This window comes from Lampetra fluviatilis, chromosome 5 (genome assembly GCF_964198595.1).
Source record: "Lampetra fluviatilis chromosome 5, kcLamFluv1.1, whole genome shotgun sequence".
Taxonomy (NCBI): Eukaryota; Metazoa; Chordata; class Hyperoartia; order Petromyzontiformes; family Petromyzontidae; genus Lampetra; species Lampetra fluviatilis.
In genome coordinates this window covers 641,315-694,100 of record NC_136279.1, presented here as the reverse complement: position 1 = coordinate 694,100, position 52,786 = coordinate 641,315, and the positions used below count along the sequence as shown (strand labels likewise).

General features: G+C 53.7%; 2 protein-coding genes across 4 annotated transcripts in view; both read left to right on the top strand.

The window, feature by feature from the left end:
* The window catches only part of LOC144932306 (myomesin-1-like), a 46,527-nt gene extending 29,646 nt beyond the window's left edge, over positions 1 to 16,881 (top strand). The window contains exons 28-38 of the mRNA XM_078856246.1: positions 2 to 81; positions 1,369 to 1,456; positions 1,789 to 1,827; positions 2,590 to 2,695; positions 4,037 to 4,200; positions 4,437 to 4,473; positions 5,417 to 5,439; positions 5,571 to 5,626; positions 6,057 to 6,272; positions 15,149 to 15,263; positions 16,650 to 16,881. Of these exons, the coding sequence (XP_078712372.1) occupies positions 2 to 81; positions 1,369 to 1,456; positions 1,789 to 1,827; positions 2,590 to 2,695; positions 4,037 to 4,200; positions 4,437 to 4,473; positions 5,417 to 5,439; positions 5,571 to 5,626; positions 6,057 to 6,272; positions 15,149 to 15,263; positions 16,650 to 16,825 (1,100 nt within the window). The 3' untranslated portion in view covers positions 16,826 to 16,881. The remainder of the gene's footprint in view (position 1; positions 82 to 1,368; positions 1,457 to 1,788; positions 1,828 to 2,589; positions 2,696 to 4,036; positions 4,201 to 4,436; positions 4,474 to 5,416; positions 5,440 to 5,570; positions 5,627 to 6,056; positions 6,273 to 15,148; positions 15,264 to 16,649) is intronic.
* Positions 16,882 to 42,937: 26,056 nt separating this feature from the next.
* On the top strand, positions 42,938 to 51,947 carry LOC144932360 (serine/threonine-protein kinase Sgk1-like). 3 transcript variants are annotated; one of them, XM_078856320.1, is made up of 14 exons: positions 42,938 to 43,282; positions 43,423 to 43,507; positions 44,465 to 44,546; positions 45,276 to 45,331; positions 45,450 to 45,507; positions 45,653 to 45,736; positions 46,160 to 46,291; positions 46,720 to 46,832; positions 47,133 to 47,169; positions 47,288 to 47,374; positions 47,903 to 47,998; positions 48,627 to 48,782; positions 49,624 to 49,713; positions 50,404 to 51,947. In XM_078856320.1, exons 1-14 carry the CDS (start codon positions 43,210 to 43,212, stop codon positions 50,569 to 50,571), a joined length of 1,317 nt encoding a protein of 438 aa, XP_078712446.1. In that variant the 5' UTR covers positions 42,938 to 43,209; the 3' UTR covers positions 50,572 to 51,947. The 3 variants fall into 3 exon arrangements, with proteins under 3 accessions (XP_078712446.1, XP_078712445.1, XP_078712444.1); XM_078856319.1 differs by having other exon boundaries at positions 45,273 to 45,331; XM_078856318.1 differs by having other exon boundaries at positions 45,270 to 45,331.
* Positions 51,948 to 52,786: the final 839 nt, after the last annotated feature.

Sequence of the window (52,786 nt, the reverse complement as noted above, 5' to 3'; positions counted from 1 at the left end):
TGGTACAAGGACGCGCATGAGATCATGGTGGACGAGGACCATGACTTTGACCATGGGATCTGCACGCTGCTCATCACGCAGGTGAACCGCAGGGCAGCACGAAGACAAAGATCCCCCGCGCAGCCTTATAGACTTTAGGCGCAGGTGTTATTAGCGAGCACCTGCTAAGGCCGACACGACACTAGTAGCGCGCAGTGTCGCCAGCATCGCACGTGGCCGCCTTTGTCTCACCAGTGCCGATGTTCAGACATCACGAAATCATCACAGGTTGTCAGCTGATCTTGCCAGACACCCACTAATTGTCCTTCTCCCTCTGCACCCTCCTCCCCAATCCCTTGCCCAGATCTCTCTCTATTCTCTATTCCTCCGTCATGCCCGGGCAGTACAGCGGGTCATGTTTTACTTGTGGGCTAACCCTCATTATTTCTGCACGTGTTGTGGGTTCAGTGCTGTTACTCAAGAGCACCAGTGTAGCATTAACTCAAAAGGTTGTCACTTGATTGAGGGCAGCTCGGTGGTAAATCCTGATGGCCCTTGCCACTGAGGCACGGCCGCGAATCAAACCCATTTGTCAGGGATCGTGGTGCAGTACGCACGGCATGGCAGACGAGGGGGAGGCCAACACCACAAAAGGCCGCCTTTGTATCCCCCTCATTTGAGGCTGAGTCGACCTAGGAGAAACCCAGGACCGATTGAAATAAGTCACTGGTGTTGGCCGTGAGCTGGAGTCAAACTCGAGTCGCTGGGTTGGTAGCGCAGCGTAGCGCTAGCCGCTACACCACCACACACAGACACACACAAGCCTTCGTGTTAAATTGACTTGCTTGGTCAGTCAGTCCCTTGTGATTGTACAGAGCCAAGGTAGGGAAGTCACATCCTGTGGTTGTGTTAGCTACAAGCTCACGGCCACGGGAGGGCAACATACACGGCCTGCAAACGACAGTCATCCTTCACTCGAGCACCTCAGCTGGAGGGGGATAGTTTTGACTTTGGGAATAGTGTTTTTTATCATCTTAAGTTATATATATATTTAAAAAAAATACACATCCCATCAGCAGCACGACCTTCTGTGAGTGTTTTTTTTCAGCACCATTGTTTTATTAGAAGCAAACTCTGGAGCGGTTCCGAAATTCGGTGGCTCATCAACAGAGTCAGACTTTGTTAAATCAACGCTGGTGATCTACCGCATGTTTCGGCGGGGACTTTTGCGGTGCGCAAAGTGCCGAGGCTCTCGACAAGGAGCGGGGGGGGGGTTCCCGCCCCTGGTGCGGAGACTCCGTGACGGCACAGAGAGGCGGCCGGCCGGCTCCTCTGCCGGGCACGAGACGGATGTGACTCGGCATTGGCCGTGACGTGTCGCCCGTGCAGGTGACCAAGAGGGATGCAGGGGTCTACGAAGTGCGCCTGAAGGATGACCGAGGGAAGGACATCAGCATTCTGAGACTCATAGACGATGGTTTGTTTTCTCTCTCACTCACTCACTCCCCTCATCCGACCCTATTTGGAAAGCAAGCTGACCTGCCATGCGCTGCGCACCGCGCGCTATAAATAGAAGACGCTGGGTCGCGGCTGTGTTGTTTGAGCAAATCCCGTTTTTAAATCAGGTGCTCCCACAATGTACGTGTTGTATGTTGAACGTCTTTCGCACCGTACGTGCTCATCGGAGGTGCGGGGGAAGGACATCGCACACGTGCTGGTGAAACGCGGCGCGTTGAGAGGAACGCGGAGAGAGTGACGATCGGGATTCGTGTCCTCTTCCCCTCCTTCTGTCTCTCTGTGCGTGGACAGCGTACGATGCCATGATGCAAGAGCTGTGCAGGATTAGTGGTGAGTAATACGCTGCCGGCCTGAACACAATTCCGACTTGAAAACTGTTTTATGAACGCATGATATGGCAAACAGAGAACCGGTATCAACCATCATCCTCTATGCACAGCCCATGATGCCGGTGATAATGATTGAATGAGATCTGCATATTTGTATTGGCAATAACGAAGTATTTCATCTTTTGCCGATGAGTCGACCTAACCCACTTGGATTCAAAAGCCTCAGTGATTGTCTGTTCAAACCAGCACTGAGGCTGTGCTCATCTTCCATTTACTGCCCTGAGCCAGTGGTGGAAATTCCACATTCCTATGGTGGGGGCGAGTCTATCCATAGGACAACCATTGTTGACTTCCCCAGAAGTAACCCCGGAGGGACGACGGGCCGAGTCAGCCCCTGAGCAGGGTTTGACCTCGCGACCTTCCGATTGCGAGCCGCTCACGCTTCCTGGCCCTATTACAAGTGGCCCAAACATTCCCCTGATGTCGTGAAACTTCGTTGCTGTGACCTTTTTTGAAAAAGCCACAAACCAGGCCGTGTTTTTGTGTTCGTGATGGGTCATTCGTCGCTGGCCAGACAGCCGTCGATTCCTTGTATATATGAGCAGTAACCGATTACCCTAGCTGGTGACCCTAGCTGGTGACCCTTACTGATGACCCTTGCCGATGACCCTTACCGATGACCCATGACGCTAGCCGATGACCCTAGCCGACGATGTCCAGTGGCGGTGGTCGCCCTGAGCGTGTCGTGTCGTGGTGCCCCCAGCTGAGTCGGCGTCCGAGCTGAAGCTGCAGGCCACGGCCGAGGGCATCAAACTCTACTCGGTGCTCAAGTACTGTCCCGAGGAGCTCAAGTTCTGCTGGTACCAGAGGTGAGCGTGCCCCCACGTGCGGCCACCCCCAGCTACAGCGCTGACTCCGGGGGGAGCGCGAATCCACAACACTTTTACACGCAACCGGTTTCGCCGTCCCGCGTGGTATCTCCGCTGCGTTCTCGGGTTGCGCCTCCGCGCGTCATCCGGCGCGATGTCAGACGTTTCGCTCCACGTGCCTGGAGCCTTGTTTGGGGACTGAATTCCGTGCGCGTGGAGGCGACGCGGCAGCTCGGGGCAGGGGGCGCGGGGTGGCCGCACTGCCCAGCGGCGCCCCCTGCTGGGCCACCGCCACTCGAACGCGACCCCCCCCTCCCCCCTTGCAGCCCCCCCCCTCACCGCACTATAAACGAAACTATTTTTGTTTGGCCAGGCAAGGACCCAGTGAGCTCAGTAGCTCGTTTTTAGAAGCGACTCGCCATCGCAAGTGACGTCTCAACGAAGCGGCTTGTCACAGCTTGCTGCCCTCCCCCCGTACCACCGATTAGCACGGTTGGCTACGTAAGTTGCACAATAAGTTCAACATACATTGATAGCATCACGTGGGAAGTTATCGCAGCCAAATACTCTCAACGCATGTTTTCTAAATGTCGACCCGAAGCAACCGTCCAGCGCTGTCGCCACCGCTAAAGCACCCAGAACGGCGGCGTGTAACGTTAGTTGCTGTTCCAAAACCCAACAACACGCCAATGCTCACTGAGAGGTGACGTCATCCTTTAGCGCTGCTCCACGACACAGAGTGGTACACCGCTTTCTGCAAGAGGCCCGGGGGGACGCTTTAGGGGCCGTCCATAAATGACGTCACGCACCTAGGGGGGGGGGGGTGAGAAATGTGACGTCACATCAAAATGCGCAACTTTAAATAAATATAGACAACACGTTCTACTGAATTAAATAGACTTTTTAATAAATGTTTTCTCCTACAACATCAGACAGAGTGCAGCGCCACATTAAATACGCACTACAATGACAATAGTTTAAAGCGATTTGAAGCATGTTTTATTTTTTTGGGGTGGGGGCAGAGCTTTGTGACATATTTGAGTGGGGGGGGGGGGTCTGACTTTTTGTGACGCCGTGTGACGATGGGGGGGGGGGGGGTCAAAAATCGTCCAAAATCGCGTGACGTCATTTATGGACGGCCCCTTAGCCTCGCGACGACGCGATTGCGACGGAACGGGTTGGATGAGTGGAGAGGGAGCAATTAACAAATATCCCTCGTGAAGAAGCTCCCGGCACGTGGTCTTAAACGTTGGGCATCGTCCCGAGCGACACGCGGCACGACCCGAGAACGCTTCCTCGAGCCGCGCGCCGACCGCCGCGGGACGGCTGTGCCGCACGCAGAGACACGAAGCTGGCGTCGACGGACAAGACGCGCAGCGGCGTGGTGAGCGACCAGCTCTACGTGCAGATCTACGAGCCGACCGACAAGGACAAGGGCAAGTACACGATGGAGCTGTTCGACGGCAAGGGCACGCACAAGCGCACCGTGGACGTGGCCGGCCAAGGTGAGTCGCCTCGTGTCCCACCGACACCTCGTGGCTCGTCGCTCCACAGCCCCAGTGAGAAGAGCCTCTCTCGGCTTCGCGCCTCTCACTACGAACCCCGCGCTTGCCCTCGGCAACTGTTTTGCACTGCGACCCGCGCCGTGGTGACCCCCACGACTTCTGTGGCCACCTGCACGGTGACCCTCGCCGCGTATCCCGCACGGTGTATGTAACGCGTGCCTCGTGTCTGTCCGCAGCGTTCGACGACGCCTACGCCGAGTTCCTGCGGCTGAAGTAAGTCGCGGCGCTACGGCTCGCGACGGGCTGCGCGCGATACCCCCCCCCCCCGTGGTGGCCACGCGGGGCCACCGTCGCCTGTTCCCCAGCCCTCCGTAGAGCACCGGTGCTGTGCACTGCACGCACGCGGCCTGCCCCGTAGCAGCAAAGCGGAGCGTGTTTGCTCTCGATTTGGTCGACGTGGTCGACGTTCGTCTACGCGGACAGCGCGTTTGACGAGTCACTGCTGGGTGACGGCCTCCCCATGGCGTCCAGGTAGTGGGGGTGATTTGACCATACTTCACCAGCCCTGGCCAGTGCGCTGGGAGGGTGCAGAACAACAGTAGCATGTCGCTGCGCTGTCGTGCCCACACCGCCTACCGCACCGGTCCCAGGCGACACGCGGCTCAAGCCACAGCGAAATCGAACAGCGACACGGAGGTGGGCGGCATTGCATGTACAGGAGCTCTCGGCCTTATCCAGACCACCCGCTCGACAAGAACTGAACGCGTGGCCATTTCGCCATCTCGGCCACCAACTCCGCGGGTTGAGAGCAGCAGCAGGAAGCAGCAGGAAGCAGCAGCAGCAGTGAGGCGAAGTCGGGGACCCCCGCGTGCGCCGAGGGCTCGCAGCGTCATCCTGTGGGGGGGGGGGGGGGGGGCCCACGGGACAACGCGGAGGGAGCAACAATAATTATTACAATGTTCATTACAATAATACAATAATACAATAATAATTACAATAATAGAATAATAATAATACAATAATAATTACAATCTGTTGTTGGAGAGAAATCCACTCACAATAGAAACCAACACCGGCTGATGCAATTACACAACTAGGATGCAATGTGTGTGTGTGTCGTGTGGGTGTGTCGTGTGTGTGTCGTGTGTGTGTGTGCAATGCATTTGTCAACATTTCGGTTGTGTGACATTATTCTCTCTCTCGCTGTTTCTCACAGAGCGGCTGCTATCGCAGAGAAGAGTACGTATCCAACAGAAGCCGCTCACACACCAAAACAACACTTTGCCTTCTCTTACCATCGCAGCGCCAAGCGCTTTCATTCGCTGAGAGTCGCGCGGCTTAAACATTCACGGCGCGTTCCGTCCATACAGACCGCGCCAGGGTGGTTGGTGGGCTGCCAGACGTGGTGACGATCCAGGAGGGAAAGGTGGGACCTCTACTTTCTCCTACACATCACGAGCTTGCTCATTCATCTTGATGTGAAGCTTTCGTGACTGCAGGAATCCATACTCTTTGGTTCTTTCGGTAAAGTCACGTGGTAGGTAGAGAATCAGACTGTTGTGTCTGCCTCAGCAGCAGACCACGCTTTCCCACCTGATGACGGACGCTTGTGTTGCGCCCGAAACGTCGTGATTTATTTTATTTTATACCTACGTGACTTTACCGAAAGAACCAAAGAGTATATAGCTGCTCATTCATTCATTCCCAGCGTTGCCTCCGCGTCGCGCTGTGAGTCTCGCACATGGAGGCGTCGCCGTGCGCACGCCGCGCACTTCGGACCGGTGAGGCTGGGCCTCCTCTAGGTCGACTCGGCCTTTAAACGCGCACCCGTCGCGTGTGCTCTCCCGCCCCCGCAGACCCTCAACCTGACGTGCGACCTGTGGGGCGAGCCCACGCCCGAGGTCGCGTGGCTGCGCAACGACCGCGAGCTGCACAGCGACGAGCACTTCGTCACCAAGTTCGAGTCGGGCCGCTACGCCAGCTTCACCATCAACGGCGTGAGCACGGCCGACTCGGGCAAGTACAGCGTCTACGTGAAGAACAAGTACGGCGCCGAGAACGGCGACTTCACCGTGAGTGTCTACCGGCCCGAGGACGCCGAGGACGACGAGGGCGGCCCCGCCGCGCTGGCCGCCGCCGCCACCAAGGAGGCCAAGAAGGCCGCCAGGAAGCAGTGACGGCGGCCGAACGCGCGCGGCCGTCACGGGCGGCAGCCCCCCCCCCCCACGGCCCCCACCCCCCCCCACGGCCCCCACCCCCCCACGGCCCCCACCCCCCCACGCCCCCCACCGTGTGCCACCCTTCACTCGCTCGCTGGCAGTGCACTTGTGCGGTACGCACGCTTCACCTCGGTCTGGGACGCCGCTCCAGTCGTGATGTTGGTCGACCTGTCGCTCGGGTTAGAGGGCTGCAGGGTACAACAACGCGGGGTCATTGCTGGTGAGGCCTCGTGCTGTGGCGGGGCGCAACCCGCGACGGTGCTGCCAGTGAGCGAGTTCACTGGCAGCACCGTCGCCCCACCACGGGGCCAGCCACACCCATAGCATGCACCACACTCATAGCGTGCACCACACTCATAGCATGCACCACGCCCACAGCGTGCACCACACTCATAGCGTGCACCACACTCACAGCGTGCACCACGCCCACAGCATGCACCACACTCATAGCATGCACCACACTCATAGCATGCACCACGCCCACAGCGTGCACCACACTCATAGCATGCACCACACTCATAGCATGCACCACGCCCACAGCGTGCACCACACTCATAGCATGCACCACGCCCACAGCGTGCACCACACTCATAGCGTGCACCACACTCATAGCATGCACCACGCCCACAGCGTGCACACACACTCATAGCATGCACCACACTCATAGCATGCACCACACTCATAGCATGCACCACACTCATAGCGTGCACCACACTCATAGCATGCACCACGCCCACAGCGTGCACCACACTCATAGCATGCACCACACTCATAGTGTGCACCACACTCATAGCATGCACCACACTCACAGCGTGCACCACGCCCACAGCGTGCACCACACTCATAGCATGCACCACACTCATAGCATGCACCACGCCCACAGCGTGCACCACACTCATAGCATGCACCACACTCATAGCATGCACCACACTCACAGCGTGCACCACACTCACAGCGTGCACCACGCCCACAGCGTGCACCACACTCACAGCGTGCACCACACTCATAGCATGCACCACACTCACAGCGTGCACCACACTCACAGCGTGCACCACACTCATAGCGTGCACCACACTCATAGCATGCACCACACTCATAGCATGCACCACGCCCACAGCGTGCACCACGCCCACAGCGTGCACCACACTCACAGCGTGCACCACACTCATAGCGTGCACCACACTCATAGCATGCACCACACTCATAGCGTGCACCACACTCATAGCATGCACCACACTCACAGCGTGCACCACACTCATAGCGTGCACCACACTCATAGCATGCACCACGCCCACAGCGTGCACCACACTCATAGCATGCACCACACTCATAGCATGCACCACGCCCACAGCGTGCACCACACTCATAGCGTGCACACACACTCATAGCATGCACCACACTCATAGCGTGCACCACACTCATAGCGTGCACACACACTCATAGCATGCACCACACTCATAGCGTGCACCACACTCATAGCATGCACCACACTCACAGCGTGCACCACACTCATAGCATGCACCACGCCCACAGCGTGCACCACACTCATAGCGTGCACACACACTCATAGCATGCACCACACTCATAGCATGCACCACGCCCACAGCGTGCACCACACTCATAGCGTGCACCACACTCATAGCGTGCACCACACTCATAGCGTGCACCACACTCATAGCGTGCACCACTCCCACAGCGTGCACCACACTCATAGCGTGCACCACACTCATAGCATGCACCACGCCCACAGCGTGCACCACACTCATAGCGTGCACCACACTCATAGCATGCACCACGCCCACAGCGTGCACCACACTCATAGCATGCACCACGCCCACAGCGTGCACCACACTCATAGCGTGCACCACACTCATAGCGTGCACCACACTCATAGCATGCACCACACTCATAGCGTGCACCACACTCATAGCATGCACCACACTCATAGCGTGCACCACTCCCACAGCGTGCACCACACTCATAGCATGCACCACACTCATAGCGTGCACCACACTCACAGCATGCACCACACTCATAGCGTGCACCACACTCACAGCGTGCACCACACTCATAGCGTGCACCACACTCATAGCATGCACCACTCCCACAGCGTGCACCACACTCATAGCATGCACCACACTCATAGCGTGCACCACTCCCACAGCGTGCACCACACTCATAGCATGCACCACTCCCACAGCGTGCACCACACTCATAGCATGCACCACTCCCACAGCGTGCACCACACTCATAGCATGCACCACACTCATAGCGTGCACCACACTCATAGCATGCACCACACTCATAGCATGCACCACTCCCACAGCGTGCACCACACTCATAGCGTGCACCACACTCATAGCATGCACCACACTCATAGCGTGCACCACTCCCACAGCGTGCACCACACTCATAGCATGCACCACTCCCACAGCGTGCACCACACTCATAGCATGCACCACTCCCACAGCGTGCACCACACTCATAGCATGCACCACTCCCACAGCGTGCACCACACTCATAGCATGCACCACTCCCACAGCGTGCACCACACTCATAGCATGCACCACTCCCACAGCGTGCACCACACTCATAGCGTGCACCACACTCATAGCATGCACCACACTCATAGCGTGCACCACTCCCACAGCGTGCACCACACTCATAGCATGCACCACTCCCACAGCGTGCACCACACTCATAGCATGCACCACTCCCACAGCGTGCACCACACTCATAGCATGCACCACTCCCACAGCGTGCACCACACTCATAGCATGCACCACTCCCACAGCGTGCACCACACTCATAGCGTGCACCACTCCCACAGCGTGCACCACACTCATAGCATGCACCACTCCCACAGCGTGCACCACACTCATAGCGTGCACCACACTCATAGCGTGCACCACACTCATAGCGTGCACCACTCCCACAGCGTGCACCACACTCATAGCATGCACCACTCCCACAGCGTGCACCACACTCATAGCATGCACCACTCCCACAGCGTGCACCACACTCATAGCGTGCACCACACTCATAGCATGCACCACACTCATAGCGTGCACCACTCCCACAGCGTGCACCACACTCATAGCATGCACCACTCCCACAGCGTGCACCACACTCATAGCATGCACCACTCCCACAGCGTGCACCACACTCATAGCATGCACCACTCCCACAGCGTGCACCACACTCATAGCATGCACCACTCCCACAGCGTGCACCACACTCATAGCGTGCACCACTCCCACAGCGTGCACCACACTCATAGCATGCACCACTCCCACAGCGTGCACCACACTCATAGCGTGCACCACACTCATAGCGTGCACCACACTCATAGCGTGCACCACTCCCACAGCGTGCACCACACTCATAGCATGCACCACTCCCACAGCGTGCACCACACTCATAGCGTGCACCACACTCATAGCGTGCACCACACTCATAGCGTGCACCACTCCCACAGCGTGCACCACACTCATAGCGTGCACCACACTCATAGCATGCACCACACTCATAGCATGCACCACACTCATAGCGTGCACCACACTCATAGCGTGCACCACACTCACAGCGTGCACCACTCCCACCCCCAGACACAATTCTGGCCCTTTCACTGTCTGCACCGTTGGCAGTTTTCACCTTTGGAGTGTTTCGTATTGCTGAAGACTGAAAAGTGGACGGCACGATTAGTAGAGGTGTTGACGTTGAGAATGTGTCCGGGAAGGGAAGAGGGATGAGGGAGGGATGAGGAAGGGAAGAGGAAGGGATGAGGGAGGGGTGAGGGTCACGGAGAGAGAAGGCCTGAGAGGAGGCCCCGTGTGAGGCGGGGCGCGAGTTTTGTGACGGCCCCTGCAAGTGACATTGTGATGGGAGTGATTCTTATAAATTTTAAAAGATGGGAGTTTCCTTTTGTGATGAAATGGTTGGGTACATTTTAGTGGAGATCCACGACTACCCGCCGGATATTTTAAAGCCAAGCAAATGCGTACACACGCGCTGTGAGCATTGCAATGAGCGCATGTGAGACCGGAGCACATGCAGGGTAACAGTCAAACGGCAAGTCTGCGCATTGGACAACATTCACCTTTAACAGTGGGCGACAGTCATCGGTCGATATTCAACATGCAAATCCATAGGATAATCACTGCCCACTTCCCGCGAAGTAGTACCCATTGTATCGACCCTGGAGAGATGATGGTTGGCCTAAGGAAGCTAAGGCTGCGGTAACAATCTGGCCTTTTCCCATGGGTAGTGCTGCATGCAATGTCACGATGAGAACTGTCCGTGCCATTCGATAACTAGCGTGATCTTGCCCAAAACACGATTCTGGAGACTACAGATCCACACAAAGAGCACCGTGTGTTGAAATTCGGGGTTTTGAGCTATCACATTTTTCAGAAAAGTGCACGCAACCCGTGCATCTAATCACGACAGAACTCGACATTGAGGTCCCACAGACCCAGTACGATCGACCGGAGTGTGTTTGTCAATTCCTCAGTCTCGACGAGCCGTGTATGAAAAAAGTCTACAGTGTTCCGATAACCCTTGCCACCGATGTAGCGTGTGCCCTCTGCCCTGACGCCGGTAATAAACACATCACAAACTAACCCCCACGCTATCCTCACTCGCGCCTCGTCTGTGCACGCCACTCCCCGCGGCCCCCACAGCTCACAGCGCCGTCTGCAAGCTCCAAACGTCGGGAGGGCTCGACGCGCTCAGCTGCCAGCGGCTCCCTGGCTCCATCAGCGCCGCCCAGTTGTGCATGGCCACTCCCACTCGACCACTAGCCTGCACACACACACTCAGTGAGTGGCCTCCGTGAGTGGCCACACAGTGAGTGGCCTCCGTGAGTTGCCACACACTCAGTGAGTGGCCTCCGTGAGTGGCCACACACTCAGTGAGTGGCCTCCGTGAGTTGACACACACTTAGTGAGTGGCCTCCGTGAGTTGCCACACACTCAGTGAGTGGCCTCCGTGAGTTGACGCACACTCAGTGAGTGGCCTCCGTGAGTTGATGCACACTCAGTGAGTGGCCTCCGTGAGTGGCCACACACTCAGTGAGTGGCCTCCGTGAGTGGCCACACACTCAGTGAGTGGCCTCCGTGAGTGGCCACACACTCAGTGAGTGGCCTCCGTGAGTTGACACACACTAAGTGAGTGGCCTCCGTGAGTGGCCACACACTCCGTGAGTGGCCACACACTCAGTGAGTGGCCACACACTCAGTGAGTGGCCTCCGTGAGTTGACACACACTCAGTGAGTGGCCTCCGTGAGTGGCCACACACTCAGTGAGTGGCCTCCGTGAGTGGCCACACACTCAGTGAGTGGCCACACAGTGAGTTTCCGCACACTCAGTGAGTGGCCTCCGTGAGTGGCCACACACTCAGTGAGTGGCCTCCGTGAGTGGCCACACACTCAGTGAGTGTCCTCCGTGAGTGGCCACACACTCAGTGAGTGGCCTCCGTGAGTTGCCACACACTCAGTGAGTGGCCACACAGTGAGTTTCCGCACACTCAGTGAGTGGCCTCCGTGAGTGGCCACACACTCAGTGAGTGGCCTCCGTGAGTGGCCACACACTCAGTGAGTGGCCTCCGTGAGTTTCCGCACACTCAGTGAGTGGCCTCCGTGAGTGGCCACACACTCAGTGAGTGGCCTCCGTGAGTGGCCACACACTCAGTGAGTGTCCTCAGTGAGTGGCCACACTCAGTGAGTGGCCTCCGTGAGTTGCCACACACTCAGTGAGTGGCCACACAGTGAGTTTCCGCACACTCAGTGAGTGGCCTCCGTGAGTGGCCACACACTCAGTGAGTGGCCTCCGTGAGTGGCCACACACTCAGTGAGTGGCCTCCGTGAGTGGCCACACACTCAGTGAGTGGCCTCCGCGAGTGGCCACACACTCAGTGAGTGGCCACACAGTGAGTTTCCGCACACTCAGTGAGTGGCCTCCGTGAGTGGCCACACACTCAGTGAGTGGCCTCCGTGAGTGGCCACACACTCAGTGAGTGGCCACACAGTGAGTTTCCGCACACTCAGTGAGTGGCCTCCGTGAGTGGCCATACACTCAGTGAGTGGCCTCCGTGAGTGGCCACACACTCAATGAGTGGCCTCCGTGAGTGGCCACACACTCAGTGAGTGGCCTCCGTGAGTTTCCGCACACACAGTGAGTGGCCTCCGTGATTGGCCACACTCAGTGAGTGGCCTCCGTGAGTGGCCACACACTCAGTGAGTGGCCTCCGTGAGTGGCCACACACACAGTGAGTGGCCTTCGTGAGTGGCCACACAGTGAGTGGCCTCCGTGAGTTGTCACACACTCAGTGAGTGGCCTCCGTGAGTTGCCACACACTCAGTGAGTGGCCTCCGTGAGTGGCCACACACTCAGTGAGTGGCCTCCGTGAGTGGCCACACACTCAGTGAGTGGCCTCCGTGAGTGCCCACACACTCAGTGAGTGGCCTCCGTGAGTGGCCACACACTCAGTGAGTGTCCCCCGTGAGTGGCCACACACTCAGTGAGTGTCCCCCGTGAGTGGCCACACACTCAGTGAGTGGCCTCCGTGAGTGGCCACACACTCAGTGAGTGGCCTCCGTGAGTGGTCACTCACTCAGTGAGTGGCCTCCGTGAGTGGTCACACACTTAGTGAGTGTCCCCCGTGAGTGGCCACACACTCAGTGAGTGGCCTCCGTGAGTGGCCATACACTCAGTGAGTGGCCTCCGTGAGTGGCCACACACTCAGTGAGTGTCCCCCGTGAGTGGCCACACACTCAGTGAGTGTCCCCCGTGAGTGGCCACACACTCAGTGAGTGGCCTCCGGCTCTTCATCACGTTGGCCCCACCACCTACTCAGACGGCCCCACCTTTTGTGGACAGTTTCGCGGGTCGAGAATGAGGCCAGAAAGTTTCTCTAACCGCAACAGAATGCTGAATGTGGCGAATGCTTTACAGGGACACAGCCTCAATGCCCCCACTGCGACTTTCCCAGCCACGGCCAGGCGTGTGGTAGATGGACAACTCCCGCGTCCCACCTCCTTGAAACCGGTGGCGACCCAAGGGTCACTGCTGCATTCACAGACGGGCGAACGTTCGAGGGGTCTCAGATTCGTTCAGACACACGCGCGCGCACTCTCTACGGCGGGCTACCACGGTGTGTGTGTGTGTGGGTGTGCGAGACTCGAACGATCGGCACGCGTCTTGATTTCACCCCCGCACCTCGAAGCGCGCGTGCCACCCACAAAGCGCGCGCACCGCTGCTAACAGCACCGCCTCGCCGAGCCGCGAGGCGTCCCCGCCTGCACGGAGCACTGCGGGCGCGGGGGAGGAGAGGGAGGAAGATGTCTCTAGGCACCTAAGCGTCACTGTCAGCAGGCTCGCGTGAGTGGTCCTTCACACACCCCACGAGGTTGATCACCGTCACTCCGAGATGCGTCGCGTATTCCACAGCTACTAATTGTACGCACCCTGCACGCAGCACGATTTGCATCAGCAATGTAACAATTGTATGTTGAGACTTGAACATCATTCCATTGTGCTACCTGCAAGAAAAACCGCCGAGTGCATAGGAGAGTGAAATTATCTCTGATGGCAGCCCTGATGCCCTGAGCCAGTGGTGGAAATTCTACGTTCCTTCGATGCCACGCAAACTCCTGCATTGTTGTGGAGCATTGCGCGTAAAATCAAATATAAGCATAACTCTGGCCTGCGTGTCCACGTTTACATGAAACGTATTTATAATCAATCAGCCCATTGGCTTTGTTGGCCAATACTATGAAGCAGCATTTGTTATGAAGCGAGACCACGTGTTTGCAAAGTTATGTGGTCTCATCAGCAGCCCGATTTGTTATACACATCCTGCTGGGTTTCCAGCTGTTATTTGCGTGGGTACTCTATCTAAACTATTGGGCCCTATTGAACGAACAATCAGTATTATATTTACTAAAGTAGACACCTTTGAACCCCGGTAATCCGTGGCCCATAGCGCGGTTGTCGACGCAACTGCAGTGGCTTGCAGTGCTCAATCTGTACGACGGGGGGCAGCACCACACCACGGCTCGTTCAGGGCCATCATCTCTGCAGCCAACGCAGCTGCCGGCGATTTCCACCGGAGTGTTTGAATGGTTATGTGATTGGTTTGATAGGCTATGATGCCAATGATGTTCAAGTATACGAGAATCATTTCAAATCACAGCGGGCTGCTATTACTCAATTTGCCGTGTGTGAGCAGCCCTCCGTTACCGAGCCACGTATCGGCTGATTACGTGTTATGATCACTTTCATTCAAAATAATGTAAACCTTCCCAAATAGTAAAACAACAGGTGCTCGACTTGCTCAGGCAAGATATTTCTGTGGCAATTGACACGGAGAACCTGGGTTCGAATGCGGGTATCAAATGCCTGTGATTATGTCAGGTTTTCAGGTGCAGCGAGCTGATTTGTTCAGCGCGGTCACCAATGATTGCACACACAATACGGAGAGACAAGGTTCATCATGAATGGTCTATTCAATTGTGAGGGGGAAGGGGGTGATGGTGGCGTAGTCGTTAGAGGACTGCGCCATGAACCTGGGCCACCCGAGGTCGATTGCCAGCCACGGCTAAAACATTAGCTTTCTGAGCATTACGTTAACTCTGACACCTCGACTAATCAGCTAATCTGAGACCGGATCCCGCGTATCAAAGTAATCCGACCCTGTCGCCTGCCGTGTGGTGTCCCGCGTGCTCGAGGTGGTGGTGGCTCGGGCCGTGGGTGAGATCCGCATGGCCATGTGCGTCTCCGAGGTGTCGCATCCGGCCCCGGAGCCACAGCCGGAGGAGCCGGAGACTCGACCCAAGTACCAAGGTGACGACGACACTCACGGAGGCCCCTTGCTGCTCTGCTGCATTGCGATGGACATCTGCCTTTGCAGTGCAATCAGACCACGGTCATGCACACGGTCGTGCGAGCGTGCACAGGCGCCGTATGCGGGATGCGGGCGGCCTTGCGATGTTTCCACAAACTTGCAGTCTTGCAAGCAACCAATCAGAGGAGAACGGTGGCGCAGGCGTTGATGCGCTGCGCTGCGAACCCGGTGACCTGAGTTCGATTCCACGACCACGGCTATCATCAGTGGAGATTGATGTGGGAACTGGCCCCTGCATTTGCCCCACCCCCTGACCCCTTCACCATCCTGCACGAACCAGCATGGTGAAGTATGGTTGAACACCCCCATGATTGACCCCTCATGGGGAGGCCATCCAGAATGAATTGACAAAACGGCCGTCACAATGGACCCTTTAAGGCCGTCCCATACAGCATGATACTGCAGTTATTGAAGTCAAAGCGGCTCGCTGAATACAAATGCCTTGGGTGGGTATGCATGGAAGCCCTTGAACAACAATTGTGACGACTTTACATCGCTATGGCAGGGATCAGTCTGTCCATCGATTTTGTATCCCCACGAAATGGGTATGTATTTTAGCGACCTGAAAAATGATGGGTTCGATCCAAGGCCACAGTCAATCGGCAGGCAGGTTATGTGTGGTGGGGTAAAGTGTGGGTACTGCCTGAATATCTGGCCAGCGTTGAGGAGTTGGCAAATGCCCTCCAGAGTGCCTCTGCAAAGCGCTCTCTCTCTCTTTCGTAGAAGCCCTTTTTCCAGCAGTCGCGTGAGCAAGCAATTGCAGCGCTGCGCCGCTACCCTTTTCCTCGAGTGAAGGAGACGCATTCGTGGGCTGATGCGCCCTCATCAAAGACGAGCTGCTGCTGAGTCACACGTGCCACGTGGGGCCGTGCCCAAAGCACCGGGGCGTGGGGAAACCCTGCCACCTCTTGCGCATTGTGAAGTGTCCTTCGTTCTCTGTATGAGCCAGGTTATGACTCGGCGTGGCAACCTTGCCACGAGGTGGCTAAGAGATGGCAGTAACGCAATCGATTCTTAAATCTATCTGTGCGTGGCTTTATTTGCATGATGGGTTTTCTCCGGTACCTTTGCTTTCCTCCCCACATCAAGCCAAACATTCGTGACCAAAAATTGTCAAACATCACAATGCAGAACCGTCCTGAAATAAGTCTTGCGCATCGGTGAGGTGTTCTTGATTAAATAAAGGGCACTCGTTATTTACATTCGCATTCCACCTTCGGTGCACGGATTGAGCAAACGTTGCTCAGTCCGCGCTGGCAGCGAGGCCCTGTCCGTGCCTGTGGGATGGCTCCACATTCCTCCGCGTTATTTTCATGCTCCCACAGCCACGAAGCCAAAGAGCGAAAAGGGGCCAAAAAAAACAACCGACGAGAAGAAGAAGAAGAAGAAGCCGCCCATCGATGTCAATAACGGCGATGACGGCGGCGACGGCGGCGACGGCGGCACGGAGAGGCGCACGGCTGAGGAATCTGACGTGGAGGGCGCTCAGCCGAGCGCCTGAACGCTGCCGGGTGAACGCACTCACTCAGCAGCGCGTGAGTGGGCAACCTGGATCGCCCCACACCTGTGTGGGAACACACGCCTCTCCCTTACTACCTGCGGCCGCGGCTTGTTCTGTTTTATGTAGTGGCTTTACAAATGATGGAAACGCTCGATATCTTTGCAACAGATCAGGCGGCACTGTGTTCAGAGTGTTTGACCCACAATTGGAAGGTCATATGTTCAAGGCCATTTTGGGGGTTGGGCTTAGCCCGTTATTCTTCTGGGATTGGTAAGTTGAGTACCACTTTGTGGGATCTTAAGAATATGTTTGCTATGAATGGATTGGCCACAATAATCGGAATGTGGAATTCCCACCACGGTGCTGCCAATGGAGATGGGTGCCGTTCCATTGCTCAGTTGCACAAAGGAACTGCGATGAGTATTTTGGTTAATTTGCTCGACCAACATTTGCATTCATGGAGCCATTGGTGTTCCAAACTAAATTGTCTCAAAGCCAGTGGTGTTCACTAATTTCCAGAGGGGGGGCACTTTCGCTGGTAAGACATCATCAGTTTTAGGGCCGCCATACATTTGAAACTACTGGGGTTGACAGCACGACGGGGCGATGTTTTCACAGCTGTTGCGTATTGTCGAGGGTCACACGTCAGGGGCCGCCACTAGCGACCACTGCTCTGAGCTGCAGATTGTGGGAATGCATAACCACTGACAAAGTGTCAAACATCCGTCGCGCAGTGAGATGTTGCAAGTTTGGCCGATGAGCACCCTGGCAAATGATGCCCTCCACTCCCACACTGCAATTCCGCTCATTACCGACCGCACCTTTTGGTGACTGCTGATGGAAATAACGTTGGGGAAATCAAGGCTCTGTAATTCGTCAATGTGTTCCACTTTTTACAAAATCTATTTGATCTTTATTGCTGTGATAAATATTAGCGCGTGTGTAAAACCACGTCTCCGTGGAGACACCGGCCCTGAGACCTCGTCACAACATGCTTTGACAAACCACAAAAACGCTGCTGAAGTAACACAACTTTGTCACAAAGCTACCCACGACAGACAGCAGCCCGTCACTACCTTCACCAAAACATTGCACGCCGAATATCTACCACAAGTTTATTCCAAATTATCCATACGGGCGCTGATAACATCTATTTTGAAACGGGTGCTTGCCCTTAATACTTGGGGCCACGCTAGAAGTCGCTGCGGGGTCCTGGCACCCGCTGAGCGGAGCAGAGCGCGCGGGTTCAGCCTCTGCATCCACGCAGCGAACCGGCGGCTCGCGACTTCTCAGCGATAGCCACGGCCGGTTCAGACCGGCGGGAACCAGCAGCACGTTTGAAGGGGGCCCGATAGCATCTCTGCAGACTTTGTGTGTGTGTATCAGTCGTGGGGCTACTTCCATCTCACGGAAACACCACGGCTTACAGTCAAAACAGTGTCCATTGCTGGCCAATGGCTCTGCAGCAGTCGGCAGGCTCTGTCGTGCACGAGGCTGTTTGATGAGAACAGGGGTGGGTCACCAAAATAACACGAAGCACTATTTTTTCAAATTCGGTAAAACAAATATTTGAAGAGCCGCAATGCGGATACGAGACGGACCCGAACGAAATAAGAACGTTCGGCAGCAGCCCGTGACGAGCCGCGTGCGGCTCCCGAGACGCAGATCGCCGACCCCCGGCTGGCTGAGAGCACGGGCATCGGCCAAGTCGCACGGCGCTGCGGTTAGAGCCGTCCCCGGAGCGGTGACCTTGTCCCAGGCGCACTCAGGGGAGCACGGCACAGCAGGCAGCGTCACGCAAGCGTGAGACAAATGTTTGGCGCTGAGCAGAATGAGCAACGATACGATCCGCGTTAGTCTCCGGTGGAGTCGCGAGTGTCGTGCTCACTCCCTGTGGACTCGAGGAACGGCCCCCGCGATGCACTGCCACCACCACCGCTCGGAGACGACGTGAACAGAGGACGCGAACACACGAATGTAGCCAATGTGCACGGGCGTCTGAACATGCATTGGGGGAGTGGGGATGAGAGGCGCCCCGATGCCGCTCGTGCTCCCCACTCTCCGCTGGGTGCGTTTGTTGGGGGTCAGCGCCGATCTCATCTCCCCGCAGCGGGCACCGCGAACACCGCATCGCGGAAGTAGACAGCGCGGGTTCCGCGGAGAGCCCTGGCCCCGCTATGGGACTGTGGAATTCCCAGGGCTCGCTCAGAGCTACCAGCAGAGATGAGAGCGCTGCCACGTTGCCCCTGTGAGCTGGGAGAGAACCCGAGCGAGCGCAGAGAGGCAGAGACGGCACGACAGGTCCAGCAACTCAACCACAGACTCCGTATTGGGAGGAGTCATGGCCGAATAGACAACATAACGAGTTGGCGACTATAATTACACATTTTCACGGGCATAAGCGTTCTGCACTGGAATTTACACCGTTCTTAAATGATGAATCACTTCTGATTGTCATCTCTACACTCGAACAACCAAAGTCATGCTTGAGTGTGCCTTGTATTAGCACTGCACTGAGATTGACGTTCCACGGGGATTTATAATAAAGGCTGTCACGAGTTCTACCTGCCTCGTATGATTTACAATTGCATTTACGTACGAATAAGGTGCGCAGAGGTTGATCAAATACAACTGTGAAAGTGATGTATTGCTGTGTAAGCTGCGCGGGGTTAACCGCGCATTGTGTGACTTGGGGTCAAGAGGTTGAACATTCCAAAAGTCGAAGGTCGACTTTTGGTCATAATCCGTCAGAGGTGATAGAAAATTAGTACCACAAAGGCCCTTTTCTCTTAAAAAAACATATATCCAGAGTAGGTGTGTGTATTGATACAATGCGAGACACGGTCACGCACACATCACACTCTTCTGTGCCGCATCCTGAGCTTGCAACTGCGTTCAGTCGCTATCCACATCTTCAGTTGCGTTGTCGTTGTAGGACGTGATTTGTAATCGTAGTTGTCTTGTCCAGAGGCCGGTTCCCGTCATAGTAATGAGGAATCTTCACGACGAGCTCACAGTTGCCGATTGAGAAGAGTGGCGGCAATGCTTGGGTGAGCAGAAGAGACGCTTTTGAAATGGGCTTCATTGCAAACAAATCAGCAGCTCTCGTCCGGTACAGCCACCCAGGAGGAAGCGGGGGGGGACCCCCAAGTTCGGGTTGCTCCGACAAGCCCACAGCTGCACAACAGCTCCACCCACAGCTGCACCCACAGCTGCACAACAGCTCCACCCACAGCTGCACCCACAGCTGCACAACAGCTCCACCCACAGCTGCACCCACAGCTGCACAACAGCTCCACCCACAGCTGCACCCACAGCTGCACAACAGCTCCACCCACAGCTGTACCACAGCTGCACAACAGCTGCAAACACAACTGCACCCACAGCTGCACCCACAGCTGCACACACAGCTGCACCACAGCTGCACACACAACTGCACGCACAGCTGCACCCACAGCTGCACACACAGCTGCACCACAGCTGCAAACACAACTGCACCCACAGCTGCACCCACAGCTGCACACACAGCTGCACCACAGCTGCACAACAGCTGCACGCACAATTGCACCCACAGCTGCACACACAGCTGCACCACAGCTGCACCACAGCTGCACAACAGCTGCACACACAACTGCACCCACAGCTGCACCCACAGCTGCACACACAGCTGCACCACAGCTGCACAACAGCTGCACGCACAATTGCACCCACAGCTGCACACACAGCTGCACCACAGCTGCACCACAGCTGCACAACAGCTCCACCCACAGCTGCACCCACAGCTACACAACAGCTCCACCCACAGCTGCACCCACAGCTGCACAACAGCTCCACCCACAGCTGCACCACAGCTGCACAACAGCTCCACCCACAGCTGCACCCACAGCTGCACAACAGCTCCACCCACAGCTGCACCCACAGCTGCACAACAGCTCCACCCACAGCTGCACCCACAGCTGCACAACAGCTCCACCCACAGCTGTACCACAGCTGCACTACAGCTGCAAACACAACTGCACCCACAGCTGCACCCACAGCTGCACACACAGCTGCACCACAGCTGCACAACAGCTGCACACAAAACTGCACCCACAGCTGCACACACAGCTGCACTACAGCTGCACACACAGCTGCACCTACAGCTGCACTACAGCTGCACTACAGCTGCACCACAGCTGCACCCACAGCTGCACCACAGCTGCATTACAGCTGCACCCACAGCTGCACCCACAGCTGCACCACAGCTGCACTACAGCTGCACCCACAGCTGCACCCACAGCTGCACCACAGCTGCACCACAGCTGCACCCACAGCTGCACATACAGCTGCACCCACAGCTGCACCCACAGCTGCACCCACAGCTGCACCCACAGCTGCACCCACAGCTGCACATACAGCTGCACCCACAGCTGCACCCACAGCTGCACCACAGCTGCACCACAGCTGCACCCACAGCTGCACCCACAGCTGCACATACAGCTGCACCCACAGCTGCACACACAGCGATCTCCACCGCGAGCAGAAAACTCTGTCTGAACCAATGACGTTCCACACAACACAACTTCCTACGCGGTGCCACTACTAGTACATCAAGCGAACATCCACTGTTTACCTATTGTGCATCACGTGTTGTGTTTTATCTCGACGTCAAGTCGTGTTATTTGGTTGCTTTCAATAACGCGTGGGGTGGACCGGTGGCGCTGTGGTGAGCACAGTGCGCTATGGACCCGACCACCTGAGTGTGACTCCCCGTCACGGCTACCGTCAGTGGCGAGTGACATCTGAGCCAGACCTAGACACCCCTCATCCCATCAACCCGCACTCCCGACCAGAGTGGGGAAGTATGCTCGAACCACCCCCACGACTGTTATGGTGTGGAGGCTTTCATCCAGCAGTGGATTGGCAACACGATATGTAAGACATTTTAATATTGAGGAACCACTGATTAAAAAAAAAAACATGCTGGTGATACCCCAAGCGAGTGAGTTTTACTTGCCAGAACTGCATTTTGTTTGGGCAATTCTCGCCGAGCAGAGACAACATTGCTTCCACCGATGATGACGTCCAGGGAAATGTAATCGCTGGCGTGTGAGCAAACACAACACAAGAGAGAGCCCGCACGAGTGGACCGCACGCAGGCTGCACTTTACATGGGATTGCTTTGTTCAGTGGAAGTTATTCAGCGACACTTTTACAGCGTTGGTACTTAAGCAAAAACGTAATTTTAACCATTGAACATTCCATACATCCCATGAGCGGCTTTGCGATCTTTTGTATAATTTTTGTTCTCTCACGATTCTGTTTGGCCAGAATGATCTCCCTGCTCAACAAGAAAGCGAACGACGCCCCAAACCAAACCACGTGACCCACGCGGCGACCCAAATCACCAGCACGACATTCTCACGGGCACGACCTCCCCCCGCCCCATCACCTCTGCGCCACGACATTTTCTCAAAACACGGACAGAACTGCCTTGGCTGCCTGACAAGTGTTTGTATACAGAGTGCCCCCTTTGCCCTGCCATCTCACACCAACGTCACGCGCATGCCATCTCTGAAACTCTTTCCAGCCATAGAAGTCCCGTCGGTCGCTCAGCTGTCAAAAAAAACAACCCACTGAATTTTCGCGACCCGGTGGCGAAAGAGGGCATCGACAATGTCGCCGCGAAGCCGCGGTGACACCTCGGCCGCAGACACTCTCACCACGTAGACGCCACGTGACGATCGCTCGTGAAAAAACACAACGGAGGGGAGTCGCTCTAAGTGTCCAGAGCAGACCCGGGCTGTTTGGGTTTCTTGCCCCAGTTTACTCGGCGGCGGCGGCGGGGTGGTTACTCGGAACTGGTTTTACTGAGAATCCGCGGCGCCAGCTGCCGTGGCCCACGAACGCGATCGATCGATCACGCATCTCGAAAGGCGGAGTCATTACAGGCGGAGTCATTACGAGCGCAGCGTTCGCAGCTCGAGTGCAATTTGTCATTCAAACATGATCAAATAGCAACACCTCTTTGATTAATACTTCCCCGGCTATGCCCAAACCCCCCGCTTGTTTTGTCAGCTCTGTGTGCTGTTTTGTCAGCTGTGTGAGTTATTCGTTCAATGGCACAGAGCAGCAGACACAGCAAAGCCTCACATCGCCGCGCTCTGCTGAGTTGTTACTCCTCAAATCACTCTTGCTCTCTGCTGCTTGAATCATCCCGAATATTGGCATTTTAATTCAACATCAGTTTACATTGTTTTATTATTATTGTATTTCCTTTCTACGTGACTTTACCGAAAGAACCAAGAAGATCAGTAAGCATGTACCAGGCTTGCATTACATGAACCATTAATATAACTATTTGACATCAGTAAACATTTACCAGCTTCGCGGAGGTTCAAAGGAATGGCTGCGTGACAAGTCAGCATTAGCCACGCAATCGTGTTCTGGTTAAAGAGGGTGACGGATTAAACCCCGGCTCAACAGACCCCACTTAAAATCTCGCTCCATAAAAAATATCATCACTCGGACTGTGAGTACAAATCAGGGACACGTAGGGTGGGCTCTTGAATTTAAACACAAGCGCCAAACTCACTGAGCTTCTCTTGTAGAGGCAGTGGTGAGGGCAGGGGTAATGATGAGTGTAGGCCTTGTATTTTCAGTGTGTTTCTGCTTCGAGAATTCTCACTGCGAGGCATCTGAGGGGACGAGGACTTTGCTAGGAACACAACAGAGTAGGGAGCAGCTGGTGCTATTATCTCAGCAGATCCAGCCGAGATGCAACATTCATAGTATTATGAGAAGAGATTTTCTCCTTTTTCCTGGCAACAAAACAGGTGTTGAGATGTTAAAACACCAAACTGAAATCTTTTACAAGGAATCATGTCTGCATGAACCACAATACTTGTGGTCAGAATACAAACAAAAAACATACTCTGATAATATATGCATTGTCTTTGAAACTGATTGGTCCAAACCAGAGACAGCTTTCTTTTGAGCCTCGTCTCAAATGGCCAAAAGGCGTCCTCTGGTCTAACACCGTTTTGAGACGAAGCTCAAAAGAAAGCTGTCTCTGGTGTAGACCAATCAGTTTCAAAGACAATGCATCTATTATCAGAGCATGTTTTTTGTTTGTATTCTGACCACAAGCATTGTGGTTCATGCAGACATGATTCCTTGTAAAAGGTTTCAGTTTGGTGTTTTAACATCTCAACACCTGTTTTGTTGCCAGAAAAAAAGGGGAAAAACTATTCTCATATTTTGGTACTGGCAAAGGAGGTCCCATGATGTAGCCATTCATAGTATTTATGGTTGTTGTTGTTAAAGTATATTACCTGGATAATCCCCTGAGTTGGAATATCTCGTTTGCAAGGGTGTCCATGCTGTCACGTGACGCACAGATGGCAAACCCATAACGACGCGTACCCAACCACTTGGGGTATCCGCGGATTTCCCAGCGTGCGCGTGTGTACGATGTGCTCCGCTGTCAAGGGCAGGGACGAGAAGGCCGGGGCAGCGCACAGCAATGAGCATCACGGCGCGATCGCGCAAACTCGCGCGTGTTCCACGCCGCCGTCTCCTCCTCCTCCTCCTCCACACAAGGCGCTCCGGCTGTGCAAGCGCAGCGAATGTTGCGCGACTCTGTTTTGGTTCAAGAGTTTACGAAGAAATAGACACGTGGCACACCTTGATGTGACTGTGTGAGATTAAATGTTTCTATGATCCCAATGACTGGGCAGGCCTTCATCCAGCGGTGGATCGATCGTGGCTGACGATGATGAATGACTGAGCAAACTTCGTTTGTCCAATCAACCCGTGACACGCCCTCGAGAGCGAGATGCGATGTCCTTAAGTAACCCGACATTGATTTTTCCCGGTGCCTGAAACGTTTTTTTGCAGGATGAGCGTGACTTGAAGAGTTACTCGGGTAGCTTCTGTAAGCCCTCCAAGGCGGCATCTATGCCTCACGATGAGCCAGCGCACGCAAGAACCAGTTTGTGAAAAGGCGAATGCAGTGCAATCACAACGCGACGCATTCCCACCAAAAACACCGCTCTCCTATCGCTCCTGCCACCGTGACTCTTCCCGTGAACTTCACTCACGGATTCCTCCTCCACCCTTGTCGAGGACTCGGTCTACCCGACACTCGCCGCCTCATCTCATCCACACTCACGCGGTGTTCAACCACCACAACCACCACCACAACCACCACCACTACCACCACCACTACCACCACTACCACCACCACCACTACCACCACCACCACTACCACCACCACCACTACCACCACCACTACCACCACCAACACCACCACCACAACCACCACCACTACCACTACCACCACCACAACCACCACCACTACCACCACCACTACCACCACCACTACCACCACTACCACCACCACCACTACCACCACCACCACTACCACCACCACCACTACCACCACCACTACCACCACCAACACCACCACCACAACCACCACTACCACCACCACAACCACCACCACAACCACCACCACTACCACCACCACTACCACAAGCACCACCACTACCACCACCACTACCACCACTACCACCACCACCACTACCACCACAACCACCACCACTACCACCACCACCACCACTACCACCACAACCACCACCACTACCACCACCACCACCACCACTACCACCACTACCACCACCACTACCACCACCACTACCACTACCACCACCACCATCACCACCATCACCACCATCACCACCACCACTACCACCACAAACACCACCACTACCACCACCACCACTACCACCACTACCACCACCACTACCACTACTACCACCACTACCACCACCACTACCACTACCACCACTACCACTACCACCACCATCACCACCATCACCACCACTACCACCACAAACACCACCACTACCACCACCACTACCACCACCACTACCACCACCACTACCACCACCATCACCACCATCACCACCACTACCACCACAACCACCACCACTACCACCACCACCACCATCCCCACCATCACCACCACTACCACCACCACTACCACCACCACTACCACTACCACCACCACCATCACCACCACCACTACCACTACCACCACCATCACCACCATCACCACCATCACCACCACAACCACCACCACTACCACCACCACCACCACCACACCGCAGGTTTCATCGCTCCTCTCGCTGCTTCTCCCCTCCTACTGCTCCACTCTGTCATTCCCTCGCCTCGTCCCTCTGACAAGAACCCGGCCCATTAACCCGCCACGTGTCGCACTCTCATCTCTCGCTGAACACGTTCGATCGCGCTGCTTGTTGCTTGCCCGCTCGGCGTCTGAGGCCTTTGGGGGTCTGTGCACAGCAACTGCGTCTCAGCGGCTGCTAAAAAAAGCGTCGTGAAGAATGCAGCTGCGAAGCTCGCACCGCGGGAATGCCCTTGCTCAGACTTGGAGCGCCGCTGAGACGCCAGGTGCTCAAAATACGCACACGAGGTGACCTCCTCGTTCGAGGCGCGTAAAGTCAGACTGCCACTTGGGGGAAAAGTCTTAAAGTGGAACATAAAAACAACAACAACAACAACATCCCCGTCATGTGCCCTGGCGTGCAGGTGAACATCTCAACGTCTTTCTGCAATTACCATCACCCCTTCGTTCGTGCTCGAGTCATTGGTATGATTAGCACGCCATTGCTGCCTCCCGTGCATTCCTATTCTATTGTTACCTAGTCCGGCTCTCTTAACTTTTCAAAAATTAAGTTTCAACAATTGTATTATTTAAAAAGGAAACAGGCAATAGAGTTTGCTGGCACTTTGGTTGGCATTCTACAGGACTGCGGCTTGTCGTTTAGTGTATAGTTTGAACAGGCATTTCTTAGTTGTCAAAACCAAATGAATATATCATCTGCCGTGGTCAATCCACTGTCGGATGAAGGCCTCCCCAAGCCGCCGCCACCTCCGACGATCCTTCTTTGTAGCAATCCACCGGGTACCTGCACCGGGACTGATGTGATCACTCCATCTCCTCGGTAGACGTCTTCTCGGACACAGCAGCCATGAAATAGGAGGTTGCCGATGTTCGCCTCTGACCCACAAGACTCTCTCTCGGCGCGGGTGCAGGGCGAGCGGTGCCACGCGGGGCCTGCTCAGCACAAACACCGCAACGCTCTCACGAGAAGAGGACTCCAGACACGAGGCCGACGGCTCTCCCCGTGGGCGCGTGGATTTTTTTTCTCTCCCGGTCCTCCAGGTTTTCCCCATTCACATTTATAAACACGCGTTTAGATGACTTAGATAATTATTTGGCTGATAGAAATTTCCACGTGATAAGCCACTTCGTTGAGCTATCAGTTGTGGCCAGGTGGCTTCTGACAAACAAGTTAATTCTGTAGCTGAGTGGGCTTTACCTGGTACAATTGACAATAGTGTATTTTTATTTGCTTACATTTTCTATACACTCCTATCGTGTTTTTCTATTGTTCATTACTGTTTTGAGTTTTTAACCCGCCCCTACTGGACATTTGTGAAAAAGATCGTTATAGCTAATCAGATTCCTCCTGCAGTATAAACAAATATTCTGACTGCCTATGCCCGGCGACTGTCAGCATGACTGCGCTACGCAGCGCGAGCTGTCACGCATGCGTGGCGTTCAATCGCACATTCATCGTGATGCGACAGGCACCACGGGGGCACAGACGACAACCGTGACACGCGTTTGAACCCGGGCGAACTGCCCCCCTCTCTCTCTCGCGCTGATGGGAACTCGGATGAGACGCTTCCTGCAGTCGGAATGGGCACAGCGTGTACAGCGGCTCCTCTTGTAATCGTCACTCAACAGAAGCCCCCGGAGAATCCCCGGACACTGCCTTCTCGTGCCGCGCCGTCTCACGAAGCACTCGCTTGTCGCGGCTATGATTCCAAGGCGTCAACGTACCGTGACTCAAGAATGGACGATGCTCGTCTCCGCCTTTGCCACTGGCGAACATTCCACGTTCTCTTGGTGGTGACTGGTCTCTCTATCGGAGAACAAATTCATGCTCATGGGCAAAAGTGATACTCACGACGACGATGATGATGGAAGGGATGATGGTGAGTTATTTTGACCCCCGACTGGAAATTGAAATTGCAACCTTTCCAGCTCTAATTAAAGCGTTCTGTTGAAGTGCAACACGGCCAGAAGTTATTCCAATGCAAGACAATTACATCTTTATTTAATTTTAAATCCTTATTTAATTAAAGCAGAGGCTTTTTTTGTTAAATAAGCACTTCAACACCACGTGTTTAGCCACCAGTTCTCAACACCTGGGTGACCTTTGCATGCTTGGGAACGCTCAGAAGAGAGGGGGCTTCTCACGCGAGGGGTCACGTGCTCAACGTCCTTTGACCTTTTTGCAAACCCCCTGTTAAAAATAAAAGTTTAAAAAATAAAACCCTTTCCTTTAGCGGCTGACTCCCCCGCCCGTGGCTCCCTCCCCCGCACCGTGACCGTAAGAAACTGCTCCCAGCCAGAGACGAGAACAATCCACAGCGACTGCAAAACGTGTCGCTCAGAAACCGCGCCACGATGCGGTGCACAGCGTGGCGATTCGACCATCACGACTCCCAGCCCCCTTGGCAACCCACTGCCGGGTGACAGCCCCTTCTGCGTGATGCCGCTCGTCCAGGTCGTTTGACCATACCTCGCCACGCTGGTCTGTGCGGGTTGGATGAAGCGTCCGGGACACGACTCGAGATGACGCAATCACTCGACTCCCAAGGACTTGATTTCCAGGCGGAGTTGTGCGGGGCTGAACTCCGGAAAATATCCCCCCGGGTCTAGGGTAAGGGGTCTGCGGGGTATGGAAGCGGTAGAGATGTGAACTATTCAGCTCTGCTCGCCATTGATGTGAGCCGGACAGAAATCGAACCCAGCTGTGCAGCTCAGTGTGCGAACCTTCTTCTTTACTTCTGGCTGATGTACAGGGGGGTCCAGATATCTCTGACCTCCTTTTAATTTTCCAAAACATAATACTTTTTTAAGTAAGGTTTATTTTAAATAGAAATTAATATTCAAAGGAAAAGAATGTTAGGGGTTAATTCATTGGGGATCACAACACATCTGGACCACCAAGTCAATGCAGTTGCTGCAGCTACAATGTCACGTGCAGGTGGTCAAGCCGGACGAGCGCGTCGGGATCTGCGGAGGGCATCGTCGCTGTGATGTCTGCGTCGTGTTCGCGCATCGGGGACGTCTTCGTTGTTTGTGATACGGTCCCTGTTCTGGATGACCATAGTGGCACGCCGCTGCAGAGTTTTCAATTTTCCATTTGTGCATCACGTGTCCATATGCAGTGGATGCGGTTTAGCGTGGTCCGTGAGCTTCGTGGAAGATCAAAACCAGGGATCTTCTGCGTTAGATCTTTCACAAGGCGTTGAGCAAACGAAGCGTAAAGAGTGCCCGAGTTATGTTAAAGCATGCGCAGCAAAGATGTTTTCCCAATAATTGTTTCTTTTTTTCTTAAAGATATGTTCTAAAGGAGTAGCTTAGAGGAGAAGCCGTCGTGATGTAATGATAAGCAACCACGATCCGGAGCTCACGTGTTCTATCCCATCTCCTGGCGCAGCAACTAAGATAATGAGGGCGAGTTTCTGAAATCTGCTCCACACCCAATTCCGGCCTCTATCTACCCAGAAGTGTCATGGGTCACCACAGTTAATCGCGTGTGGTTGGGTAAAGTGTGGGTCCACCAACCTATTGCAACACGTCCGGTCAACGGAAGAGTAGGCCAAATACCATCTGTATTTCGCTCAGTGCAAATCCGCTTCCGCGTGTTGAATTTCAACTCGGGAGGAGCGCCGATTAGAATCGTCCCGTGCGTGCGCTCTTCTTGTCGGAGAGCGAGCTACGTGCCCCTTGTCAAATGACGCAAACCACGAATGCAGCAACTCACTGTCCCAGTTCTTCTGGTCAGAGAAATGCAATTTGAACATTCCTCACTCAGTCACCGGCAGAGTGCACCGCGCCAATAGGAAGAGACGCCCCCCACACCTCTTTGTATGCGGTTCTTTAACAAGTGAATAGGGACAAACGACTCATTGTGTTCAGAATAGACGCTTCATTGGTATTGATTATGCTGCGATGGCATTCCCGGAGTGAAACGAGGCTTCAGCTCACCGCGAAGATGCCACGAATGGCTCAAGCCATTTAAATGTACACCGTATACCATTTAAAAGGACGCTATGATAAAGCCATACTTTCAAATTATATTATCAAATGTTGTTCATTCACTAAATCAGTGTGGAAGGGGGTGGGAGTGATCATTGTCGCGGTTCCAGTTCGGACAGGCAGTGAGCCGCACCGCAGGTTTTGTATTCACAGGTGACTCGAGCCGGTGGTTCATTAATTCGGGCACAATAGCAGAGCGGAGGTAATGAGTCATGCACCGGTGGGTGCTGCTGCTGCTGCTACTGCTGCTGGGCTCCGGCCAGACCTGTTCTCCTGGGAGACCACGTGGATGTCTTGGCTGGAAACCCGGAGACAGACAAGTCGCTGCACAACCCCCACGGGGTCGCGCACGGGGCCGCATTAGACGCGCTGCAATCACGCGGCTCCAATCGGCGACTTCTGATTACCCTCGCGTGGCGAGGAGTCGATTGGCAGCGTCGGTTATCTTCGTGTCGGGGTTGGTGAGCGAGCCAGCGGTCGGTTTCATGAGTGGCCAAGGCCCAGGTGGTACGGGCAGAGGCGGCGCTGTGTGGGCCACGCTCTGAGATTCGTGAATGCGCGATTCTTCACGGTCCCTCGTGCTATGTTCTGACGCGGCTCGAGGCAGACGCTGCCAGTGAGTTGAGATCCGTCCACGGGGGCTGACACAGCAGAACACAATATATCTTAAATGTGCAAATATCCCAAATGCTGCGCTCCTCTATGTGTGCTGTTAAATCTCATGAAACAGCACTCACACACCGTGTTCTGCTCATGTAGCACGATGCTAAAATGCAGGGTGAACACTTCATTATCGCGATTATTGGGCAGTCGCCCCCGCGAGGACACAGAACGGGTTCCAGCCAGAGCCAGGGGGGGCAGTATTATCGGTGTCGCGCTTCCCTCTGCCCCGGGGGCAGGGGATGGACGGGGCAGCGGGCGACCCGGCGCACTTATCTCGCATCAGTGTCATTGTGTGGAGATTGTGCGATGACAGTTCCATTCTTGTAGCCATCACAAGTCTGCTCCAGACCAGATGCAGCCAGCGCCCGCATCGCAGTGGCTTGTCGGGGTGACGGGTGGGTGGGGGGGGATCTCGTGCAGAGGAGCCCGCGGCGTGATCACGAACACCGACACCGGGGCGCGTCTCGCGCGCTCGCGTCCCGCGGCGGCAGCAGAGTGGCCAGTGCGCTGCTGCGCTACGGACGTGGCCACCCGAGTTCGATTCCTGCTCATGACCAATTGGTCTCGGGCCTCCCCCTAGGTCTGCTTAGACTTAGATAAGTATCAGTTGCAGCAAACGTTCATACTGGGGAGGCAAAGAGAGGCAAAGGTGGCTGGGCATGGTTCTGACCACACCACCGCCCTGTGAGCCGTGCCGGCCTCCGTAGGTGCTCGCGAACAAAACTTGCCCCAAAAGTCTGTGGAGGCTACACGGGGCATCTCTATTGCATTCCGAACGTTGCACCTTGCAGGATTGTTTATCATATTAAATTCTGAAAAGTTTAATTCGTTATTCCATCCATACACGTTAAATTATGAGTGCAAGTCTATTTTTATTGAAACTTTTGAGTGCGATATTAAAAATAACAATTCAAAGCGCATAGTCAATCCACTGCTGAATGATAGCCATGCCATGTCAGAAATACGGTTTGTGTGACCACGCTTCATGCTGCTGGTTAGTACGGGTTAGTACGGGTTGGTGAGGGCTGGTGAGGGTTGGTGAGGGCTGGTGAGGGCTGGTGAGGGTTGGTGAGGGCTGGTGAGGGCTGGTGAGGGTTGGCGAGGGTTGGCGAGGGTTGGCGAGGGTTGGCGAGGGTTGGCGAGGGTTGGCGAGGGTTGGCGAGGGTTGGCGAGGGTTGGCGAGGGTTGGCGAGGGTTGGCGAGGGTTGGCGAGGGTTGGCGAGGGTTGGCGAGGGTTGGCGAGGGTTGGCGAGGGTTGGCGAGGGTTGGCGAGGGTTGGCGAGGGTTGGTGAGGGTTGGCGAGGGAGAACCCATCCACACATCATTCGCCACTGATGGTAGCCGTGGCCGGGAATCGAACTCAGGTCACCGGGTTCACAGCGCAGTGCGCTCACCACCCCGCCACTGCTGCCCTGCCTGCGTAGCATGAACGGACTGTAATTATACGGATTCGGATTACAAAAGAGGGGAGGAAAAAACAGCTAAGTTGTGGTGGCTGTTTAAATGTGGAAACTAGAATTTTCCGAGCGTGTTTCCACTGAACACACCGAGTCGAGTCGGTAAACAGCTGAGCGTGTTTATTTTCTCCTAAATGAGCCGGTGATGTGTTTTGGAAACACTGTGCAAATATCATTAGTGGGTAGATGTGGCCAACATCAGACTTTCTAAAATGAAGATAATTTGTCACTTGATCCCCAAGCATGTCCCCGCGTGCGTGTGTGTTTACTTGTTTGTATATACATCCGGCAAACTGACACTGGCAGAGGACTAATTCAGCACACTCCAGGATGGATAAAACACGAACCGCTTCGTGGGAAGCCAGCATCGGTTGTTGTTTCATTGAAATATTGATTCCTGACATAGGAATGCCGAATTTCCCCCACTGGCTCAGACCTATAGAAGAATATGAGCACGGCTTAATGTGTATTTGAGCGGAGAAACACTTCTGGCCTCGGACTATAGAGTAATCATGTTTAGCTTGAGATGAACAGTGAAACAGAAACATGTGGTGCCAGTATTACAGTGTGTCATAAACTATTATCTGCTTAGAATGGCGATTTTTTTTCAGGAGCTAAACACCAATGCCGATGTTCGCTAGAAACGAGAGAGGGCTTCATGAGAGAGTTGCTGTGGTTTTGCCGTTCCACCTCCATTGAAGGAGTGCAGACCACAGCGGTTTACTCTGCGGTCCATAGTTTGTGTTGTGTGGCCACAACCGGACTCCTGAAGCTGTAACCTTTTATTTTCCATTTAGGAAAAATATTTGCACATCGGCCTGTTTATGGTCTGATGCGGTTGATAGTTACACCACCGGTGTCTTCGAGGAATGTCCTGAAACAGAAATAGTGTACGAAGTATGTTTGTGACGTGCTGTTGCATTGCAGGTTACACATAGACAGAGTCAAGTCAATCTCTCCACAGAGTATTTGTTTAGTACAGGACACATTAAACAACACTGCATACGTTATCACGGCTGTGTTGTTGCACCGCTCTCTGATATCTTTTCTTCAAGAGAGCAATCGGCGCGTCTAACCTTGATAAAGTATCCATAACTAAGGTTGACGACACACTGTGTCAAAATCGGTCCAAGAGTGTTCTTGTGTTGAACCAATGCTGCTGATAAGATGCACTCCCAGAAGGCCGAATGGCTGATGGGTCGGGTAAATTATGTTTTACTTCGGGCTTTTAAAGTGTCCGGGGAGCAGACTCCCCCAGCAGCACCCCGTTGGGTTCCGTCGAGAACGCAGAAGCGGCGATGGGACGAGAAGCGCCTCTTGTTGACGACCCGGCGACGGGACACTGACCACAGTGGAGACCGCTCCCAGCCGCGACCCCACAACAACAGCAACACTGCATGGAGGAACTTGTGTAGATCTCTCCCCCATGAATTGAAGATCAAGGAGTCGCCAAAGATAAGATCATAGAATCAAAAAACACGGATGGATAAGCGGGGTTTCCTCGTACACCAGTAGTCCATTACGTTAAGTTGTAATCATTTGAATGACAAACCTATGGGTTATGGTAATATCTCGTCATCCTGCCATGCATGGGAGCTGCCAAGGCCCCTGCTCTCCTGAGTGCCCTCTCCGTCTCTGTGCGAGACGACTTCTCCAGAAACAGCCTCTCGTTACAAAGGAGACTTTACAAAGCTATTGTCTGCTCAAGCAATCAACGCATTCGGTAAATGAGTCAACACAAAGTCCAAACGAGATCCCGATCGCAAACATCGTATCACCCATCGTCTGATCAATATTGATTTTCGCTAAGTGGGATCACAAGCTGTTGCAAGTCTTGGGAGCCCCCTCCATTAGCTTCAGCTCACGCTGAGATGGAAATTGTGGCCCTCGGTGATGTGAGTCGAGGGCCAGATGAGTGCCCCGAGGGTGCCGGACGGCATCACCACTCGCACCTCTCCAAACAATCCACTCGCAGTCGTTGAATTAATAGACCCAAAAAAAACACTTCCTATTATTATGTCCACATGATGCAATGTTGCTCATTCATATGTATTCTTATTGGCACGCGTGTTTACACAGGAATTTACACACTGAGGCTGATTCCTTTTTGCCAGGCGGGTCCTGCAGGTTTTGTAGTCACCTGGCGATGCTGATATGCCACTTGAGTCGTTGGTGAGAAATATTACAAATGTAGCAAATTTTTTAAATCCAAATTTGGACCATGACGCTGGCACACAGTCGTCTACTCTTGCGAATTACATCGCGAGATATTGAACGTGCACCGAAGCAGACTGAGCAATGTATATATGGCTATATACAAATCAAGATTGTATATGGTTACTACATCTAAAGGAATAACCCGGGCGGCCACTCGACTCGTACCTTGAACCTTTGCGATGACAAACGCCTTTTCGCTCGGCCACGTCCCCGCCCCATTGATAACGCGAGGTAGATACAGAATACAGAGTCCGAGTCTGTGCAATGCTCAGTTGGTAATGACACTCGTTCCGCTCGGAGTAACATTGCAGTGGGCCCTGTAAGGACTCATGATGACAATGTGCTGGGCTGCACGTTTATTAATTTCAATGAAATCAATCAATGTACGCAACCACCAACCCTGCCTCCGACTAAACTCATTATCTAGTGGGCTATAACCAAGGATCACAGTATTTTTGACTAATGCGCTAAGTTTGCTATGTGTGCCTCCAGTTACTGTTTATTTGTAAAAGATACAATGTATTTGCAGACAGTGACACTAATCAGATGAATTGTCTCTGATCACCGACTAGGAGTAATGAATGACGACTTTATCTACACAGATTGTGTAACAAAGATTGTTTTATTTAGTTCGTTTTACGCGGAGAGACCGGCATGTGCAGGAGACACAATGTCTGCTCATCTGCGTTGTGATCTACGCAGGGCCAATGTGTGCACGGGATGCCTCTCGTGTGGCGGCGTGCGTCCTGGAGGAGGAGGAGGCTCGCATGAAGTCTGCCTGGGGAAGCTGAATGGAGGCTGCGGCCTGTTTGCTTTGTGGTCAGAATCTCTCCCGTCGTGGGGGCAGTTCGTCCGTGTGGCCAGCGCCGTCGACAAAGATTAAGCAAATAACGAGATAGGAGAGTTTAATTTGGAAGATTATTAGACTCGCAAGCTGCCGTTCTGCGGCACGCGGCGATGTTTAGACTACGTTTAAACTGAACCACTGGTGCAAACTGTACACGGGGGAGTTCACAGCTACTTGAAAATGCACTGCAGTGTATGATTAACACGTAAGTGTAATATTTAAAGCGAAAAGGAAGCAGAACTCCCATACCCCCTGCCCGATCTCTGGGGGAGATATCCGAGTGCTTGCATTGTTGAGTCACTAGCGCGTGGCGGAGACCCAGCGCGTGGTGGAGACGATGTGGGCCCCAGGTGTCCCGAGTCGGGCCCCACAGCCAGGCCGCAGAGTTGGCCTTCGCGGAGACGGCCAGGGCTGTGTGTTGGCTCGAATAAAACAAAACACATTTGTTTCCAAAAATAGCAGGGCACAAAGAAAATCCATCGTTACCATGCCCAGGGCTTCATTTCCCCTACGTATGTTTTGGACGGATAAAATAGTTCCGCACCCGGCACTCCACATCGAGTATTCATCTCGCTCTGGTGTTGTGGTTGCTCGTCACCTTCCTACTCGCATTCTACCAGCGACCCAGAACGTATTGAGCGAGATACTCAGTCCTGGCCAGAGCAAGCTGAAGACGATGCGACTGACGCGTGTATAATGCTTTACATTCGTGAAGCACCTGGCCTGCAAACGGGCATTATTCTGCCAGTAGGGGGCGATGTTTGCCAAGTGTAATCCCAATTGAATAATTTGCAGGTGACTTTCTAATTTGGCAAATGTGTTGGTTTTCGCGGTTGTACCTAATACGTCTCTGATGTAATAATACACTATTATTATAAAGGAATGTCGTTGGCGTCAAGTGAGGCTGTGATTGTGTGTGTCTCTGAGTGTCATTCGCGTTTGCCGTTTTGTGTCAATTAGCACCCTGGCCACCCTTGCCGACGAGACGTTCCATCCTCGCGGCTTTTCCCACGTGAAACACGTTAACAACGAATAGAATAACAAGGACGTGTTCGGGTTGTACCACCTAAAGCAAGCAGCGGCACAGTTCGTAGAGAACGCGAGTGATTCCTGAAGCAGCTCCCAGCACGTGCGGCAAAACGTCGGACACGATGCAGAACAGCAACGTGGTTACAACACGGAGGGGCCATCTCTCGAGGGATCGATGCATCCGTGGAGAGGCTGTGGAGGCTGCGGGCATGCACAGCGCAAGAGGAATGCGTGCGGGGTGACGCGGAGCAGAGAAGAACACCAAGGAACTACAAGGCGCGCTGCCAAAGTCCGCCCCGCTCAGCCAGGCGAGACAGCCCCGAGCCTTGACTGCTTCTGCTGCTGCTGCGGTTATTTTTTTTTGTTAAAGCGCTGCGATCCTACCCAACCGGTAACCGCGGGGACGTGCTAGAAGCGCTCGCTGTGGGATAGAAGAGGCTCAGAAGCCGGGGCTCGTGAAGGAGGCATCATGAAGCGAGCCTCCTCCTCCTCCACCTCCACCACCACTCACCAGCACCACCACAGCCACTCCATCAAAGGTAACACGCCGTCACTTCTCGCCGCTCACCTGCATCGCGTCTCACCTGCAGCTGCTGTTATCCATCGCATGCGCTGCCCCATTGCTGCACCGCGCGCAACGCCTCCGCGGCTGCAGGTGGCTGGAGTCGCGAGCATCGGCCGGGCCTGTGCACTTACACACGCGTCTACAAAACCAGCACAACCTCGCTTGACACAACAGTGCGCTACAGACTGTATGCTTAGAGTCGAGTAGGGACTGTGTCGCGCTACAGTCCGGCAGACTCGCTCTGCTGCTGGGGGTAAAAGTGCTCGCAGTCTGACGGAAGGTCCATCATCGTCATCATCGTCTATTGAGGGTCGATAAAATAGATACTGATTTGTGTGACGTCAACAGGTGTCGTCCTATGGATAGACCGACTCCCGTCGTGAGAATGTGGAATTTCCACCACTTGCATGGGGCCACCAAAGGGAGATATTGATGAGCGCCGCACCACGATCGTGCGCAGCCTTCACTCGCTCTCGCGCCGACACAGCCGAGACGGCCGAGACGGCCTTGGCGATCTCGTCAAGAAGCACGAACCACCATCACGCGAACTCACGGTGGTCATCCTCACCGCAGCGGCTTTTGGCTGCTGGCCATTGAACAAAGACGGTCACTGCATCGCGCGCTTTCAGATGCGCTTCTGCGGCCGTCTGGAACGCTCTTCCTTCCGATATTAGGAAGCCACTGGGGCTATGCAACTTTTAAATCATCATCATCTAGATTGACAAACTAATTCCTTTAGAACTGTTTTTGTGTTTAGTGTGTTGTCCTTCCCCCGCACAGTTGGCTACGTACGGTGCGAAATAACTTCAATATACACACACACATACACACATACACACATACATACACACACATACACACGACACACGCACACACGACACATACACACACGCACACACGACACATACACATACACACATACACACACATACACACACACATACACACACCATGGGAACTCGGCCACGCGCGAGCGACGCGCTCACTCTTCACGCCGCTGTAACTTTATTGACAAATCTCGACCACCTGGGTTCGAGTCCCGGCCATGGCACGCGGCATCTGGACCTGTTCTAGCGACCTCCCCGATGTTGACTCTGCCTATAACGAGCAGCCCACGCCGCTGGGCTGGGCGAACATTCGTACTGGGGAAACAAATGGGGTCGGGCGTGGTGACGAGCGCAGCAGGGCCCTGGTGCGCTGTGTGGGACATCATCGGCGCTCGCTCATAGAGAGCTCCGACTGGAATCGGCGAAGCAAGGGAAGGGGGATTCCTATTGGGGATTCAGGATGTAAATGATCCCCATCGGATTCTCTCCGATCCAAATATTGGACCAAACTAATCCCCTTCCAACCACCTTGCGAATGCGAATCTACAGTCGATTGATTTACATTGCGAGATGTGCGCACACTTACAAAACACACAGTGTTTACAAAAATTCCTCATCTTACACCACCAGCACGTCACATAAAATACCACTATCTCACCCCATTATCATATCACACCGTGTCTCAAACAGCGCAGCAGTTGGACAATGGGCGCTCCGCTGTGTGCCTTGATGCGCACTGCGTGTGGAATGGGTTCAGAAATAATATTTGTGAGTGAATGAAGACACTATCGAAGGGCTTGCATCATAATAGTGACAACACTAATGCAATATCTCTTAGGTAAGATGCTGGCGAGCAGTTGTGGACGTGTCAGTGTTCTTTTGACTATTGCAATGGGAAGTAATTAATCTTAAAATACCTCCTGTCTTGTGAAATATTCACACCGCAGCACAGCCGGTGACCGTACATATCCCTGCGATATGCAGGAGGTCTGTGAACGCCACCTCTACGCGTGGCACATACCTGCTGGAACATGACTCGCAGGCAGCCCTGCCCTCCCTAGAATTCACACAAAAACGATATTAGTGCGGGTCTCTTATTGATAATGAGTAACAAAAACCCTTAACCCAGGGTATGAGTGCAGTGACCCCGAGTCATTGTTGTGGAGAGAAAGGTATGGGAACGAGGCGTAGTCTGCTGCATTCCCCACGACGACGCTTCGTGATGATGCTGAGCTCGGACCCATATCGAAACTTTGGGCAGTCCGCCCCGGCATTGCCTTCAGCGAGCATGACTGCCGACGAAACACCGCTGAAAGAATCCACTCACTCGACGGACATGTGGTCGATCGGATGTGTACACAATTCTATTTACGCGGGGAGACAAATGTGTGCTTATTTGTGTTGTGCACTATTGGTGAATATCCGTCGTGTCATTCCCCCCCCCCCCATCAGCGCTTCTTTACAAGGAAGCCGGTTACTCAATATCTGCCTGCAGCCACGCTGAGCCCCTTTGTGCCACGCACACACCACCACATTTGCATGAACTCGCGGGGTCATCGTCAGCCAGAGAGCGACGCCCTGGGAGGGCCCCACACCCAGCTGGCAAAACTGGAAGTGACGCGGAATGGAGAAGCAGTCGGCGAGCTCCTGAGAGGCAGCGAACAATGAGTCGCGTCCTGAGATGGAAGCCGCCCTCGCGTTGATGGGCCCAGCGACTGCCGATAGCAATTGACGAGGCACTCAGAGACACGGCGCAGACGAGCCCCGCGGGCTCCTGTATCGGAGCGCATGCGGGAACGGTGCAGCGCTGTGTCGTCCACGTGTCTATACACGCGTTGTGAGTTGTATTGCGGCAATTAGGAGCGTGTTCTTGACGAATGTGCTGAGTTTGTTGTTGTTTTGAGATGTATGTGCAGGAGCATCGGAGTGCGTTGTATTGTTAGCGACACAGATTCTTTATTGTTCAACCAGTGCAGTACACACTTTGAGACTTAACTTGGCTTGTCTTTATTCAAGAAGGATCTGGTTACAAATTAGACAAACACCCCCCGTGTAGCTGGAACGTCACGCCTTTGTCTTACTAGCGTTGATGCGTACACACCGAACCAGGAAATTATTTAAGGCTGAGTCGACCTCGGGGAGGCCCAGTACCGCTTCAAATTGTGGCCACTGATATTGTACAATGTAATCATTATATACACGCGCACGCCTCTTTCTAGTAAAAAGCTTTACTGGACAAACATAAGCTCGATTATCTAATTTCAACCAAATAATTAACACATGTAAATTAAAACAAGAGCAGACCGAGGTGATGCGTCGCCTGTGGTGTAATTGCCCAGTGTTGCACGATGCTCTAACGATCACCATCACCACCACCATTGTATTGCAACTGCGTTGGTCATCAGCTGAGCGCACCCTGACTGACACGAGGCGCGTCTCGAGGCGCGCGATCTCCATCCAGTGGCTGTGTGGGAGGGGGGCCCGCCCCTGAGTCTGGGACCTGCGCGACAATCTTTGTTGTAGTTGTCGTCGTCGTTGTTGTTGTTGTTGTAAACACTCTCGCGTACATCTACGCAGGAGAGCCTCCACCCAGGGAGCGATGCAGCTTTGTGTTTTACCGCTGAGCTATTTGCAGGGGTTTCTTCTTCTTCTTCAAATGTGGACCTAATCACGCCGGCACATGCCTCGTCCTCTTTGTCGAATAATGTCACGGGATCTTTGACGTTCACCGTACAGCAGACGGCGCCGAGTGCTTTGGTTATTATCATCATCATCATTATTATTATTCCTGCAGTATTGACCAGGACGGCCGTGGCACTTGTGTCGCGAACCTCTCTGCAACAACGACGAGATAGAACACCGAACACGTCATAGATTTAGCAAAACCTGGAAATGGCACAATATTAAACAGGGCCTTTCCCAGCCACGTGGCACCCTTTACCCGCAGAGTTGCAAGGCACGCAGAGCTTTAAAGCCGACAGTATACGGTGTCCGACCTACTCAGAACGAGTGCATAAAGACTGGCCCATGGACCTGTCCATATCACGCAATACAGGAAGTAGGTGATGGCTTTAAAATGTTAAAGTTTGACTCCAGTTATACATGGGGAGGGTCACTGCCCGAAAAGTCATCATATTTTGTTTACTGCTTCTAGTTTGTTGATTTAAATATTCTGCCCTGATATCAGTCCACTGTTGGATGAGGTTAATTCCCCACGCCTCGACGGAGGTTGTTCTGGAGTGCGTCTTACTCTCCGTGGCCTGTTGTAATCCAGAGAACGCGTTGATCGCGACGAGATACCAAGCCGTGCCCCTGTGCTGCTCAGCGTGGGGCTCGGGTTTGTTGAAAGGTGACCCGGGTCAGACGGCCCCATCAATAATTCCGCGTGCAGCAGCAGCGGCAGCGGCAGCAGCAGCGGCAGCAGCAGCCGTGGTGAGGCCGCGTGAATAACTCGCGAGCTGAGCACTCGGCTCGTCTCTCGAGATGAGAGCTGTCATCATCATCATCATCAGCAGCAGCAGCAGCAGCAGTGATGGATCCACTGCTGGATGAAGGCCCTCCCCTCCGCGGTGTAACAATTCACCTGGACACCTGAACATGCGCTCCACTTTACGTGGCTCAACCTGCCTCCGACGTCCTCTCTGATCCGCGTGTCCAGAGCGGCGATCGCTCGGCGTGGCCTCTCCACCTGGCAGGGGAGCCGGGTGCGTGGGAGTGTGACAACGTTGACCACGTTGACCACGGCGATGAGCGCCTCGCTTGCCAAAGCCTCAGCGCCTCAGTTGTGTATAGACCCTCATTAACGGATAGATAATACAGACGGTGACTTGCGCTGCATAAGTAATGCAGTTTAAATAAGAGAGGCGCGGGGTCTGTTCCACCACGTCAGTAAAACTTAATCCGTTGCCCACGCGGTGGCTTCAGGAATTAGTTTTTTTTAATTCGTGTTGGGTGAGAATGAGGTTAAGTTACAGCAACCGCGTGTGGAAAATGCGGACGATGTGTTCACGTCTGCAACGATTGCCATGGTCAATCCACTGCTGGCTGAAGGCCTCCTCAAGACTCCACAACCTCCCACGAGGTTGCTGCTATAAATCTCCACGTGATCAACCCCTTGGTTGAGCTATCATTTGTGGCCAGGCTTCTGGAAAATAATTCTAATAGCCCATTGGGCTTTACCTGGTAATCTCAACAATAGTTTAGTTTTATTTGCATATATGTTTGAGTTTTTTTATTACCTTTCCTATACTTTGCCCTCCCACCGTGTTTTTGTGCCGTTTGTTGTTGTCACCTTCTGACCCGTCCCTACTGGACTACTGTGAACAAGAGCTTCATGGCTCATCGGATTCCTCCTGCAGTACAAATATTCTGATTCTGATCCCGTGATGCGTGCTACTCATTCACGATCGTAGACTAAAGAGCGCGGTGCGCGCGCCATGGACATCATCAGAAGAATTAGAAGAGCGTTCACTCTGACGCGAAACAATTACATTGCGTGTAGGCATCCTGGAAATATTACGAGCTGTGTGCCGACGTCAAAACCAACGTTGAGCGTTGCAACTTTGATTTAGTTCAACAATTCGTCAATCACTAAACAAAGAGAACACAATTTTAACTAAACAAAGAGAACTAAAACAACCAAGGTCAATAGTCGTTTTGTTTATTCCACGTTGGCAGTGGTGCACAAGCACCACCGATTATCTCTCTCCTGTAAAGAAAAGCCATTGTTCTAAACGTCGCCTGTACGAACGTCTTCAAGCGAGCGTTATTGACGAACGCGTGGTGCTCCTCGCTACATCCAGTTTGTAGCCGGGGAGCGTCTGGCATCGTCCAGCATAGGGAGTGGTGGAACGGCCACGGTGGAGGCATTTAGGGGAGAGCCCCCCCCCCCTCCCCCGTCAAACGGCGACAGTGACACGAGACTTCACCCCCCCCCCCCCAGCAAGAAACACGAGGAGGGGCGGGCCGACTGAGAAAGTAAACAAAGCCGAGATCGGGGAGCGAGGCAGCGTTGCCCGCGGCGATGGGAGAGTGCGTCTTGATGCGGCGGCCCGGTTATAGCAGGTTCAGTCCGGCTCGCATCTCGCGGGCAGCAAGACAAAGGCGGTCCAGTACAGAACGTCCTCGCGGCGTTGTGTGGATGTGATGGGGGTTTGTGCGTCACACGCGACGTGAGATGAAGGGAGGAGAGACGAGGAGGGGTCGGGATTTACCAGTATGGCGTGAGTGGGGGTGGGGTGTGAGTGGGGGTGGGGTGTGAGGAGTGGGGGATGGGGATAGCGGGAGGAGGAACAGACACCAGACGTGGCCTCCCGGCTCGCTATAAAAGCCCTACCCGGCAGGCGCAAGGCAGTGAACTCAGTGAACGCTGCCTTGGCTCGCCGGCTCGGAGGGGCGCTCCAGCGGTTTGGCGGAGCCGCTTGGCCCCGCGCCCCTCCCGCCCATCCACCACCCACAAACTCCTCATCCACCAGCCACACACTCCTCGTCCGCCCAGCCACCTTTTCAACCAAACCAGCCATACATCCATCCATCCGGCAGCGCTCGCTCGCCCATCCGTCCAGCCACGACCTCCACACCGCCCGCCGGGTGCGTGATGCTGGTGGACCAAGACATCGTCGGCGCTCTGAGCTCCACGAGGATGAGGGGCCTGGCCTCCGTGCTGCTGGGTAAATAAAGGGCGCAGGCGACACCGGCGGCGAGCGGCGATGCGGCGGTCACGTGCGGCGATGGATACGCGCGCTGGGCGATGTTTTCGTGATGTTTGCCTCTCGCTAATTGTCACCCACGCGGCTTGCTCCCGGCGCAGGATTCCTCAAGCAGAGGGGAGCTGGCTTCAATGACTTCGTGCACAAGCTCGTGGCCACGGACCACCACCAAGCCGTGTGTAGAAGGTGAGTTGGCCTCTCTGCTCCTCTTCCCAAACGAGATGCACGCCAGCTACCGAGCCATGCCGGGTCTCGTGGCCCGTCGGAAGAGACACGACGGTCGCTCCCAGGTTGTTGCGATCTCTGATTAGAACACAACCCCCCCCCCCCCCGTCATCCCATCATCCCCGCTCGTCACGCTCTGAACGCAGTCGCGCTGTTATTGCCCGACTTCGTAGAGATGTATTGTGTGGGTTGGTGGTGGGGAACATTTACCACGGACTCGGAGCAAAGGAAATCCTACCAACACTTGTGTGGCCCTTCTGCTCTGAGTAAGAAGCGTTATCTGAAACGTCGGCCTACTGCACGTGTTTTCGACAATAACAACCCAAGTTTTACATCGCGCCGAATTGCGACCGCAACTCACGGCGCCGTGCAGCAGCAGCACGCTCGCGTATGCGCCTTGATTTTCCCTTCGCATGCTTCGGGGTTCTGCGTGTGCTCCCGAGTTTTCGCCCACGAGTAAAGACTCATTAATTGGAGGATAACACCCTGACATATAGAGGACTGCAGAGCTTGGGCAATTGTTGTCGCCGGCTGCCTTCCCGCTCGTCTGTGGTTCCTCCTCCCTCTCTACGAGAGCGAGTCGCGTGCGGCAGCGCCTTACAAGTGAACACGAGTACTGTATTGAGTTCACGCGAGTACTCTATTGATTGTATGCATATGCTGCACCTAGCAATTCCTGTGGAGTCAACGGCGCCAGCGGGTGAATGAACGTTTTCTTAATGCTCCTACAAAGCAACGTTGCTTAAGTTGCTATCATTGACTTGCTAAATTTGCATCTCTTAAACGCTGCAACCGAGCCAGGTGCGTGTTTTTACAACGTCTTTGCTAGAGAAGTGATGCTCGTTGTTATTGTCTAAGCATTGCTGATGAGCGCCGTGAGTGGTGAACGCCAACTGACGCTGCTGTCCGTGACTGCAGCGCCGCCACGTGCACGTGCCCCTCCGTGCCTCCCACCAGCGCCGGCCCCAACGCACAGGCCGACCACGACAATGGGAACAAAGTGAGTGGCGGGCCGAGCAGCCACGGGACGTTACTATGGCCAGGGCGCAGGCGTTCCGAGGAATGTGCCCATTGCTGTTGTAACTTGCTGACCCGGCCATCCTGGACATCTGTGAAACAGAGCGTCATGGCTCATCAGATTCCTCTTCCAGTCGAGAGAGACATTCTGATTTCAGGACCTTTGTGTATCGGATAATCGGCAGCATGGGCCATGATTAATTATCTGCTGCTGGGTGAATGTCTCTCGCGATGTTGCACCGTAATCATTGTGCAGTCCCTGGGACAGTCTTGTTCTAGCAGTCTCGAGCAAAGATGTAAAATAACCCACCAGCAGCAGTCTGACGTGTCGATACATCTGGGTCATTGCTCAAAATAATGGTGGGGTTGGATGCCACCTCCATCTGAAGAGGTTGAAAGTTAATGGAGCTGCACAGTTGGGGGGGGGGGGCTGGTAGCGGTATTGGGGGGGCTGGTAGCGGTATTTGGGGGGGGGGGTGTGGCACCGTGAGACTTCTGTGTTCATGGGAATGCCGATTGGCGTCGCTGCGTGACGCGTTGCTGGTGTCACCGGAGACCCCGGCTCTTCCTGGGGGTCTGCACGACAACCGGACGGCTCTCGCTGGATCTGGTTCTGGTGGGAGGGAACATTCGGGGGGAGGGGGGTGGGAGATGCTGTCACATCAGTGGAGCGTTTGGTTAATTTGCATCGCTTTCTTTCTGTGTGCAGCAGCAGCAGACTGTGGCTCCAACTGAGATGATTAACCTGGGGCCATCTGCAAACCCTCAGTGAGTGTCTCATCTCTAGAAACTTGCTCCCATTCACACCTGTTCCGGTTGTTAGGATGTACAACGTTGTGGTCTTGTGTACAAGTTCTAATGTGCGTGTTGTCATTTATGTTTCTAGTGCAAAACCAAGCGATTTTGACTTCATGAAAATTATTGGCAAAGGCAGCTTTGGAAAGGTTTGTTTTTTCATCATGAAACTAATTGCCTTGCTGTATGCATTTCATTGACGCTGAACCTTCTTCACTCGAGGTGCAAATTTGCGGTTTTAGCAAATCAGAATAATTATTCATCATTATGAAATGTTGCTGACGTGTTCTGCAGGTTCTTCTGGCCAAGCACAAGGCCGATGGGAAATTTTTTGCTGTGAAAGTTCTGCAAAAGGAGTCCATTCTCAAACGGAAAGAGGTGCGTCAACTTGCGTTGCATTTATTCATTGGGAGTGCTGCAAATAGTGAATTAGCATAGGCGTGGGCAATTAGCCATGATGTGCTCTCAGTCTTTCTCCTGAGGTCGCATCCTCCCAGCGTCTCCGGAGTGTAAATTGAATGAACGTCACTTTGTGCAAAGTCGACTGTCATATTTCCACCGCTGGCTCGGGGTCATCAACCACTTCCCGTTAACTTGAGCAAGTAAAACGTCGCGCCGTGAGCAGCGACAACAACTCCTGGTGGGGCGGCCCTCGTCCAGTAGAAGGGGGGGGGGTGGGGGGGCCTGACACGAGAGCAGCGCGCCGCTGCTACCAGTCTCCGTGTGCGGGGCATCTGTGACGAAGAGCTTTGTCGCTCGTCGGATTCCCCCACCATAAATATTCTGATTCCAATCCTGCAGGAGAAGCACATCATGGCGGAGAGGAACGTGCTGCTCAAGAACGTGAAGCACCCCTTCCTGGTGGGGCTCCACTACTCCTTCCAGACCACCGACAAGCTCTACTTCGTCCTGGACTACATCAACGGTGGCGAGGTGAGTGGCACGGAGAGGCCCGCACTGCCGTGGGAAGGAGGGGGGGGGGTGTCTTCGGTATCTCGATCGGGCGGCACGGGACACAGCCCAGCTGGTCACGTTGACGTCAATGTCGGTGCACGTGGCGAATTAGACGAGAAGGCTGCCCAGCAACTAACCGCACGATCAAAACTGTAGTAGGTTAAAGTAAACGCGTCTCCTTCAGCTTCTTGCAATGAGCAGCGATAAAGAAGCATTGAGGAGACATTCGAACCCGAACAGCCGGAACGATGAGAACGAGCAGCGAGGTCACGGGTCGGGTGGAGGCGCTGTGTCGATGATCGCATCGCAAGTTTGCAAGGGAGGCCTTCATCCATCGGTGGATTGAGCAGGGCTGGTTGATTGTGTCCCTGTTGCTCACGGCCGGCGCTCTCCTGCGTGCGCTGCAGCTGTTCTTCCACCTGCAGCGGGAGCAGTGCTTCATGGAGCCGCGTGCACGCTTCTACAGCGCTGAGATGGCGAGCGCCATCGGCTACCTCCACTCCCTCAACATCGTCTACAGGTGCGGGACCCTGCCCCCCCCCCCCCCCACGCACAGCTCGCTAGCAGAGGGTCATTACATCGTTGTCGTCAGCCATGCTCGCTCTACTGCTGGACGAAGGCCCCCCCCCCCCCCCCCCCGCCCTCCAAGCCGCTTCCACCTCCTGCGATCTTGCGCTAGCAATAAATCCACCCAGCTCTTCCACGCGAACCGATTTCATCGCTCCGTCTCTTGGGGGACCCATTCTGGCGCGCTCGAAATCTAATGCGAAAAGCTAGGATTTCTGTAATTAACGTGTGCGTGTTGTTGTTGTCTTCACAGAGACCTGAAGCCAGAGAACATACTGGTGGATCATGAGGTGAGCTTCAGTTGATCTCGACCGCATGCAGATTTGTTTTATTTTTCTTGCCGAGTTGTTTTCTTGCCGGATTTCAAGTTGTGGCCGCTCACGCTTTGTTGCAATGCGGTTGTGACAGGGCCACCTCAAGCTCACCGACTTCGGGCTGTGCAAGGAAGGCATCCTCCCCAACGACACCACCTCCACGTTCTGTGGAACCCCAGAGGTGACGACACCCGCCACGGCTAAACACACACCTTGAGCAGTCTCACAACTAACCCATCGCCTCGTTTCACATGTCATTGTACAAACTGAGGTGGGCATTTTAATGTCGGTGATTTTGTGCTCAAATGAATACTGAAACGGTGCTTTTCTTATTTAATATTAAACAGCCGAGTCGCCGGCGGTGGAAATGGCACGTTCCTTAGGCAGGGGAGAGTCCATCAAAAGCAGCAACCACTGTTGACTTCCTCAAAGTAGTACACTATTTTATCCACCCTGGAGCAGCGATGGGCGAAAGTTAACCCACAACCAGGATTTGAACTTTGAAACCTTCGGATGGCAAGGCCGCTCGCTCGGCCGTTGAACCACTTGGACGGTTAAAGTTGCCAGGAGGCAGGTTCTGTGAGCGCGCTTGGCAGATCCGGCCGTCGCTCGTTTACGTTTGCGCCCTGCGTCTCCCGCGTCGAGCAACGCGAGAGACGTGACGCCTTGCCGTGTCCCCTTCCATTGCTCCCCCGCCGTGCGTGCACAGTACCTCGCCCCGGAGGTTCTCCGCAAGCAGGCCTACGACCGCACCGTGGACTGGTGGTGCCTGGGCGCCGTGCTCTACGAGATGCTCTACGGCCTGGTGAGGCTGCGTCCAGTGGGACGGGGGTGGGGGCGGCCTCGTGCCCCCCCCCCCCACCACCCAGTGCGGGTTACCGTGGTTATGTGGTTACCGCCACTGTTTTTGTGGTGGTGAGGGTTAACTTGTGGCGTAACACGTCCCATTGTAGTGCGTTTGGCTAGGGGTGCTTGGTTTAAATAAAAAAAATATATAACGTAACAAAAATAACCCCCACTTTACTGCCCTTTCCGTATAAACATCAGATGCTGTAAAAAGATTTAGTTAATGGTGTCTTGATTAAGAGGTGCACTTAATACAATAAGAATTATATATTTTTGCATGATTCTGTTAATAACTTGTTCATTTGTACTTAAAAATAAAATAACGTGAAGCAGGGGTCATCTCCATCATCCAGCCGCTTGCATTTCCATGTCTTTACGTAAAAGCAAATATCAAACAATGACACTGTTGAGCACATAGTCTCTATAGGTTATCGTTTGCTCAAGAACCTGTCCTGTCCCGTTTGATGGGGGGGGGGGGGGGGAACTCCCGCAAGAGATGAACAAGGAATGAACGGTGTTTGGACTTGCGTAATGATGGGGCGATCCTGAATCTAAAAATAATGAAATCTTTGTCGTCCGCGTTGCAGCCGCCGTTCTACAACATGGACACGACGGTGATGTACGACAACATCCTGAACAAGCCGCTGCAGCTGCCGCCCATCACCACCAACGCCACGCGCTCCATCCTGGAGGGGCTGCTGCAGAAAGACCGCGAGAAGAGGCTCGGCGCCAAGGGGGACTTTGTAAGCGGCGTGCACCCTACGGCCCCCTCCCCACTTTTTTGTCTGCCAGCGGCCCAGCGGCCCAGCGGTCCAGCGGCCCAGCGGCCCAGCGACTCTGTGTCAGCCCAGCGGCTTGTTTTAGTTTATGGACCAGAGCAGAATTGACTATCACTCGAGTGGTGACAAATGTTTTCTTGATAGCAGCTTCTGTATATGGAGAATAAAAGTGCATCCTATGATTTCATACATATTTAAGCAACGTTATTGCGTAGTCCACCTTAGGCGATTTTCAAAGGCAAGTGGTGCGTGTAAAGTAAAATGTTTGTTGTGGGTCCATGGGCTACTTGACCTGCCCTCGCCACATTCACCCTTTGCTTGGCCCTTCTTCCTTAGCCCTGCTCGGATGAGGTGGGCTCACATTTACATCGAGAGCCGTGAACTTCGCCGGGGAAGTTCTGCATTCCCATCAGGGGCCGTAGTTGAATCGCTGGCTGACTTCCCATAAATTAATGGCAAATGTATCAACCCCCCCAGTTGACCCGTGACCCAGGATGTGCATGTGTCCATGTGTGCTAGTTGTACTAGTTGTACTCAAACCACACACACGCTTTTGATGGATAGCTCTTACCATGCACATCGTCCCAAAGCACATATCAACAATCGTACAAATATTATTATTTCCAAAGTTGCATTGACATGAATTCCATCGCAGATTCATAGATCATTTCAGACTTGGAAAAACAACAATTTGCTACACACTCTACTGTCGGGTCTTATCTATGCAGTACGGTTTCATCTCGTGACCAAATATATGAAACATCAAAATGTAAATTAACGGCTGACAATGTGTGATCTCTTGCAGCTGGAAATCAAGAACCACGTCTTCTTTTCACCGATCAACTGGGAAGACCTCTACAACAAGAAGATTAAGCCTCCCTTCGACCCCAATGTGGTACGCTTGAGATTGCGGGAGAAAAACACAATCTATACCGCCGCCTTCCCAGTCCGTGACACTTCATGTACTGCTCTCCCACGTTACGGAGCATGAGGAGTGCTCCTCTATTGGTATTCTTTGGTCAATCATGGAAAGTGCACAATCCCCCATGGCAGGCACTACTGACTTCTTCCTACAGTGGTACTCGATCAAAACGATGGGCCGAGTCGACCTCCTGGAGATTTTAACTGGCATACACACGTCAAGGGTATCCTGATCGAGAATCAAAGCCTTCTCAGGAGGGTCTTGCGACATTGGGATGTTTGATTAATTCGGTTTGTGAGAGTTTGGCAGCGTGTGCAAGGACCGTGATAGATCCACAGAGACTCGATGATCCAGGACTGCAGCCATCTCCTTGGCCCCCCCCCCCTTGCACTTTGCCCGCTTGCCACGAGTTTCACCCGCTCCTTTTCACCGCTTCACTTTGGAATTCCCTCCGAAGGCCCCTCTTCTCAAGTTCTCGTAATCACCTTGCTGGATTCAAAAGCCTGTGTACAGTATCATCCATCGATTTGCGAACTTGAAAAGCGCTGTTTGCTGCTGGCCATTTGCCGCTTTGAGCCTTTGGCCCTGTGCTCGTCAGCTGTGATTGAATGATGACTATAATGATGATGATGAACCACACTGACGTGTGTGTACGTTCTGCAGCTGGGACCGTCGGACCTGAGCCACTTTGACCCGGCCTTCACGGAGGAGCCCGTGCCGGGCTCAGTGTGCCGCTCGGGCGAGGAGGAGGAGGAGGCGGCGCTGCGCAGCGCCCAGGAGGCCGACGACGCCTTTGTCGGCTTCTCCTACGCTCCCTCCTACATGGAGTAGAGTGGCTGTGTGTGTGTGTGGAGGGTGTGTGTGTGTGTGGTGTGGAGTGGAGGGGCTGTGTGTGTGTGTGTGGAGTGGAGGGGCTGTGTGTGTGTGTGTGTGGAGTGGAGGGGCTGTGTGTGTGTGTGTGGAGTGGAGGGGCTGTGTGTGTGTGTGGAGTGGAGGGGCTGTGTGTGTGTGTGTGGAGTGGGGAGGGGCTGTGTGTGTGTGTGTGGAGTGGGGAGGGGCTGTGTGTGTGTGTGGAGTGGAGGGGCTGTGTGTGTGTGGAGTGGAGGGGCTGTGTGTGTGTGTGTGTGGAGTGGAGTGGCTGTGTGTGGAGTAGGCAAAAATGAGTAGATTCAAATCAATTCCTATGTTCACATACAAGCATCCAATCGTGTGCGCAATAATTATTTACAATTTATGCAAATGAAATGAAAACAAACAAGTGTACTCCATTAAGGCCAATGGATCAAAGGAGATAGAACAAACAAAAACACCGATGAATGATAGGTAAAACAATATCTTTTTTATCAAATCTCTCGGCTTGAAAATCGTGACAATCCATCAACTTGTGGGATGCTGTGACTATTGGCCTGCCTGCGCTGCGCACGGCAGGCACCGCTCCTCCCGGCGGCCACCTGGAGGTGCGGTGACTGCAAAGCGCCTCGATCGCCGCTTTGCGGACGCCGCGTCGGGCGGACCGGCGTGCAATCTTCACGTTGCCCAGTCGCCCCGGCGGGGGGGGGGGGGTGCCCGGTTCGCACTGCTAGCACGTGGTGGGCATTGAAGGCAGCCTCGCACGGCGCGCCCCACACGAATGTATCATTTCACGGAGGGTTTCTATGACCGTGGTTTTTGTATAGATAGTTGCTGCTACTCGATGATGGTGCTCAAATATTGAAGACAAGAGACGTTTTTAGTTTTCGCTGATATGCACTGATTGTTAAATAGGTGAAGGTTGAAATTACCAAGTTAGGTTTTTTGAGAATGAACATTTGCAATACGCGTCGATTCCTACGTTTCATTGAAACTATGCAAGTGCATTTTACAAACAGACATTGTGAACTTTGTTTTCCCGAAAAGGTTTTAAAGCATGCTTTGTTTTGGTTTGATGGATTATTTTTTTACTTGTAACATTTCCTGCACCAATTTTTTGTTCGTGATTTTTTTTTTTCCGTCACTCTGTAATCATTCCAGCGACGTTTCAACTTGACCGTGAACTTTTGTAAATGAAGCAACAAAGCGCTGCACTTTTTTCGGCAGAACCATTACATTCCCCTTCAGCAGGTGCCTGATGTTTAGCATCCAAATACTCTGTGTCCAGCAATTTGTACTCGTACTTGAACAAATGTACATCTGTACATAACTCTTGAACAATAAAGGGTAACATTTTATATGCTTCGTCTTCGTTTCTAACTGCTATCAGTTTGAGCTGTGTGATGTTAATCTCCAATTTACGTGGTAATGGCCAAACATCCCAATACCGAAACATTAACTTATTCAATTGGAATTGCGTATGGTGAAACATCCGCCCACCTACTGAACTTGGAAGGGCACTCCTGAAAAGGAGTCCTGAGACTGAGATTTTCCTGGGTAAACAATCGTCCTAGTAATCATAGTAATCATTTAACGAGATGAAATGTAGACCCGTTGAGGCCCATGAATCATCCATTGCCTCTTGTCAGGATGGCTTAAATTACATAAAGCAGTTTTTTTTTATTACTGTTTAAAATAAGCATTTTAAATTCAACGCATTCGGGCTACAAAAGGTGAATTTTACTTTTGTAAAGTAATAATGTGGCTTTGGAACGAACAGTGACTTGAAAATGCAACGGAGCCTCGATAAATTAGCACAGACCTGCGATGGAAGTGAAACAATTCGGATGAATGCAGCCAGAAAACTTTTAACATTAAAACTCCAGCGAAAGAAAACACAGCGCTCATGCAAACCCCCATGATGCATATGGGTGTCGCTTGGCATACTGCGCTGGCTGAGACGGGGGTGGCTGTCTCGAAGCCTGGCCAAGCTAATTGTGGAAAGTCTATTAATGGGTGGGGGGGGGGCATGCCTGCTGGGGGGGGGGGCAGTTGAGTGCTGGGGGTTGCTGACCTTGCACGGCTTCGTCGTCGCGGCTGCTGCTTCAATCGCTCCGCGGAAGACGGTAAACCCTGCAGCACCGCATGCTGCCGTTGTGACGTCACGGTTAAACATGTGATGCAGCTAATCCGGCTG

What these genes read in the sequence shown, in the direction of transcription:
- LOC144932360 (XM_078856318.1), top strand. Translation starts at nt 43,210, where the DNA reads ATGCTGGTGGACCAAGACATCGTCGGCGCTCTGAGCTCCACGAGGATG. An exon ending in CCTGGCCTCCGTGCTGCTGG is followed by an intron (nt 43,283 to 43,422) that starts GTAAATAAAGGG and finishes CTCCCGGCGCAG; the next exon opens with GATTCCTCAAGCAGAGGGGA. An exon ending in GCAAAGGCAGCTTTGGAAAG is followed by an intron (nt 45,508 to 45,652) that starts GTTTGTTTTTTC and finishes CGTGTTCTGCAG; the next exon opens with GTTCTTCTGGCCAAGCACAA.